At 39.2% G+C, this 69,463-nt stretch overlaps 8 protein-coding genes and 2 long non-coding RNA genes across 12 annotated transcripts; 3 read left to right on the forward strand and 7 right to left on the reverse strand.

Moving 5' to 3' along the window:
- The first annotated feature begins 5,748 nt into the window (after positions 1–5,748).
- On the forward strand, positions 5,749–12,541 carry LOC6582986 (protein commissureless 1). Its single transcript, XM_002008631.4, has 2 exons — positions 5,749–6,536; positions 10,912–12,541. The coding sequence occupies exons 1-2, from the start codon at positions 6,023–6,025 to the stop codon at positions 11,571–11,573; spliced, it is 1,176 nt and encodes a 391-aa protein (XP_002008667.2). The 5' UTR covers positions 5,749–6,022; the 3' UTR covers positions 11,574–12,541.
- Positions 12,542–15,658: 3,117 nt separating this feature from the next.
- Positions 15,659–17,492, reverse strand: LOC122757532. The gene is made up of 5 exons (XM_044009875.1): positions 17,202–17,492; positions 16,986–17,130; positions 16,800–16,931; positions 16,590–16,745; positions 15,659–16,534 (listed from the first exon to the last, which is right to left on the reverse strand). The coding sequence occupies exons 1-5, from the start codon at positions 17,327–17,329 to the stop codon at positions 16,055–16,057; spliced, it is 1,041 nt and encodes a 346-aa protein (XP_043865810.1). The 5' UTR covers positions 17,330–17,492; the 3' UTR covers positions 15,659–16,054.
- Positions 17,493–19,372: 1,880 nt separating this feature from the next.
- On the reverse strand, positions 19,373–23,306 carry LOC6587066. Of its 3 annotated transcripts, XR_006357590.1 has the most exons (9): positions 23,011–23,306; positions 22,791–22,946; positions 22,492–22,732; positions 21,660–22,433; positions 21,444–21,588; positions 21,258–21,389; positions 21,041–21,196; positions 19,676–20,901; positions 19,373–19,601 (listed from the first exon to the last, which is right to left on the reverse strand). XR_006357590.1 is itself a non-coding variant. In XM_044009874.1 (8 exons), exons 4-8 carry the CDS (start codon positions 21,785–21,787, stop codon positions 20,338–20,340), a joined length of 1,125 nt encoding a protein of 374 aa, XP_043865809.1. In that variant the 5' UTR covers positions 21,788–22,433; positions 22,492–22,732; positions 22,791–22,946; positions 23,011–23,306; the 3' UTR covers positions 19,633–20,337. The 3 variants fall into 3 exon arrangements, 1 of the variants encoding a protein (XP_043865809.1); XM_044009874.1 differs by lacking the exon at positions 19,373–19,601 and having other exon boundaries at positions 19,633–20,901; XR_006357591.1 differs by lacking the exons at positions 19,373–19,601; positions 21,041–21,196; positions 21,258–21,389; positions 21,444–21,588 and having other exon boundaries at positions 19,633–20,762; positions 23,011–23,296.
- A 1,810-nt stretch (positions 23,307–25,116) lies between these two features.
- Positions 25,117–25,840, reverse strand: LOC122757533. The gene is made up of 2 exons (XR_006357592.1): positions 25,520–25,840; positions 25,117–25,445 (listed from the first exon to the last, which is right to left on the reverse strand). It is a non-coding gene; the product is annotated as an uncharacterized LOC122757533 (long non-coding RNA).
- Positions 25,841–25,863: 23 nt separating this feature from the next.
- Positions 25,864–27,806, reverse strand: LOC26528467. The gene is made up of 5 exons (XM_015162681.3): positions 27,506–27,806; positions 27,290–27,434; positions 27,104–27,235; positions 26,887–27,042; positions 25,864–26,745 (listed from the first exon to the last, which is right to left on the reverse strand). The coding sequence occupies exons 1-5, from the start codon at positions 27,631–27,633 to the stop codon at positions 26,182–26,184; spliced, it is 1,125 nt and encodes a 374-aa protein (XP_015018167.2). The 5' UTR covers positions 27,634–27,806; the 3' UTR covers positions 25,864–26,181.
- A 94-nt stretch (positions 27,807–27,900) lies between these two features.
- On the reverse strand, positions 27,901–29,536 carry LOC6582987. Its single transcript, XM_002008632.4, has 6 exons — positions 29,260–29,536; positions 29,047–29,191; positions 28,857–28,988; positions 28,637–28,792; positions 28,338–28,578; positions 27,901–28,279 (listed from the first exon to the last, which is right to left on the reverse strand). Exons 1-6 carry the CDS (start codon positions 29,385–29,387, stop codon positions 27,951–27,953), a joined length of 1,131 nt encoding a protein of 376 aa, XP_002008668.2. The 5' UTR covers positions 29,388–29,536; the 3' UTR covers positions 27,901–27,950.
- Positions 29,537–46,186: 16,650 nt separating this feature from the next.
- On the forward strand, positions 46,187–49,605 carry LOC6582988 (protein commissureless 2). Its single transcript, XM_032731379.2, has 2 exons — positions 46,187–46,906; positions 48,701–49,605. Exons 1-2 carry the CDS (start codon positions 46,447–46,449, stop codon positions 49,240–49,242), a joined length of 1,002 nt encoding a protein of 333 aa, XP_032587270.1. The 5' UTR covers positions 46,187–46,446; the 3' UTR covers positions 49,243–49,605.
- Positions 49,606–61,463: 11,858 nt separating this feature from the next.
- Positions 61,464–62,888, reverse strand: LOC122757564. The gene is made up of 2 exons (XR_006357640.1): positions 62,747–62,888; positions 61,464–62,686 (listed from the first exon to the last, which is right to left on the reverse strand). It is a non-coding gene; the product is annotated as an uncharacterized LOC122757564 (long non-coding RNA).
- A 1-nt stretch (position 62,889) lies between these two features.
- On the forward strand, positions 62,890–64,806 carry LOC6582989 (glycoprotein-N-acetylgalactosamine 3-beta-galactosyltransferase 1). Its single transcript, XM_032731611.2, has 6 exons — positions 62,890–63,031; positions 63,213–63,382; positions 63,494–64,045; positions 64,098–64,194; positions 64,258–64,554; positions 64,621–64,806. Exons 1-6 carry the CDS (start codon positions 63,029–63,031, stop codon positions 64,765–64,767), a joined length of 1,266 nt encoding a protein of 421 aa, XP_032587502.1. The 5' UTR covers positions 62,890–63,028; the 3' UTR covers positions 64,768–64,806.
- A 92-nt stretch (positions 64,807–64,898) lies between these two features.
- On the reverse strand, positions 64,899–68,423 carry LOC6582990 (polypeptide N-acetylgalactosaminyltransferase 8). The gene is made up of 4 exons (XM_032731609.2): positions 68,357–68,423; positions 66,580–66,793; positions 65,755–66,505; positions 64,899–65,694 (listed from the first exon to the last, which is right to left on the reverse strand). The coding sequence occupies exons 1-4, from the start codon at positions 68,421–68,423 to the stop codon at positions 65,050–65,052; spliced, it is 1,677 nt and encodes a 558-aa protein (XP_032587500.2). The 3' UTR covers positions 64,899–65,049.
- Positions 68,424–69,463: the final 1,040 nt, after the last annotated feature.

Consider the following 69,463-nt stretch of genomic DNA (forward strand, 5'->3'; position numbering starts at 1 on the left):
TGAAACTGAAATAGATTAATTACAAGTAGTTCCACTTTGGGCTCTGAGAAATTGTGGAGCAACCCGCAATGCCAGTCCTCACAATCGCCCCCGTCCCCTTTTGGCAAGCCCCATGAGGCAGCTGAGAGCTATTTATTTAGCATATGAAATTTTCGGTTTTGATATATTATCAAAGAGGGCAGCCTAGGCTGCTGTTTGCAATTGAGTTCATAAGAATAAAAGAGAAAACAGCAAAATAAGTTTGTGGACTGTTCGGGGTGAAAGTAGCTGACTAGTGGATACCCTTGGAGAACTTTAAAATCGACTTCTTTTTGTGGGAGGTGAAGTAAAATCTTCACACACATTAAAAAATGTGTAAAATCATTTATTCATAGGTCTATGAATTGGTCAAAAAATTAAGAATGCTTTTTGATTTTAATCAATATCCAGAAGGTATAAATATTTGATTTGCTATTGTTATATTTACATATAAAGTCGGGACTCGATAATTCGTACCCTACTAAATCGAAAAAATTCTATCCCATTGAATGAAATTCGTTTTCAATAATTCTCGATCATTTAAAATCCTGTGTAAATTGGAAAAAAAAAACTGATCCCCTTGCCATTTGGAATTATCGGGATTCTACTGTAAACACATATACATATATAGGAGGACAGAATCGACTTGACTGGGGAATAAAGTAAAGTTTTATTAAGCTGGGCAATGAAATTATCTCTTCGAGCGAGAAGCACAAAAAACTTTCAAAATTATCCTATTTCTACTCAACATTTTTATTTTATTTATTATAGAGTCTACTTTAACTAAACATATGCATTACAGTAATTTAATGTAAATTAAATTTACTAGAATATTCCTAATATAAATATTCCTAAGAATAAATAAAATATACATATATTGGTCTATAAGGTGTATAGACCAACACAGTTAACTTTTCTTGTTTATATATAATTTATTTCCTTTTCATTTTCATTCTAGTCGTTTCACTCATTTTTATAAAACCACTTTACCCTTTTATTAATAAATAAGTTGGCAAGCTAGATTATAAAAAGTTGGCTTTAATTATGTGAATCAGGAAAAGAACGTCTAAGGCTAGATAATGCTATCTTAATACGTGACATAGAGTCAAGGCAAAGAGCAAGCGCTGTAACTGAGCTTCATGAAGCTGGAAAGCAGAGCTGGAGTGAAGGCAAAGCTGAAAAGAAGAGACGTCTAGCAGGCAGCTAATACTATTATGCAGTTAATGTTTGTATTTGAGGCCGCAACAATGCCAAATCAAGTCAATAATCAGTCTCTTTGCTTAATTTCGGGTCACAATTGTTTATTTGTCAGATGTTCTTTTGCATTTAAATTGCTCTTTTGGCCATTGTCCTGCGTCCGTTGTCCGTTGTCCGTTGTCCCTGTTTGCTATTTGCTATTTGCATAATCTGTGTAAGTAAATGTTTATGAAGCAATGCAAGATGCACATATTTCTGGCAACAAATCCTTTGAAAACTGCTTTAATGCAGTTGGCCTTTTGTTTTGCCCCGATGCAACATGCCACAAGCAGAAGCAGCATAGCTGCAAACAGGACCTCAGCTCAGCTCAGCTTGTATTCGTATTTGTTGTGCCAGTGTACCCAAAGAAAATATGCAGCGTGGCATCAAAAGAAACAGCAAGAAGAAAAGCAAGGAGAAACAAAACAAAATAAAAATATATATATATATAGAAATAAAAATGAGCACTTGTTTGTTTGTCAACAGTTTGTGCTGTGTAGTCCTTTGTGGCCAGGCTAGTTTCCTGCCTAGTTGCCTGCCTGCCTGACTGCCTGCCTGCATATGTTGTCAGCGCTAATCAAGCGCACATATGATAAACACACAGCTCTATACTTGTGCAAACACATCTACATATACACATATACATATATAGATGTATGTGCGTCGCAGACAAAGGCAGGACTTGTGCAATTGTATTTGCTTAGCCAGGCTGGCGGGCTGCATTGCCTTGAGCTGTGATTCATCTCCTTCTGCGCGCATTCAGTGCATTTCTTTCAGCCATCGTTGCCTTTCTGCACAATTTCACAGGCATTTCGCCTGTCGGCTCCTCGCGCTGCTCTCCTTATGATTGATTTATGCTAATCCAGGATCCTTGGGCAATTATGCAAATGCACACAATAAAGTTTAAAGGCATGCCAATTGCATATTGCATTAATAGGATTATGCCGTTGTTTTCTCTCTCTGGCATTTCGGTTATGAACTGAACTGAACTGCACTATCTGGCTCGACTGCTGTCTAAACTTGAAACTAACGAATAAAGTAACATTTTATTATGTCACTATGTCACACAGATGCACACACACACATAGAGAGACACCAAGACAGAGTTGACATGTTGACATGTTAAAGAGCGTGTAAGTGAAGTGTGATGGAAGCTCGCAGTTACAAAAAGCCCAGAGTAGTTGCATAGAAAGCGTGAGATACACATAGTTAGGAGGGTGTATAGTGTAAGGAGAGTCTTGCTGCAGCCTCCGTATCCGCCTCTCTCTCTCTCTCTCTATCTCACTCTATCTCGCTCGTCTTTGACTTGTCAGCTTTTATGGTTTACTTTTTAGTTAGTTAGCAAAAAAATATCTACACAACTTTTTCTTAGCATCGCCGTCTCGCTCTCTGTATCGCTCCCGCTCCCGCTCTCACTCTTGCTGCGGCTGCGGCAGCCACTGTCTAGGTATTCTTTATGATGGAATTTTTAATGAATTTACTTTTAGTTTGGTGTCACACAGCATCTGCATACATGGAATATAGCATGAATGCCTCGGCATCATAAGCACTGACAGCTTACATATTTCCTTAGAAAATATATATGTGTGTGTATATGTATATGTATACGTATATTAAAAACGTGCGCAAAATGAAAGGTGTAAATTTGTTTATAAAAGTTAACTTCTGCCTCACTAGCCACGTCTCGGCAGTCAGTCAGCCAGCCAGTCAGCCAGCTCGCCTTTAGTATTCCTCTCCAGACTTGCCGTAGATTCACAAGATAGGACATGACGTAGCATCTATTGTCATGTGTGTGTGTGTGTGTGTGTGCATGTGTCTGTGCCGTGTCTTCGCAAAGTGCAAACTCACGGACGTAGGAGGCGTGGCACAGAGCATATTTGCAAATTGAATGCGACAAGTCAAGTGCTGTGAATTTAATTTCCATTCACATAAAATTTGATTAAAATGAAACAATGAAATAAATATTACATCTGAGTGTTGAAAGCCAGCCTTGGTAAAAGCAATTTTTTCTTATTTTATTTTTAAGATCTATAGAGATATATTTAAATTGTGTTAAGCTGGTCAATGCAAAAGGTCTAATTGAATGAGACATCTAGCTGAGTGCACAAAAAGCAAAAAAAAAAAAAAAATTAGTTGTGGAGCAATTTCTAGCTTTTTCAATTTTCACAGAACTTTTGCTGTGAGTTGAGGTTTTAAGCATGTTTAGTATATATGAAAGTAGAGTGGTTTCTAGAGATTTTTTAAAAAGCATTTTTGTCAAACAAAAATATTATTCTTTTAAGCGAGACATAGGACTTTTTTCTTTTCAATAAATATTTTTAAAAATAAACTTTTGTAGTATAATAAAATTACAAAGTTGTAAAGAATAAGAATATAAATATAATTAAAAAATTTATAAATTAAAAAAAAAAAAAAATAATATAAAAAAATACTAATGTAAACGAATTTAAAACTTCACGAATTTTTTTTATTTTAGATATATAGTAATATAAATTTTAGCCTCTATTATATAGAAGCTAAACAGTCAATCTAATCGAATAATTAAGCTTTAAGTCGAAAGAGAAAAAATTGTGTATTTATTAGCTTTAATTTTTTCTTCAAATTTTAATTGACTTTAGTTTTTCCATTGGCTCCCACAATTGCAATTTGCCATCTAAAGGCACCGTTTCCCTACCAACTCCACCTTTGCTCTTATCGCGTGGACATAAATCTGAGCGGCGCAATCTACGCTAAGCCGGTTGCTGTTCAACTTATGTTTAAGTTGAAAATTAGTCGAAAGCTAATTAACGATAAGCGTTTGGCTGTTGCCCGAAGCTTGAGCCAAGGCAGCCCAAGTTAGCAGCAGTCGAAAAGTTTTAATGCATTTATCGAATGACTCGGGTAGCAGCAGCTAAGTGCATATTATCGGGCATCTATTTCAATTTCCTGCAGCAATTACAAGCCTCTGTACAGCCCCTTGCCCCGCTTTGCCCTGCCTTGCGTTGCCGAATGTAGGTATTCCCCTCGGACCAGGTCGAAACCAGTTGCTGGTTTTACGTAGATACTTTTACATGGTCTGTGGCCCGCCCGTAGCGCCCACGCGGTGCGACCTTTAGCCTGGCGCAGTTCAAAGGCGAATGCTGTAAAATTGACTTTCTGTGCGCTCACTTCGTGCGCGAGAGTACAGGGAAATTTTACTCAATTTTACTCTCATCGCGTGCGCACACGCGCTCAGTCAAACCGGTTTTCGAGTGAGACTCAAGCAATTGAGTTCGACTCGCGTATGAGCATGGGAAGAGAAGGAGAGAGAGTGTGTGTGGGAGAGAGGGGACTGCCAGCTGAGCAATGCATTTGTTCCACTTTCTGAGCACGTTTTTTCGGCCAACATATCACGACGACGAGGAACCTTTGTGCATTGAGTTTTGCTGTCCGGCTTTTGGTCAGCATTTGGGTTGCAGCCGAAATGAGGCGTGCCCAGGACATTCACGTTCCTGTCCCATCCTGGTTACCAACGACATTGGGGCAGGAAGTACTGTGCCATCCCAAGGGACACATAATGGCCGAGATTTGAGCACTAGCTCCTTTTTCTATTTCATATATATATACACTATTTTCTGGGGTATTTAAAGTACATGTGTCTTGTTTTTGAATAGGAAAATTTTGCGAAGCTCATTAGTAATTTATATATAATTCTTTTGTATGCTATATGTAGTATAAACCACTTTGTAAGCAAGCTACAAATTTATTTAAGTTAACATTTGATATTACAATTTCTGTTGAGTATATATAAAAGTTCTTTTGTAGCTATTTTAAAGCTTAGGAATCCTCAGATTTATTTAAGCTGCTCAGATGTGTTTCCACTCTAAGCTGAACTATAAAAGCAAACGAACAGCTGCCAGGTTTATAAACTAGAATCGTGTTTTCCTGCTGCTCGGCTTGGCTTGGCTTTTGGCCATAAATCCAGGACGAAGCGTTGGCTTATCGAATACGCTGTCCGCCCCGTTGCTCATTATAAGCAAACACAGAAGTTTTCGCTGCTGCAATTTGGTTTTTGCCTGAAAACCGTTGAAAACTTGAAAACTTGGTAACTTTAAACGCCTCGAAATGCGTCACGAACGTGACCGGAGCGAAGTTTTCTTTAAGCAAAAAACCCAAAGAGAACTATGGCGAACGTCTTTTGTCTTTGCTGGCCAAAAAGGCAAACGATTCAAACTGGGTCAGCAATGAGGACGTTAAACATTTAAAAAAAAAAAAAAAAAAAACATGCGGCAAAAATTGCAAAACGCTTCTTTAAGGCAAAGCAAGGCAAGGACTTGAGGAGTTGAAGCATCTCAACTCAGCTGTGAGCCCAACTCCGAGTGAGCTATAAAATTGAGCGTGAAAATATCCCCGCGCCAGTGAGAGCGAGCGAGTGAGAGGGTGTGTGGCCACTCACTACAGCCGGCTGTCGCTCTCTGCGTGTGCATTCCACTCGTTGCGTGTTGGGCACAAACTTTACCTTCCGCTCGCAGCACGAGAGGCAATTCAGTCAACCACGAGCCGCTCCAGCGAACGGACGCAGTGCGCGGGCCAAATTGCAGACGAAAATAAATACAATATTCGTATTCGGGAGTTCGACCAATGACTATTTATAGACTCCGTTTTGTTTACGTGTCGTGACGCGTGTGCCAACAACATTAACAACATCGACAGCAGCAGCAACAATAGCGAATCAGTGCTAACAGTGGCAAACAGTTAAATAAAAAGTAAATACAAGAAAAGAAAATACAAAATCAGGAAAGCCTCAGTCATGACAGCAGACATGTCACTAGCCAGCACCACGGATTATCCGCTGCCAGAGACAACAACGATGCCCAGCAGCGGGGAGCTCTATGCGGAGTTCATCTCGGCACCGGCCAGCAGCATGAGTCCCGCTGCCATCGCCGAGCACATGCAGCAGAATCAAATCACATTCGAGATACCCACAGCGCACGATCTGCGCCACATCGATGCGCTGCACTCGTTCAACACACTGCTGCAGCGGATTGGGAATGCGGCCGGCAGCTACGACTCCGCGCCCCCGGCCAGCATCAGCACCGAGCAGCTGTCCAATTCGGTGGTGCTCGATCTGGCCGATCTGCGGGAGCACAATGCCGATGCCGATGCCAATTCCACCTGGGAGCAGATCTTTGGCGATGCCGACATGCACGCCATTGTCAACTATCTGTGGATTGGCGTTGTCACCTCGCTGGTGGTGCTCTCCCTGGTGTTCATCATGTTTAGCTGTTACTTCTATCGCAAGTTCAGGACCTGGAAGAAATGCAGTAAGTACTCATTGAGCAGCCCTCGATCTGTCCCCCCAACCCTCCCTACCGCTCCACCCACCGTGTTCATGTGCTGACTTTGTGACTCTAATCAAAATGTGGGGCTACGACCTTATCAACGGCCATTTATCCAGCTGTTTTGGCTGCCAGGCTAAACAATATAAAATGCAGAAAAGCAACACTCACACGCACACACACCCACGCACCTACGCGCCCCATACGCCCCTCGGTTATGGCCGTAAGTCTCATAAATTTTGGCGCGCTTCGAAATTGTCAGCCGCCTCGAATTCCCATGGCTTTGGCCGTTGTAATTTTAGATACACAAGTTTATGATGCCACAAAATATATGCGCTGCATATTTATAATATTCAACTGACCCAGCTGCCCCGCCCAGCCGTGCGCCCCCTTTACGAGCGTGATAATGTGGAAGCTGTGCGAAATTTGTTTCTCTTTCAGAGAGAGACAGAGACAGAGAGAGAGAGAGAGAGAGTGTGTGAGAATGGCGTTAAATTGTCTGTGGCAGCAGGAAAGTGGACAAAAAATTCAACTGAGCTGAGTGATATATGAGCATTATTATAATGGGGTAATTCAGTCTTATCGCAGTTACAGCAGCAACAGAGGCCAATGAAATAAAAACATAGATATATATTAGCTGATAAGCTGGCGAGTCATATGGCCAAAAGTTCATAAATGCTGGCTTAAACAACGGCTTGAACTAAATCCAGTTATTGGCCAGAAACCTGTTGCTCGTTCGGCTGGTTTGGGCCAAGAGCTTGCAAACAAATAGCGCAAAGTAAATCATATGCTTAGGCACTTTACACATAATTAGAAGCAAACGAGCTGTGCACACACACACACACACACACACACAGACAAGCACACACACACGCTAAACCTGGAGAGTACGAAAACTAAACAAGTCTCAACTCGAGTGTCAAACTTTTTGCAGACCAATTTAGCCAAATGATTTATTTAGGCCAACAAAGAGAGAGAGCGAGTGAGAGAGAGAGAGTGAGGGAGAGAGACAGAGATCGAGCGTGTGTTGTACAAGTTGTGGGCCGGGCCAAAGGCCGTGGCATTAAAGTATGGCCAACTCAACTGTCAAACTGTCAATTTCGTGCTAACGAGCCTTAAAAACTTTCCGCCCCAAAACAATGTTAACCCGAGAGCAAAGCAGCGGCTAGCGGGACTTTAGTTAGTGGTAAGGGCCGGGCCACTACGTAAAATATCAATTTGAGCTTTGAGCGATATGTGTGCTAGCTGCTTTTTTTTTTTTTTTTTTTTTTTTTTTTTTGGGGCGCCTGTGCGTCTAATTAGTTTCGTTAGTGTCGTGTTTGGTTTTACTTTTTGGCTCTGTATTACGTGCTACGTGTTAGACTGGCCTACATAGATAGCACACACACACACACACACATACACAGATACACATACGTGTATATCTATATATTTATGTAGAGTGTGTCTAGCTGTGGTTGCTGCAGCTCAGTGCGCTGCCTCTGCCACACGTGTGTCATTTATAATTAAGCAACTTTGGCTTAAGTTTGCTCGATTTTCGTAGCACGCTTTTCTGCGTTTAATGCTGGCTACGTGTGCCCCGCCCCCTCGCTCGTGCCGACCTACCTGTCTGCCCAGCTGGCTGGCTACAAGCACACAGAGTGTGCTTACCTTATAAATACTTAACGAGCCGTAGATGCCAGGCAGCCTCTGCTTTGGTCTTACAGTTTATTTATTAAGCAAGGCTATACTCACACACACACACGCACACTCACACACACACGCACACTGTTTCGACGTGTAGCAAGTTTTTGGCTTGTTATCAATTAGAGCCGCACACAACTGAATTTATTAACAGGACAACAGCCAGCGGCGCCAGGCACTTGTGAATTAAAGCGAAACAGGACGAAACAGGAGCTGCTGCCACTGTTTATTATGTTGTATAGGTTGTGCATAATTTACATCCGTTAAAAATGTAATTAAGCGTAGCACAAAAATTTGCCCTCAGAAAACCAAAGAGAGAGAAAGAGAGATAGAGAGAGAGATATAGAGAGAGAGGCAGAAAAAAAGGGAAAAACTAACGGTCACAACTTTCCCTCAGTTTTGCGAGTCTTTTCAATTTTTAATGGCTTCTGTGGCAGGACGCGGAACTAGCTCCAGCTCCACCTAGCTGGCTCCACCTGCAACCAGCTCATGTTTTGTATATTTTAGTTACCGTGTTTGGCTGGCTTTTTGGCTTTCAGTTAGCTGAACGCAAATGGCGAATTGTAATTAACCAAATTGCTTTGTTGCTCGAGAGCATTTAGTGTGCGCAGCTTATTGAATTGAACCAGATTCAATTTGTGCAGAGCTCTCCAAAAAATGGCAGCGGTACGAGCAGTGCGAAATTTAATTTGAGCTGCTCCACTCAACAATCAGTTTTCATTGACATCAGCTGCGAAAGCGATTAAATGTAATAAAAGCTGCCCTCGAACCGTTGAGCGTGTTAAAAAATTAACAAACATTTATGAAATGCAATATATAAATACTCATACGTACACACACACACACACACACACCCATTCACATGTCTAGTAAATAAAAGAAACACAATGCGAATCGAGCTCAATTGTTGGGCTCTTCAGCATTCGTCAGCTCATTGCAATGAATTTAAATTGTTGCATACATTGGGGCGCATCAGCCGAAATGAAAAAACATGCCACAAATGTAACAAAAGCCAAAAACAAATGGCGTGCTAATTTTTTTCCCAACTACTGCTGCAGCTGCCAGTTCTGCTGCTTCCTTCCATTTTTTTTTTGGTTTCTGTTTTTTAGCTCCTTTGCATGCTGTGGACTGCCCCAACACTTGCATAAAATATGAATCCCATGGCATGTGTGTGTGTGTGTGCGTGTGTGTGCCACGCCCACTGCGGACTACTATGTGCTTGGCCGTCGTGTTTGCCGTCTGTCTATCAAAAAATAAAACAAAAGTCAAATGGCTCTTTGCGAGAGTCCTCGGCACCCAAAAAATATACGAGCTTGCACTACAGATATAACAATAAATCAACAGCCGCCGCCAGCAGCACAGTGACTGCTGCCAGTATGAGTGCGAGTGGGGCTCCGACTGTGTGACTGCTGTCGGGCTGGGGATTTTAATATTGTAATGCGCCAATTTTTGCTGTGCCACGCCTCCTCGTCTGCTACGTACCTCCGCCCTACACCATCCCCCCCACCCATCAAAAATAGGTGGCACAGTTGCTTTAATGGAATCCATGTGGCCAAAATATTTCTGAGCACACAACAAACAGAAAAGCGAATTGAACGCAGCACAAAAAAAATTTAAATTAATTTCAATTGAAATTTATAAAAAAAAAAAATCGTAAAAATAAGCTTAAAATATAAATAATAATTGCTTGCACTGACAATGCGAAAAAATGCCGTATTCAGCTGCTGCCTGCAGGAGGAGGCTTTCATTTAATAAATGCAGCTTAAATTGCATTTAATAACCGCAACAATTTGTGGCAAGGGTAAACAATAAAAGCCACCTTCAAATTGACAAAAGCTTACAATTATATAGTGGATATATCTGGATAAGCTCCTCTGTTGGGCGATGTTTCCACGAGCTGTTCATTTCGGGCACTACACAAATAATCTCTCCATCCATTCAGGTTTGGCTTAAAGCGACTTTTCTTTTCAAGAGTGAAAACTGATGAATGCAACAAAATTTCCCATTTCGCGTTGCATACTTTACGGGCGGAGCTTTTCTCTACATTGCTGCATCTTCTTTAATATTTATTTCGCTCTTTTTCCGTAATTCGTATTTTCGTTTCATTTGTGCCACGCGCGCACTTCCGGCCAGCTTATTGCCAGCTTGCTGTTGTTGTCAGTCAGTCGGATGGACGGACGGACGGACAGTCGGCCGGACAGTTGGTTGTTGTGCATGAGAAACTTTTGCCTGTCCGGCCAAACTCGCAGGCACTTCCGGTCGGCACAAAAGTTTTTTCTCCCTCTCTCTCTCTCTCTCTCTGTCGCACTTTTCTGTCCGGGCTTATGCTGTTTTCTGTTTTCCTCTTTTTTTGTTTTCGCATTTTTTGTATTTTTTTTAATAAAAGCTGGAGAGGATCCTGTTCATGTCCTGCCATTCACAAAGTTCAAGCGTTTGCGCCTTTACGCTAAATTGAATTTAATGGCAAACTCCTCTCCCTATGCCCCCTCTAAGCCAATCCAACAAGTGTCCCTTCAGTGTGAGCGAGTGTGTGTGTGTGTGTGTGTAGTCCCAACAAACAAACTAATGAGACGTTTGTCAAAGTCAAAGTCAAAGCTGGACAGCAGATACGGAGCAGATACGGCAAAGAAATGGAAGCAACAACTAACCAACTTTCAACCTCTTTTCGTATTTGCAGACAAGGACATACGCGCACAGCTGCATGCGGCCAGCGACTCGTACTCCTCGCATGGAGCCAGCCATCACCTGATCAGCTGCGACGCCAGCCGATTGCTGCAGCAGGTGCCCGGCAATGGCAGCGGCAGCGGCAATGGCAGCTCACCTGGCGGGGCCAATGAGGCGGGCTTCTATCAAATTGAATCGCCACCCTGTTATACAATTGCCACCGGGCTGCCCAGCTACGACGAGGCGCTGCATCATCAGCCGCGCCATTTCGCCTACGGCATGAAGTTTGTGTACCCCAGTCTGGCGGCTGTGCATCATCATCATCATCATCACAGTCACAGTCACAATAATCAACGTGCGTGCATTAGCGGCTGGGCAAAGGACGCAGTGCAGCAGAGCCCGAAGAAGAAGCTGCAAAAGTGCAAACTGTCAGCAACAGTCGATCAGGCACAGACACAGACACAGATGCAGGCGCAGGCACAGGCACAGGCACAGACAGAGGACAAAGCCTCGCCAACCATTTGCATTAACATGCCGGATGAGCAGGAGCTGCGGAATGAGCTGGAGCTGGACGTGGAGCATCGAAATGCGACATCCACAGCAACGTCGACTTTGCTGCCGGCAGCAGCTGCTGACGACGATTGCGCCTCATTGGTGGTTGTTGTTGCCGCGTGATTGCCCAGCAACTAAAGAGCCAACCGAGACAGAGAGCGAGAGGGAAAGGAAAGGGAGAGGGAGAGGGAGAGGGACAGAGAGAATTGGGAATTTGGGGAAAATTGGGCATAGTTCGGGGCTCGGAGATCATGCTTACATGCTTAGTCACTTGTAAATAGCTGAATCGTCTGTCCCCACCTGCGAGTCGGGTGAGTCCTAGTAGAGTCCTATATAGAGCAGCACACTCGACAGCAAAAAAAAAAAAAAAAGCATAAATCCTATAGCCTATATGTGTAAATGATTTGAGTTCGTTTTAGTTATTTGTTATATATATATATATATATCATGTATTATGCAAGACTGAGTATTATTTATTGTATCTGTAAAACGTAATTTTAACAAATTGCCTATCGATTATGCCTAAATGTTACTAAATAATATCGCAAAAAATATTTAAAAAGAAATATAATGCTAGAACCAACCATTCAAGCAAATCAAAAATTTAATTATTACCATTTTTTGTTTTATTTCACTTTCACTTTTACTCTAACTTTTCATTTTACTTCCTTGACTTGGTATTTAAGTTCAAACTGTTTGTTGTCCTTGAATGGGACGATCGTGATGTTGACCCAAAGAACGTGAGGCTGTCTGTGGCCAGCCTAGCAAACAGTTAATTCGACAACAATATCTGGCCAAGATATGAGTAGCACTGGATCAACATGTTTGTCCAGCTTATTGCCTCGCCGATAAGCCTCAGAAAAGAGTCTACAGATGAATTATTTCACTTATTTGCATTTGATTTCATATTGATTAAAGTTTATTGAGATTAACATAATGTTAAAGAATTGGTTTCAATTGCAGTGGCACCTCTTGATCAAGCACAGTTAGCTCATAAAATGTTGCAGTTACTACAGCTACATATAAGTAGTGAATAAAAAGATTATATTAAATTGAAATTCCAAAGCAAATGAAATGAAAAGAAAAGAAAAACATAGAATGAAACTAATTACATACATATAGGGCAGCTAGCATCTAAAACTAAATGAACTTCACGAATTAATTAAATAATGAAATTAATAAATAAATATTGTCAAGTATGGTAAACAAATATAACAAATCGGAATCGAAAACTGTAATGTCTCTTAACTGCACAGGGAATTGGAATGCTCAAGCAGGTAATGTTCGCTCACGTATTGGCATAAATAATTTCATGTCAAATTTAACACTTTTGTTGAGGCTTGTGCGCTGCTCAGATGGTAATGCTGCAATTTGTATTCAAATGTACGATTTGTTGGTGAGTCGACTCTCCGACTGAGAGTCGAACGGCCAGACGGACGGACAGACGGACGGACGTTGTAACACGCCGCATCAAACATAGCAAAATGCAGCGGAGCAACAAACACCAAAACAGGGCCATAAATTATATTATCGTGCATCGTGTATCTGGTTCAGGTCACAGTCATGAGTGACTGCCAGCTAAACTGTCAGCAAGGGAGGAGGGGAGGGGGAGCAGGCGGCGTCTCTGAAAGCTGGTAATGACATTAACACCAGCAGCAGTTGCAGTCAACGTTGGGCTTGGTGTCGCGGTCGTGTTTTACGTTCTTGCCATGATTTGCTGCACAGCACAAAATCAAATAAGACGCAAGGGAAATATTATTTGCATTTATCAGTCGACTATTGCATACTCTGCAAACGAAGCTCTATTGATTATAGTGAAGCCAATGCCTATACTCAATTCTACACATTTTTATAAATTAATTAAATATAGCATTTTGAAAAGCAAATAATAGTTAATTATATATTTTTAAAGAAAATCCAATTTTCATGAAATCGGAAAATGACTTATCTAAACTATCAATTCTATTTTAATTTCACTGTCAAATAATACAAAAATATGAACAAATTGAACGTATTAATCAATAGATAAAGCATTTCCGAGTTGAAAATACTATATTAAAATTCCATATTATTTTTCAATACCATATTCAATTTTTAAAATCGAAAACAAAAGAACACCAATTGTATATTTTTATAGAAAGTCCATTCTTAATCAAATTAAAAAAATATTTAATAGACCGTTTCAGCAAATTGTAACAGAATAACGAGATTGTATTTTTATTTTCAATAATCTTACTAAGTATTTTCAATAGATTCTATGAAAATATGTATTTACAATATTTATATAGAATTGATATGCAATTGCAGATTCTCTAATATGGTCAATTCAAAACTTCATTTATATAGACTTGCAGACCTCCCAAATTATTAGACTTTTGATATGGTATTCCTTTTATTAAGTTTATTCAAACTGTAAATGCGCCTGGATTGGCCAAGATAGCCGATGTGGGCCTGGCTACGTGTGCACACGTGTAAATATGTGTCATGGGTAAGGGTATGGGCATATGCATATGCAAATGTATTTCTGTATGTATGTTATGTGAAGTACAAGTACGTTTTTATGGGGTCTGCACGTGGGCTGACCGTAATTGGTCGAACGGTTTATTTTTACAGTGGAGTTCGTTGAACAGGTAGCTGGGGCTTGACTTTCAGAGTGATAAATCTTTTGGTCACCTGTTATGAAATAATACTAATGGTATGCGTGTATGTATGTTTGTATCATTTGGAAGAAATCACTGCTATCTGCGTGTATATAAATTCAATGAATCATTCGTGTCAATAGGGACCTTGGACTTGGTCATATGGACCTAAGACATTCTCAGCACTAGGATCCCTAGTCTCCATTCTTATAGAGCGTTCAGTGCTTCTTTCTACAAAGGGTATTGCATTTGCTCCGGAGTATCCATGTGTAATGACTCCCCTACCTTTCATATCAATATAACTAACTGTGCCGTCGGCTGCATCTAAGTCAGTGTCCGCTGTGTCGACACCACCCGCAAACATCGGAACACCAGATTCATCAATGTTGTCATCTATAGTAACTTTAGTGCTATCTGTGTCGTTTGGTATTCTGTCAGTATAATTAAGGCTGCCAACTATTTTAGCTGTATTCTCTGCATGATGTGCCCCAGCGTCTTCGGACTTTTCTTCTAGAATTCCGTTCCAGCCGTAATGAATATCTATGGGTGAGTCTTGGACAAGTTCATCAGTGACTTTTCCCACATCTTCGGCTCAATCAGCAAACGCATTTTCCGAAATGCGATATGCGTGTCGACTACCCAAGATCTCGAGCTATGGCGGATATATCTACGCCCATTGAGGGCGTGGCGAATCGGATAAAACTGTATCTCCACGAGTTTTAAAAATACTGAAATTTCGCACATATGCTAATGTTGTGATTCTATAAATGACAAAAAAATTATGTCACTACGTTCATTAAGGGCGTGGCAAGTCGGACCTGAAGATATAGTGATTTTTTATACCCTGAACCCATTAGAAATAGGAAATCAGTGTATAATGGTTTTATTGAAATGTATGTAACAGGCAGAAGGAGGCGTGACAGACTCCACAAAGTATATATAGTTTTGATCAGGGTGACGAGCTCAGTCCATTTGGCCCTGTTATTAAAAACCCTTGACGAAAATCAGTTATAAAATTATACCTCCTACATCTTTAGATTTTATGTATTTTAAATAGTTTCGGTTTATGTTCTAATTCACCCCCAACCCTTATATCTTCCCTCTTACTACTACATTTGTAAACAGCGTATTTCAAGCACTATAGACTTGTGCTTTGGCAAATATACTCATTTCACTATTATAATCATGATTTAAAAGTTTCATGAAGATAGTATATCCGCAAGAAAAGTTAATAAACAATTAATTTCTCCTAGTAAGCGCACACTGCAGCCCATACGTGTTTATGCGTGGGTGCCTGTGTGTGTGCGTGTATGTGTGTGTGTGTGCGAATAATTATTGAAATATCAGTTGCTCGAAGGGTTGAGGGGATCTCGTAGTTGTGCAGTCTCGACTAAAGCTTTCTTACTTGTTTGTTATAATCCACCCATCATCCCCAAATTCACCATTCCCTAAAAATTTGCAAAATGAATATTTCAAGTACTAGAGACTTCTGCTTTGGTAAATATACACATTTGTTTGCTATTGTCACGATCTATAACTTGTGTACAGATAGTCAATATACAAGTAAACTTATTAAACAATTATATTATATATTATATATTATTATATAATTATATTTCAGATTAATTTCAATAATTTGTGACATTTCATTCTCTAGGATCTGGGCATTATTACTGCATCAGTGACCTTCCCATATCTTCGTTTCTATCAGCAACTTTAACTTTATCTTCCCCAAACTATTGGATACTATCTTCTCTATATCGCACTCTGAGCTCAGGAACTGGAAAGACTCTTTCATCGCTAGTGCAATGTCCATCTGTATACTACAATTACAATCAGCAGAATTTTCTTCCTTTCTTTTTTCATGTTTGCAGCACGGTTTTTATTTTCAACCGTTACTTCTTTTCGTATCCTCTAGCGAAAACTGAGGTTAGTCCGCATTTGTTATTAGCATCCGTTTGTTTGTCAGCTAAGAGTCTCCGTTGTTGCTGATCTCCGTAGCCATGGCCATGATAAACGTGTATATGAATATATAATCAAATAAGTTTTCGGTTCGGTTGTTGGCGGTCGAGTTGGCCGTTTGGTTGGCGGTTTGGTTGGCGGTTTGGTTGGCGGTTTGGTTGGCGGTTTGGTTGGCGGTTGAGTTGGTGGTTGAGTTGGCGGTTGAGTTGGCCGTTGAGTTGGCGGTTGAGTAGTTGCTTGAGGTAACGAAAATACATCGAATCTTTGATAAGCACAAGGTGCAACATTAGTAACATCTTCTATGTTCGCCAAGAGAATCCAATTATTGGGCGTGAATGGTCTCACTAAGATTTGCCAATAGAAAGTTAACCAATAAATAATGAGAAAGTCGTGGAAGAGAATTAATGATCCCAAAAGTGCATCATTTAGCCGCATCTCCGCGAATCGACCGCCGTTGATGGTTTGTGCGTGGTACATTACGAACTAAGAAGTGTGTATCAGATACAGGCTATATATATAATATGAATCAGCGACTTACAGCTAGTATCATAATAGTAATTGCGATTTCGAAGACTAGATAAGAGTAATACCCAGTCCGAGGTACAGCGAAATGCACCATCAAAAAGTATATTCCAATTGCCAGAAAAATGAAGGCATTAATGAAAACTACGGCTAAATCTAGAGTCAGGTCAACCTGAGTGATATATAATATGAGTCTAAGGACAGTAAAATAAAATATATTACCTACATCTCTGGGTAGAACCGAAGCAATTAAAATAAATATCCAGAGCAGCACAAGGCAAATTAAGAAGAATGCAAGAAAATCTATCCAGAAAACACGTGCGACTAACGCGAAGAGCGCAATAATTTGAGACTCAACCTTAAAGACGATTTTTACCATATTGAGAAATTAGGGATTGTTATCATTACTCACAATTATGATGGCCAGAACGACGTTAAGCACGCTAGTGAAACGCAACGTCTCAAACAATATAAATAAACCAAATATTAAAATTCCCACACCAAAGAAAATAATGCTGATGTAGTAGTGCCTATCAAATAAATACCTTGCGTCCATTCTGCATGAGACGGATCAAATTGAAACATAATGAGGCATTTCTTGAGACTCTTTACAATTGGTTTTACTCACACGAGGGGTATCGCTGCAATCTGTATAAGTGTCAAGGCAAGCCACACGAACAATATGCTATAGACTGTACAAGCAAAGCGTTGGCGGGCTTTCTTGTAGAACTTATAATTTTGGAACGTGGCTCTCATGACGCTATTTACTGCAGAATTTTTAGTATCTTACTACGTCTGCTTGGACTAACATATACCAAAAAGATTGAGCGACAATTAACAAATGAAACAAATTTTTAAAGCAAAAAATAAATAAATAAATAAATAAATAAAAATAAAAAACAAAAACTGTAATTTTATTTACATCTGACATAAATCTGAAATCAAGCTATTCAATTCCAAACATAGGTTTCTATATATATATAAATAAATAAATAAATATATATATATATATATATATATATATATATATATATATATATATATGTCGGGGCGTTGGGTTTCTCATTCTTGTTTTCCATCTTCGCAGCGCGTACCGAGTTCCAGGTGTCTTTTGACAAAGCTCTTTCTTGTTCAATAGGCATTTACCGAGTCTGATTTCTCTTCTACTGGCAAAACCTCTAGTTCTGGTCGCAAATCTCGTACATTAAAATCATAGCGATTCTGTGTGAAGGACATAACTAGCCGTGTCTCTCTCACCCAGCGACACCCGGGACCACGTTCAGCAACAGCTATTGTTGTCTCTCTCTTAGTAACAATGCATCCTTTAATTTTGGTGGAGAGTAAAGTTGGTTCATTGCTACCAATGTCAAACGAATCTTATGAATTTCGGCATTCATCCATGGCCACTGTGCTGAAACAGTGTAAGATTATAATCTGGGATGAATGCACCATGGCGCATAAGCATTCGCAGGAGGCAAAGCAACGTTTGCCAGGTCAGCTAGTGTATTTTATATTACTTCGATTTTTGTTGTAATTTATCCCCACCTCTATATCCACCCCCTCACACACATATTTGTAAAAGGCGTATTTCAAATACTAGAGACTTTTGCTTTGGCACATACACGCACTTTAATGTTATATTCACGATCATGTGAAGATAGTCCATCAACAAGAAAAGTTATTGAGCAATTAAGTTTCCATAGTAAGCCCACACTGCAGCTAATGCGTGTTTATGCTTGCATCCCTATGTTCTTTTGTGTGTGTCGATATTTTATAAACATATTTGCCAAAAACTAGCCAGAATCTTTCAAAATTCAAAACAATTGATTCACGGGTCGAAAATGAGAAACTTAAAAAAAAAATCCGAGCTCCTCATGAAATAACCTTGAAATCTCTATAAAGAAGCTGGTAATAAAGAAGCTTGCACTCAGTTGAGTGACAAATTTAAAGCGTTCTGCGCTTATATATTGAAATATACATGCCTGGTATTCCATATCCCAACTGTGCATATAGTTTTGATCCATGGACACCAGTTAATGGTTAATAGTATTCTTGAAGAAAACGCACCAGAAGCTCGCTTATAAAAGCTCTCATATCCGAAAGAGCAGCAGATTAAATAATATCACGGATGTTTTTCAGAGGGAATTAGACTTATCTGATCCACTTTTGTTGTCATTGTCTTTGTCTTTAAAAAAGACAAAACTCTTCAAAATAATTAAATTTTCAAGAGAAGTGAGCGGTCTATTTGCCCTGATTGAGAGTCTGTTAATCGCGCCTCAGTAACGATAGGATGATATAAGCGGAATCAAAAATTTAAAAGGAAGACGAAGATAAACATTATCCAGACAAATAGAATATCGAAATATTTTAAAAATATTAATATTATTGACGTTAATTTTCCAAATATGTTAAATAAAAAAAAATTTAGCTGGTAATTTATTTATTTATTTATTTATTTTTTTTAATAGGGTAATAACTGGATTGTCATAAACTTTTACATTTTTGTATTATATGATGTAAGTCATCATTAATAATTTTTATCTAAAAATATTTATGTTATATATTAGTAAAAATTATGTCAAAAGCACTCATGATTGAATTATTAATTAACAAGGGGAGTTGAAGGCGAGGTCGAATCGTTTAAAAAAATTTCCGAAATTCTAATTTAGTCTACTTACGCAAAATGTCAAATTCATAGCTTTACTTTTAGAGTTTATGCCAAAATTTCGGTCTTTATTTCCTATAGTGCACTCCCTAAAAATTTGCAAAACGAGTATTTCCAATACTATAGACTTCTGCTTTGGTAGATATACACAATTTTTTGTTATTGTCACGATAGAGATAGTCCATATACAAGTAAACTTATTAAACAATTATATTCGAAAGTTTTGTCAGAAAAGAAGGAAAGAATATTTGAAATATCAGTTCCTCAAATGGTCCCACGGATCTCGTAGTCCTGCAGTATCGACTAAATATTTCTTACTTGTTTCGCAATGTAACATTGTAAAAATATCATAGAATAGCATTACTGGTAAAAAATAAATAATAATAAAATAACATATGAGTAACTCGAGTCAATATATTTAGAGTCGAAAATTTTACTTTCAAGATTCCGAATGCAGACTTCTTCACTTGCAGATATTTCAGATTAATTTCGATAATTTCTGACATTTCATTCTCTAGGATCTGGGCATTATTACTGCATCAGTGACCTTCCCATATCTACGTCAGAAACTTAATCTTCCCCAAACTATTGCTGATTGTAATTGTAGTATACAGATGAACATTGCACTAGCGTGTTCCAGTTCCTGATCTCAGAGTGCAATATAGAAAAGATAATACTATATCGCACTCTGAGCTCAGGAACTGGAAAGTCTCTTTCATCGCTAGTGCAATGTTCATCTGTATACTACAATTTCAATCAGCAGAATTTTCTGCCTTTCTTTTTTCATGTTTGCAACACGGTTTATATTTTCAACCGTTACTTCTTTTCGTATCCTCTAGCGAAAACTGCGGTAAGTCCGCATTTGTTATTAGCATCCGTTTGTTTGTCAGCTAAAAGTCTCCGTTGTTTCTGATCTCGGTGCCTACGTACCCCATTCCTACGTCCCGTTTCTCCATTGATTTTGACCTGAAATAGCATCATCGATTTAAATGTCTTCACCAGATATGCCTGGTTTAGCTTGATGCATGGTGCTTAAGTGGACGATGATCTGGTTGCCTTAATGTTCTGCTTGGTTTTTTGTCTCACGGTTTACTGCTTTCTAACCCCATGTCCATGGTTTAACTGGAGGTTTAGGCGGTCGAACTGGCGGTCGAACTGGCGGTCGAACTGGCGGTCGAACTGGCGGTTTGATTGGCGGTTTGGTTGGCGGTTGAGTTGGTGGTTGAGTTGGCGGTGGAATTGGTGGTTGAGTTGGCGGTGGAATTGGTGGTTGAGTTGGCGGTGGAATTGGTGGTTGAGTTGGCGGTGGAATTGGTGGTTGAGTTGGCGGTGGAATTGGTGGTTGAGTTGGCGGTGGAATTGGCGTTGGGGCTGGCGGCTGAACTGGAGGTTTATCGGGAGCGTTAGTTTCTTGAGGTAACGGACCTACCGTTACCTCGGGACTTTGATGAGCACAAGGTGCAACAGTAGTAACATCTTCTATGTACGTCAAGAGAATCCAATTATTGGGCGTGAATGGTCTCACTAAGATTTGCCAATAGAAAGTTAACCAATAAATAATGAGAAAGTCGTGGAAGAGAATTAATGATCCCAAAAGTGCATCATTTAGCCGCATCTCCGCGAATCGACCGCCGTTGATGGTTTGTGCGTGGTACATTACGAACTAAGAAGTGTGTATCAGATACAGGCTATATAAATATATATATAAATATATTTATATATATATATATATATAAATATATATATATAAATATATATATATATATATATATATATATATATAATATGAATCAGCGACTTACAGCTAGTATCATAATAGTAATTGCGATTTCGAAGACTAGGTAAGAGTAATACCCAGTCCGAGGTATAGCGAAATGCACCATCAAAAAGAATATTCCAATTGCCAGAAAAACGAAGGCAATAATGAAAACTACGGCTACATCTAAAGTAAGGTCAGCCTGAGGGATACATATAATATGAGTCAATGAAAAAATTCAATATAAACAATATAATACCCACATCTCTGGGAAGAATCGAACCAAATAAAATAAATATCCAGAGCAGCACAAAGCAAATTGAAAAGAATGCAAGAACATCAATCCAAAAAACACGTGCGACTAACGCGAAGAGCGCAATAATTTGAGACTCAACCTTAAAGACGATTTTTACCATATTGAGAAATTAGGGATTGTTATCATTACTCACAATTATGATGGCCAGAACAAAGTTAAGCACGATAATGAAACGCAACGTCTCAAACAATATAAATAAACCAAATAGTAAAATTCCCACACCAAAGAATATAAAGCTGATGTAGTAGTTCATATAAAAAAAATACCTTGCGTCGATTCTGCATGAGACGGATCAATTTAAAACATAATGAGGCATTTCTTGAGACTCTTTGCAATTGGTTTTACTCACACGAGGGCTATCACCGCAATCTGCATAAGTGTCAAGGCAAGCCACACGAACAATATGCTATAGACTGTGCAAGCAAAGCGTTGGCGGGCTTTCTTGTAGTACATATAATTTTGGTACGTGGCTCTCATGACGCCATTTACTGGAGAAGAATTTAATAACTTACTAACATATGCCACAAATTTGGGGCGACAATTTACAAATCTGGTAACTAGTGTTTTTTTAAAGCAAAGCAATAACTAAAATAACAAAGCTAATTTTATTTACATCTGACATAAATATAAAATAGAACTTTGTATCCAATTCTAAACGTTGGTTACTTATATATATTGGACATTAGAAAATGATAAATATGAAAGGGCCACGGTAGAAGATTGATTAAAATCGTAGTCCGGTCGTTATTTTACTTATTTTTTTATTATTTACTTTCTCACATCAATAGTATTCGTCATTCTTGAAAAGTATCATTGGATCTGGTTGTGTTACCTGGTTTCCTCGAGTAAGCCTTGGCGTCTTTGTCCTCTGGATTTACTGTGCTTTCATCGGGCTCAAGAACATATTGTTGATCTGATTGATCTTTATCTTTTCCTCGAAAATCATATGCACGATTTTCAATGGGATCGGGATCAAACAAATTAGGCAACTTGTCTTTAACTGGGTTTGAAAACATACTCATATCATCCGCCATAAAGTCGAGGGTTATCGATATCTCAGTTGTTCCGCTCCTTACTCTCACTTTATTCTGATGGCTACTAGGGGTTATATAAACCAAATCATCTATACAAGGCGAATAGAACATTAAGGACAAGCATATTGGATAAATGAATTAACTTACCACTATAATCTTCGTTTCTTAGATCAATGAATTTGGGATTATGGTTGCTTTTCAAAGCCGCAGTACTCAGCATACCCCATAAGGGATCTGCCGCCAACCTAGCATAGACTTGCCAATACAATGTTAGCCAGTATATGATCAGAAAATCATGGAATAGGATCAGAGAACCAAGACAATAATCATGCAGTCGCATCTCCGCGAATCGGCTGCCGTTAATTGTTTGTGCATGATACATAACAAACTGAAGGATACAAATGTAAGTAGAACAGTTTGACATTCCGTTAATTCGAGCTACTTACAAACATCAAGGTTATTGTAATGGATATCTGCCAGACGAGATAGGCATATGGCTGTATGAAAGGCTCTATTAAATGCATCAACAAGAAGTAGACTCCGATCAACAAAAATAGGAACGCCACAATAAATAGCAAAGCGACATGAAGTGTGAGATCCATCTGAAGGCATTTGGTGACTATTCGCCTTACCCCTTTCGAGTGTTGATCTATGCTAAGCACTTACCTTCTGCGGCAAGAAGACGCCGATTATTGCAAAGAGAACTATGATTAATTTCAATAATTTGTGACATTTCATTCTCTAGGATCTGGGCATTATTACTGCATCAGTGATCAGTGATCGTTGGCGGGCTTTCTTGTAGAACTTATAATTTTGGAACGTGGCTCTCATGACGCTATTTACTGCAGAATTTTTAGTATCTTACTACGTCTGCTTGGACTAACATATACCAAAAAGATTGAGCGACAATTAACAAATGAAACAAATTTTTAAAGCAAAAAATAAATAAATAAATAAATAAATAAAAATAAAAAACAAAAACTGTAATTTTATTTACATCTGACATAAATCTGAAATCAAGCTATTCAATTCCAAACATAGGTTTCTATATATATATAAATAAATAAATAAATATATATATATATATATATATATATATATATATATATATATATATGTCGGGGCGTTGGGTTTCTCATTCTTGTTTTCCATCTTCGCAGCGCGTACCGAGTTCCAGGTGTCTTTTGACAAAGCTCTTTCTTGTTCAATAGGCATTTACCGAGTCTGATTTCTCTTCTACTGGCAAAACCTCTAGTTCTGGTCGCAAATCTCGTACATTAAAATCATAGCGATTCTGTGTGAAGGACATAACTAGCCGTGTCTCTCTCACCCAGCGACACCCGGGACCACGTTCAGCAACAGCTATTGTTGTCTCTCTCTTAGTAACAATGCATCCTTTAATTTTGGTGGAGAGTAAAGTTGGTTCATTGCTACCAATGTCAAACGAATCTTATGAATTTCGGCATTCATCCATGGCCACTGTGCTGAAACAGTGTAAGATTATAATCTGGGATGAATGCACCATGGCGCATAAGCATTCGCAGGAGGCAAAGCAACGTTTGCCAGGTCAGCTAGTGTATTTTATATTACTTCGATTTTTGTTGTAATTTATCCCCACCTCTATATCCACCCCCTCACACACATATTTGTAAAAGGCGTATTTCAAATACTAGAGACTTTTGCTTTGGCACATACACGCACTTTAATGTTATATTCACGATCATGTGAAGATAGTCCATCAACAAGAAAAGTTATTGAGCAATTAAGTTTCCATAGTAAGCCCACACTGCAGCTAATGCGTGTTTATGCTTGCATCCCTATGTTCTTTTGTGTGTGTCGATATTTTATAAACATATTTGCCAAAAACTAGCCAGAATCTTTCAAAATTCAAAACAATTGATTCACGGGTCGAAAATGAGAAACTTAAAAAAAAAATCCGAGCTCCTCATGAAATAACCTTGAAATCTCTATAAAGAAGCTGGTAATAAAGAAGCTTGCACTCAGTTGAGTGACAAATTTAAAGCGTTCTGCGCTTATATATTGAAATATACATGCCTGGTATTCCATATCCCAACTGTGCATATAGTTTTGATCCATGGACACCAGTTAATGGTTAATAGTATTCTTGAAGAAAACGCACCAGAAGCTCGCTTATAAAAGCTCTCATATCCGAAAGAGCAGCAGATTAAATAATATCACGGATGTTTTTCAGAGGGAATTAGACTTATCTGATCCACTTTTGTTGTCATTGTCTTTGTCTTTAAAAAAGACAAAACTCTTCAAAATAATTAAATTTTCAAGAGAAGTGAGCGGTCTATTTGCCCTGATTGAGAGTCTGTTAATCGCGCCTCAGTAACGATAGGATGATATAAGCGGAATCAAAAATTTAAAAGGAAGACGAAGATAAACATTATCCAGACAAATAGAATATCGAAATATTTTAAAAATATTAATATTATTGACGTTAATTTTCCAAATATGTTAAATAAAAAAAAATTTAGCTGGTAATTTATTTATTTATTTATTTTATTTTTTTAATAGGGTAATAACTGGATTGTCATAAACTTTTACATTTTTGTATTATATGATGTAAGTCATCATTAATAATTTTTATCTAAAAATATTTATGTTATATATTAGTAAAAATTATGTCAAAAGCACTCATGATTGAATTATTAATTAACAAGGGGAGTTGAAGGCGAGGTCGAATCGTTTAAAAAAATTTCCGAAATTCTAATTTAGTCTACTTACGCAAAATGTCAAATTCATAGCTTTACTTTTAGAGTTTATGCCAAAATTTCGGTCTTTATTTCCTATAGTGCACTCCCTAAAAATTTGCAAAACGAGTATTTCCAATACTATAGACTTCTGCTTTGGTAGATATACACAATTTTTTGTTATTGTCACGATAGAGATAGTCCATATACAAGTAAACTTATTAAACAATTATATTCGAAAGTTTTGTCAGAAAAGAAGGAAAGAATATTTGAAATATCAGTTCCTCAAATGGTCCCACGGATCTCGTAGTCCTGCAGTATCGACTAAATATTTCTTACTTGTTTCGCAATGTAACATTGTAAAAATATCATAGAATAGCATTACTGGTAAAAAATAAATAATAATAAAATAACATATGAGTAACTCGAGTCAATATATTTAGAGTCGAAAATTTTACTTTCAAGATTCCGAATGCAGACTTCTTCACTTGCAGATATTTCAGATTAATTTCGATAATTTCTGACATTTCATTCTCTAGGATCTGGGCATTATTACTGCATCAGTGACCTTCCCATATCTACGTCAGAAACTTAATCTTCCCCAAACTATTGCTGATTGTAATTGTAGTATACAGATGAACATTGCACTAGCGTGTTCCAGTTCCTGATCTCAGAGTGCAATATAGAAAAGATAATACTATATCGCACTCTGAGCTCAGGAACTGGAAAGTCTCTTTCATCGCTAGTGCAATGTTCATCTGTATACTACAATTTCAATCAGCAGAAATTTTCTGCCTTCTTTTTTCATGTTTGCAACACGGTTTATATTTTCAACCGTTACTTCTTTTCGTATCCTCTAGCGAAAACTGCGGTAAGTCCGCATTTGTTATTAGCATCCGTTTGTTTGTCAGCTAAAAGTCTCCGTTGTTTCTGATCTCGGTGCCTACGTACCCCATTCCTACGTCCCGTTTCTCCATTGATTTTGACCTGAAATAGCATCATCGATTTAAATGTCTTCACCAGATATGCCTGGTTTAGCTTGATGCATGGTGCTTAAGTGGACGATGATCTGGTTGCCTTAATGTTCTGCTTGGTTTTTTGTCTCACGGTTTACTGCTTTCTAACCCCATGTCCATGGTTTAACTGGAGGTTTAGGCGGTCGAACTGGCGGTCGAACTGGCGGTCGAACTGGCGGTCGAACTGGCGGTTTGATTGGCGGTTTGGTTGGCGGTTGAGTTGGTGGTTGAGTTGGCGGTGGAATTGGTGGTTGAGTTGGCGGTGGAATTGGTGGTTGAGTTGGCGGTGGAATTGGGGGTTGAGTTGGCGGTGGAATTGGTGGTTGAGTTGGCGGTGGAATTGGTGGTTGAGTTGGCGGTGGAATTGGCGTTGGGGCTGGCGGCTGAACTGGAGGTTTATCGGGAGCGTTAGTTTCTTGAGGTAACGGACCTACCGTTACCTCGGGACTTTGATGAGCACAAGGTGCAACAGTAGTAACATCTTCTATGTACGTCAAGAGAATCCAATTATTGGGCGTGAATGGTCTCACTAAGATTTGCCAATAGAAAGTTAACCAATAAATAATGAGAAAGTCGTGGAAGAGAATTAATGATCCCAAAAGTGCATCATTTAGCCGCATCTCCGCGAATCGACCGCCGTTGATGGTTTGTGCGTGGTACATTACGAACTAAGAAGTGTGTATCAGATACAGGCTATATAAATATATATATAAATATATTTATATATATATATATATATAAATATATATATATAAATATATATATATATATATATATATATATATATATAATATGAATCAGCGACTTACAGCTAGTATCATAATAGTAATTGCGATTTCGAAGACTAGGTAAGAGTAATACCCAGTCCGAGGTATAGCGAAATGCACCATCAAAAAGAATATTCCAATTGCCAGAAAAACGAAGGCAATAATGAAAACTACGGCTACATCTAAAGTAAGGTCAGCCTGAGGGATACATATAATATGAGTCAATGAAAAAATTCAATATAAACAATATAATACCCACATCTCTGGGAAGAATCGAACCAAATAAAATAAATATCCAGAGCAGCACAAAGCAAATTGAAAAGAATGCAAGAACATCAATCCAAAAAACACGTGCGACTAACGCGAAGAGCGCAATAATTTGAGACTCAACCTTAAAGACGATTTTTACCATATTGAGAAATTAGGGATTGTTATCATTACTCACAATTATGATGGCCAGAACAAAGTTAAGCACGATAATGAAACGCAACGTCTCAAACAATATAAATAAACCAAATAGTAAAATTCCCACACCAAAGAATATAAAGCTGATGTAGTAGTTCATATAAAAAAAATACCTTGCGTCGATTCTGCATGAGACGGATCAATTTAAAACATAATGAGGCATTTCTTGAGACTCTTTGCAATTGGTTTTACTCACACGAGGGCTATCACCGCAATCTGCATAAGTGTCAAGGCAAGCCACACGAACAATATGCTATAGACTGTGCAAGCAAAGCGTTGGCGGGCTTTCTTGTAGTACATATAATTTTGGTACGTGGCTCTCATGACGCCATTTACTGGAGAAGAATTTAATAACTTACTAACATATGCCACAAATTTGGGGCGACAATTTACAAATCTGGTAACTAGTGTTTTTTTAAAGCAAAGCAATAACTAAAATAACAAAGCTAATTTTATTTACATCTGACATAAATATAAAATAGAACTTTGTATCCAATTCTAAACGTTGGTTACTTATATATATTGGACATTAGAAAATGATAAATATGAAAGGGCCACGGTAGAAGATTGATTAAAATCGTAGTCCGGTCGTTATTTTACTTATTTTTTTATTATTTACTTTCTCACATCAATAGTATTCGTCATTCTTGAAAAGTATCATTGGATCTGGTTGTGTTACCTGGTTTCCTCGAGTAAGCCTTGGCGTCTTTGTCCTCTGGATTTACTGTGCTTTCATCGGGCTCAAGAACATATTGTTGATCTGATTGATCTTTATCTTTTCCTCGAAAATCATATGCACGATTTTCAATGGGATCGGGATCAAACAAATTAGGCAACTTGTCTTTAACTGGGTTTGAAAACATACTCATATCATCCGCCATAAAGTCGAGGGTTATCGATATCTCAGTTGTTCCGCTCCTTACTCTCACTTTATTCTGATGGCTACTAGGGGTTATATAAACCAAATCATCTATACAAGGCGAATAGAACATTAAGGACAAGCATATTGGATAAATGAATTAACTTACCACTATAATCTTCGTTTCTTAGATCAATGAATTTGGGATTATGGTTGCTTTTCAAAGCCGCAGTACTCAGCATACCCCATAAGGGATCTGCCGCCAACCTAGCATAGACTTGCCAATACAATGTTAGCCAGTATATGATCAGAAAATCATGGAATAGGATCAGAGAACCAAGACAATAATCATGCAGTCGCATCTCCGCGAATCGGCTGCCGTTAATTGTTTGTGCATGATACATAACAAACTGAAGGATACAAATGTAAGTAGAACAGTTTGACATTCCGTTAATTCGAGCTACTTACAAACATCAAGGTTATTGTAATGGATATCTGCCAGACGAGATAGGCATATGGCTGTATGAAAGGCTCTATTAAATGCATCAACAAGAAGTAGACTCCGATCAACAAAAATAGGAACGCCACAATAAATAGCAAAGCGACATGAAGTGTGAGATCCATCTGAAGGCATTTGGTGACTATTCGCCTTACCCCTTTCGAGTGTTGATCTATGCTAAGCACTTACCTTCTGCGGCAAGAAGACGCCGATTATTGCAAAGAGAACTATGAGCACGAGGCAGATGCTGAAGTAGATGAGCATGTCCATCCAATGAGCCTGGGCGACGAGCGTGAATGAGCCAATGATTTGCAGTTCCACCTGTATCAGCAGCAGAGAAATGACCAATATATAAGGGGAATCAAATTAAGCCACATACAATCAGAATGCTTATTATGACGGCGGGTGCTGTCTTCCAACGGGCCTTCTCAAGGAACAGGAATATAGCAAAGAGTACAATGGCCAGCAGGAAGGCGACAATGCTAATATAATAGTAAAACCGGAAGGTCAGATTCATATCTAGACTGAAGTCGAGTAACAGTAAAATAAATGTAAAAATCATCTATAAAAGTCCAGCTCCAATTCGACTTACAGCATTGTGAGCAACAGCCATTGCCCCAGAGCCAGTATCAGCCATAGCCCCAGCAACAGATATGTTATTAGGGAAAACTTGCGCCGACTCCTCCTGTATGCATTGTAAGAGGAGTCCGCGTGATACATACTGAATTCGTCATCCACCCGGATCCGGACCGATCAATCCAACATCAATGCCATTCGCTATCAGTGTGAACGGAAAAATGAAAATGAAACTAAACAATGATGATGTGTAATGTGTCTAATGTGATGAAAAATGTGTGTGTAATCATATATATATATATATATATTTTTTTTCCATCTATTTTAAAGCGCCTTTAGAGTCACGGCAAACTCGATCTCGCAGCACGTTGATCTAGTTCAGCTGTGCTCACGTCGAGTACCTTCTCTTGTTGATCTCAGAGCTGCAACAGCTGCGACATTTGCCTAGGCAATCTGTTGTATGTGTTGCATTCGCATGGAGAGGACACAGACAAGCAGCTAACATGTAAAGTCAACAAAAATTAACAGCATAAGCAAAAAGTAACAAAAAAGAACAACAACAACAGCAATAGCAATGCAGCAAACTGATTTACGCTTGTTTGGCAAATTTGAGTACGTAATGTGACTAGCGTAAAAGGCACAAAACACGGCAAACTGTCAACGCCAAGTGTTAAAAATGTCAAATAAATAATGCTAGAGCAGCAGCGACAACAACAACAACAGCAACAACGGTAAAGGCAAACAAGCACACTAATGAGCTGCCTGATAAATGCAATGCAAACTTAAAACTTGAACCTCGCACGCAGCTCTCGATCTGTTGGAGCCAAAGTTTTCCATGGGGCGTATGCAAACAGCCAGAGCAGTCAACACCAGCACCACACACCACACTACACCAACCACCCACACCCCGGCCCACCGTTGCCCATTGACAGGCAATTTGCATACAAAACCGAACCAAGCCGAACCGAAGCCAAGTCGCTAAGCTAATACCAGCCAGCATGGGACACACGGGACGTATGCGCAACGCACGCACAGGTGATGAGCCGCTAAGGGTGTAGGTGCCGCTGGGAGGTGGGCGGTGGGCGGTCGGCAGTCGGCGGTGGTGCCTGACGGGCCATAGTCAACAAAAAGAAGAATCATTTAGCGACACATTTGGCATATCAAAATTGGCTGCCCGAACTGTTCAGCCGGCATTCAAAATCAGCTGCCGTGTGCGTCGTTTATTAACTCCCAAAACTGACAGCAAACGTCAGACGGCCGACAACTGACGATACAACAACTACGCACTATATACATGCATACATAAATACCTTGTATATAGTAGCTGCTATATAGTCTGTCTCGCAGGTTCAGTTTCCATCTTGCTGTCTTTAGCTGACTTGCATGCAAAATTAATTACGGGCAAAATTTGTTTACGATGCTGACGTTGACGTAGACGCTGTCGTTGGCGTTGTCGTTGTTGCTGTCGTCGTCGACGTTGCTGTTGCCGTCGCTGCCTTTGCTGAGCTTCTACCACGCGCGCTGCTCCAGCCATAAAAGTTTTACGTTTTAGCCCTAACCGAATTTAGAGCCAGGCCCAACTCAACCCAGCCCAGCCGCAGAGCCCCTGGCCAGTCCGTTTAGATATATTCTCATGGCCGTTTGCGGCGAATGCCATAAAACTTGAAGTACCGCTGACATTTTTGGTGCTGCATTGCAGTGCAGACGACGCGTTGCGGTTTCCGAACTGCACTCTTTACGATCCCCACATTTTGCGGGCCTCGCGCACTGGCTCTAGCACTGGCACTGCCACTGGCACTGCCACTGGCACTGGCACTGGCACTGGCACTGGCACTGGCACTGGCAATAGAACAATCACAGCCACCCAGTCGAAAGTGCGAAATGAAATTTTAATCAGGCGCCGTTCGTGTTTATGATTTGGCCATAAAAATTTGAAACTGTTGCGTTGCCGATATTTCATAGCTAGAGTCTCTAATGCAATTTATAGCACATTAGATGAAGGAATGAAAGTTAGCATGGTATAGAAAATCAAAGCTTTATTCTGTATTGCAATTTATACTCTCAGCAGGGTTATGAAGAATTCGATGGGGCAAAGAGACAAAGATGTATACTTGTTCTTTCTTCTATATCATGTTACTGTTTTAGTAAATCTCTCCATACATATGTATTTATAAACACAAATAATTTAATATTCCTAAACAATTCGCTTTCGATATTTCATAGCTTCTAATGCAATTTATACTACAATATATTTGCAGAGTTATAACAAATATATATATGTATACATATCTAGTATATACTCTTTTCTTTATTACTTACTATGCTAGTTTTTTTTTGTATTTTTTGTTTTTTTTTTTTTTTTTTTAATCTATCTAAAATATATCAAATCCGATGGAGAAAAATAATCCAAACATGGTATAGAAAAGAAAGCTATAAGTTAAGTAAGCTAACTAAACTACTTAATAGATCTAAGCAACACTTTGCTAATATACATTATTACATTAGCTTAATTACATTACATTATTATATCGAAATGAGTATTCCAAAGTTTAGGTCTTGCTCTGACTAGTTTTCCACAATTTGTATATGATATTTAAATTATGTACTAAATTAAATATGATTAAATAATGATAGATGAGATAAGATAAGATATTTGTGTATTTTGCGCTCTCAGTTTCATGCTATTCATATTCCATACTCTACGGCCATAAACTACAGCTTCATATTTTAATATCAATGAGCAAAATTTACTCAACTTATTTCCTTAAAATCTTGACCAAGAAATATTAGAGACTGCGACGTGATATTGCTTAGCTAACACATGCAGATAACGCCCAGAGACTACAAAGACTTGGCGCAGGTCAGGGTCGCGCTCTGGCTAAATAAACAAAAATCCGCCTCGCTTCAGAGTTCAAGACAAAAGAACAACGCATGCCAACAACTAGTTGTTTGGGCCAGACGCATGCAAATATTTATAGAGAGAGGCCACACCGATGCTGTGTGGCGACGGAGGTGGACGGCAGCAAGTGCGGCGATAAGGACCACACCGAGCAGTTGATAAGGCAGAGACACTAGTGTGTCATAGTCGAGGAGGTGAGCAGATAAACCGAATATGAGCAAGTTCAAAGAGCCGACAGCGTCACAGCATCAAACAAAGTGAGCAACAAATTAGAGGCAGCAACTAGAAGAAATTCCCCTGGATTAGGCAAGTTGTGTCGTCGATGCCGTCAACGCTTGCGTCATCAAATTTGTAGCTGGTTATCAACAGCAGACGACGACGGCGGCTGATAACACGCAGAATGAAATACAAAGAGCTGAAGCTGTAGCTGTAGCTGTAGCTGAAGCTGTAGCTGTAGCTGTAGCTGTAGCTGTAGTTATAGCTGTGGCCAGCACATTCCACAGAGCACTGTGTGAGTCATCTGACACGATTGGAACGTGACCTGGCCACTTTGGTCACTTTCCCTAATCGCTTAGTTTTTCCTGCAGCGCATTTTCATTTTGTGTCCTTATCAATTTTACGACTTCCTTTGGCTTGCACTCTCTCTCTCTCTCTCTCTCTCTCTCTCTCAGAGCTCTGCCGGACCACCGGCTAGCTGCAATTAGCCTGATTTTCGAATGTTCTGAGCGTAGCCCGTGACTCGCTTTGGTATCTAAATCGCAGTTAATTGATATTTATTGCTGCAACACGTTTTAAGAACTCTTCTTTGGAATTCTCTCGAAACTACATTTCGTTTTGCCCAATCTCAGTTTAGTTGGCCATGGGAATTATGGAAAATTCTTTGACCTGAAATTTTATGGTTAAATAGAATCCAAATGAGTCAGGCTAAGATTTTATATAGAGTTATAAACCACTTACAAATCGCTTGGTTAAGACTTTCTCCCCCTCCATGAACCAATTTGCTTATTAATAAAAATTTTTACTCCCACTTCAAATATTTCTAAAGATAACAAGGTCATAAAAAATGCAACTGCAAGAAGCACAAGGAGTACCCACAGCCCACTCCATTTCAGTATTCGTCAGCTGTCCAGAGCTCGCAGTCAGGGACTATCATATTTCCGAATACATTCATGCTGAAATAACCATGAGGAAGCAGTTTTTTAGTAACTTAGAAGCACTCAAGAGGTTTCCCTCGAAGGGCACAAAAAGTATAAAAATAAATAAGAACATGCTCAGGATGTATCGAAAATTAACAATCGATGTTGCCTTGATTTATGAATGAGTTCGGCTGTCAGGACATTTTCCACGGCATGATGCGCCAGTTTTCCGGGGAGCCGAGCAGGAGAATTATGATTGTGTGTATATCTGTGTGTCGTAGGACTACTTAAAAGTAAATAAATAATACAGGAAATTACATTCTTGTTTGCCAAGGAAATGTGTTGGCATGAGTCGTCTAAAAAAAAAAAAACCGAGACATGATATGTCACGGACAGGCTACTGTTGGGTAAATAGAGGCCAAAAGGTAAGCAAACCTTAGCATGATAATGAATTGTGGAACTGAAAGGCTATTCATATCAGTGAAAGTGAACAGAAATAGCATAAGATGTTGAATGAGAGGCAGATAAACTAAATATATCAAGAGAGCCAGTCATTGATACTTGAATCAACCTGCCTGGCACGCTGAGGACTCCCCTTCTGCGCCACAGGAACAGCAGCTCTATCAACTTGAGCGAGGCTGCGTCTCTAATTTATGGCCATCTAGCAATATGAGTCCTGCCAAGCAGCAGGCATAATTCCACGTATCAACGAATAGAGTTTTATTGGACGGCACAGTGTGCGCCTGTTGCGTTGGAGTTGAAGTTGCTTGAAAATTCTGAGAACAGATTGAGGACCATAATTATGTTCACGCTTGCCATTTGCTGGCCTAGCTGAGCTGCCTGTCACTTGCAAAAAAGCAAAAGCAAACACACACCAGGCCGGCCAGACAGACGTTCGCAAAATGCGCATTGAGCCGAACAATAGCCTAGAGCTGGAAGCTGAGCTGAGAGAGATGAGACAATGCGAATAAGTGGGATGCCTAGTTGCCGCTACCTGCGTCATAGCACGCCGTTGTCCTTGCTCGTTGTCATCCATTTGCCAGTTACCAAAAATCCAGTCTCTGTCAGTGTCAATCCTGCCCAATTCTCTAATGCTGACAAATCAGCAGGCTGGGCCGAAATTTATGAATAGGCGTAGGCAGAGCCTCAGTTTCTTTGGCCCGGAATGTGGCCTGCGTCTGCCACTGATCGCTTCATTATGGAGCAGAACATGTCAATTTACTTAGGCCCGGCCAAAGTGTTGCAACTGCTCACTTCCTGTGCACAAGGACAATCACAAGAACAATGGACAGATCCATCAATGGAACGCAACTCGGATAAATCAATTTGTCTGCTGAATGTCGAGGCATATAAGAAAATATTTGTATTATTGCTCCAAAGTCACAAAGTCGAAGACGGCTTAAAATTTTAAATTGAATGGCCCGAGCATGTAATTTAGATTGATGTCCTTTTCAGGATACGGCCCCAAGGGCAAGCGAAAGTGTCTGGAAAATGAAGCGACAAATTTGCGTCCTTCGAGTCCTTCGTGGAACTTTACCTTCGCCTCCTCTCCTTTTTTTTGTTTCTTAATTTTATGACTAGTTCGTGACCTAAACTATGAGGACCTCGAAGTAGTCGTCATGGCAATGGCCGTAGGTTCAGCATCCGCAGTCCGCTCGTCCTTAAGACTGCTCAAGCAAACCTAACCTGTTACGCCCGCCGCATGTGGGCATTAACTTGGCTAATGCGCGACTGCCACGCTCGCTGGCCCCACGAATTTTGGCTGCAGGTAAATAAAATTTTTACGTGCCCACGCGTTCCGTCAACTGCTTTTTTCCCAAATTTTGAGTGCCTTCGCACGTTGTTTTTTCCACAAAATTAGTTTAAAAGCATCATAAAATAATTTTCTGTGCGCGCGCTGAACATTTTTCGCGCTCGCATTTGCCGTTTTATTGCCGGCCAAGTTGAATGGCTTTTAACTTTTCGAAAAATACCCTGTGACCTGTCGATAACTGAATGAGTAATTTGGGCAAATGGAAGAAAATAAAATCTACAAAAATTATTCCTTAAGTCTTGCTGAAAAAAGCAGAAAAGAAATCCGAAAAAGAAATTCAAAGAAATTGATATAGAATATATACGATTTGAATTATTTAAAAATTGATTTAATAGGGTATTTAAATGTCGGGCATTGTTGTGTGTGTCCTTTCAGGCTTGTTATTTTACGCTCAGGTGTGTAAATGGATTTGCAGTACTTTTCGTTTTGGGCACTTAGATAGCCCCCGCCCAGCGGCATCATCATCATGAATAGCATTTGGCAATTCTGTTTTTCAAATGATCCGCTGCATGGCCGTCATAAAAGAGCCAAAGCCAAATTAGATTTATGCGCTGTTGGACATTTTTCACAGTTTTATGACGGCCAAAGGTAGAAATCAAATTGTGCTCGCTCTCTCGACTGGGCGCACTAAATGGTAATTAGAGACACAATTTATGCTGTCCATCAGAGTCGGATTCAACGCTGATTAAATGAACCACCTGAGAGACTTTCATTATGCTGTAGATACACATAAATCGATTGATATTCCAATACAGCTAACAGTTAGGCAATATTTTGTAATACTTTTGATTGCCTCATTACTCACCTGAGGATGATGTGCGGTTTCTGATCTTTATCTATTTGGTCTTTGCACATGAATCAGATGTGTCCACAAATGAAATTCACATTAAGTATGACGTGTGAATCATAATGAGATAAACTATGCTAGCTAGAGATACTGACTTGTCTGCTCTTAAACTACCTTTGATTAAGATATTTTTAGATTTTCATTCTGTTTTTTTTTTTTTTTTTTCTTGTTACAAATAAATTTGTAATCCCCTAGCATTAAAACATTGAACAGCGCATGTGTTTGTCCTTTGGCTCTGGCGTAATCCATACCATAATGCACTTAAGCAGCTCGCTTCCACCCACATGTATGTATGTATGTCCTTGAGATACAAGATACAAATAGCTCCATGGGTTTGTGAGTAAACACAAGCAGAAGAGCTGGCGAGACAAAGAGGCGAAACTCTTGTAATTTGAGCAACTTGTTTTCACAACCTTCTTCTGTCTTATACAATATGAGGCCAGAGCTCAGCAGCCAGTGGCTAGCGGCCAGCGGGCACTGAAAAGTATCTTGTATCTTGTATCTGGTATCTCAATGCAGTGTGTGTTTTCATTGGAATTACGCTAAAAAATTTGTTAAGCATCTCTCAGGCTAAGCATGTGTAGATGTGGATTTATGTGGCTGCACGTTTCCTGCTTTTAACAGCACATCCTCTGAAAACAATCATAGATCCTTAACAAACCACTTGCTTGAGAAAATACTTCGCAACTTGGCAATGTGGTTGAGGCGTCAACGTTTTAAGTGCCCTGCCTTTCGCCTGCCTGGCTTTCTGCTAGTTTTCTTTGTAATGGCTTTTAATAACAGTTTGCCGCAAATGTGACCAGGTTTTTCCTACACTTCATTCTGTTTGTGTAAATATAATTTCTTTAATTGGATTTTGTCGTCGTGGCGGCAAACATGAGCATTAAAAGCGCCGCAAAAATCCATTCGCCAGTTGGCTGCGGCGTCGGTGTGAAATTAAGAAGCAGTCAGGGCAGGCGGCCAAGCGGCCAGGCAGTTGGCCAATCCGGCAGACAGTGAACCTTGCAGCTGGTAAAACCCGTTAAAATAGCTCCAAAAAATTTAATAACTGCAATTTGTTACTAGCTTGGACTTACAAAACACTGCATACGCTTTATCTAATTTTTAATAATTTTTTTTTTTTTTTAAAGTTAGTTAAAATTTTTTTCCTCTTTAAAATTAACATTTTTTTTTTTCTATAACTATAAATTTTTATTATTACAAATAAGCCAATTTAAATATTTCTTTCTATATTTTAAATATAATTTATATATATATATATATTTTTTTTTTTTTCTATTTATGTTATTTCTTTTTGCTAGAACTATAACATTTTTCCTATTAAAACTTAGCAGTTTATTTATTTTTATTTTGATTTTTTTTTTAACTTAGCTATAAATAAAAACTTTTTTTTTTTCAATAAAATGCAACAGTCTTAATCTATTTTTATTTATTTTTATTTTTATTTTTTTTTTAATTATAATCTTTTTGTAAATTATTATAATTATTATTTGTTCTTTATTGATATCAAATTTTGACTAAAAATTTACTTTATTACTATTCAATATTTTAATTTTATTTATATATTTTTTGCTATAATTACAAACTTGTTTCTATTATAATTTTAGCAGTTTCTAATCAATTTTTCTATTTTAAATACCAGTTTAAACCAATTTCTATGGCTAAGAGCAGGGTATACGTATACGTTATATGCTGAGCAACTGCCAGCGACAGGCGACAGGCGACAGCGCGACATGCTGTCTAACAATTTTAATTTTCAATTTTAACAGCGACGTCACACGGCTTCTAGTCGCCGGTGAAGCCAGTCAAGGAGACAGAGACAGGGACAGGAACAGAGACAGATATAGAACTGTAGTCAGCGCTAGAGCCAGAGCCAGGCCAGAGCTGGACGAGAGCTGTGGCCACGTCCAGTTTTATCCGGCCCGTTTAACTGGGTCACTGGTGTCAATCGTTCGCTGCTGTTGTGCTGGTTCTGGTTAATGTTGTTATTCTTATTGTTGTTGTTGTTGTTGTTGCTGCTGCTGCTGCTGTTGTTGCTGCTGTTGTTGTCAACTTAATTATGTCGCAATTGCTTTGAAGTCGACTTTTGCAAATGTAAACCAACAGCAGCAGGTGGCATTGCTCCACGGTCGATGGTCGCTCCACTCGGTGGTTCACAGCGCCATTTGAAATTGCGCTTTATTCAATTTTTATGCCCGCTGCCACGCCCTCTCGCCCGCCAGCGCCCTTTTTTAGTGGCTGCAACATCGTTGTCACCACTTTAATTGGATTTGCCTCACTGACGCGTGGCTTTGCCTTTGTCTTTCGCATTAGCTTTCCCTCCCCAATGCTCTCCAGGTCTCCAAGACTTTGAAGCCATCGTCATCATCGCCATCGCCGCTGTCCCCATCGCCATTTGCCATTCTCTCTGGCAGTAGCTAAAAAGCTGCAGCGCATTACAAATTGGTTTTGTTATTGGCTTAATTGAATTGTTGCAGATTGGACTTTAAATACGCGACTGCCACCATCTCCTACGAGTTGCTGTCGCTGTTGCTGTTGTTGTTGCGTTGCTGTTGCTGTTGTTGTTGTTGTTGTTTTGCCCGAAGGCAATCTTTCTTTGGACGTGTTTTCATAAGGTAGAGTCAACAATTTGGCGTGCAATTAATTGTTGCTTGACATGCTGCCAGCTGGCCGAATGGAAGGTTGAATGGTTGAATGGATGGATGGCTGGGTGGATGGTTGAATTACGTGTAAGTCATGTAATTAGAACTGTGCACTGGGCGTTAGCCAAGAGCTAGTGGTAGCTGTAGGCTGTTGACCTAATTAGAAATGCAAATTCTGTGAGCTCTTCAAAAGATGCTCAGCGAAAAAATAAGCCAATTAAAGTAGAATCAACTATAGAAACTTTTTATTTTTAGTTTAAGTTCCTCAACCCATTAAAAAATGGCCTCAATTCATAACTTAATTATAATAATCAGAGAGGAAGCTTGTCTCGGCTTTAAATGAAATTCATAAATTACCAAACAGATGAAATATGTATTTATAAATATTTAAACTAACAAAATGAATGTAAAAGTAATAAAATATATCATTGATTTATCATTTTAATATCCATATCTTCTTCAATCGTATAATAATATTTTACATAATGATAATAATAATATTTTACATAATTATCTTTTTTTTTCAATCATTTATATTATATAATATTTTTTTACAATTGCTAAAATTAATCTTTTTTAATAGAAATATTTATTATTATTGATTAATTTATTTTTTTATATATTTGTAATGGTAAAAATTTTATTATATTTTATTATATTTCCATTATATATTTTTATTTATTATTTTTTTGATTAATTTATTTTTAATATATTTTTAATGGTAAAAATTTTATTATATTTTATTATATTGCCAACACATTATATTTTTAATTTTTAATCACTTATTTTTTTATTATTAAGTGGCATGTTGTGTTATGGTTTGATTGTATTAAAATAATTTTTATTTAATTTAATAATTAATTATTGGAACATATTTATATTTTTATTTGATCAGTTATATAAATACTAATTATATTAATAGCACTGCAAATCTAAAAGTATTGCACTTTGATTGCAGTTTGAAAGTCAGCTCTAAATTCGACTCGATCTACATAAAGGCCATTAAAATATTTTCATTTAAGATTTTCATCTATTCATGCTTTTCATAATTCATAGTTGTCAATGCATTTTCGGGCTGTCACAGAAACTTGAAGACTGAATGAAGTCTGTCCCACTTACCCCATTCCAGTGCCGTGCGGCCATATCACTTACAGCGCAAAACAAAGCGCCGCTGAGACACTTTCCCAGAATTGCTAACTGGCTGGCAAAGTCGAAAGCAAACGCCTTGTAATGCTACTGTCGCCAGTTGGACGATGTTGACCCTGTTTCCCTTGGCCAGGCGGCTCCGCAACCCTTGGGGAGCCACAGAGCCGTGTATAAAAAACCGATTTCATTGTTTGCATGCAACGTTGACGAGGCAGAAAGAAATGTCAACAAAACAACAAACACACACAAACAAAAGTAAAAGAGAGAGAGAGAAAAAAAAATTAAATTGGGACTCGAATTGGAACTGATTGACACCAAGATGTACGGTAAATGAGGCGGCGCAACGACCGGGGAAATGATTGTACAAGGTAACACTCGAAAACTAATGCGCTTATCAGTGAAAACTGATCGGGCCTACAAGACCGAATACGTCCATATCGACTGCCACAATGAATGCAGGTGATTGTTGCTTGTATGTGGAAATAATTAACATGTACTTTCAATTTCGTGACTTGAGGTCCGCAGGCACTGGCACTACAAGAAAAGAAATAGAAAGAAAGAAAAGCAGCCCGTGGAAAAGTGAAACGAAATGGAGCTAAATGAACGCCCCATCGACCCCCTCTCTCTCTATCACTTATGTAGCTAGAGTACAATCAATAACATTTGTAATGTCAATAATGACAAGCCCGACAAGGCGTCGGACGGTTCTCGAAATTGAAAGTTTATGGCTGATGGATTTGATGAATTACCCAACCGTAGAGCCAGCCGCTCGAGCACCTTGCATATCATTTTACGGTACGCCCGAGCAGCCCTCCCCCACCCAGCTGACGATAAGAACGCAGCGATAAGCCGCTCCGCTGATTCCACAGATTTTCCAATGGCAAGTCAAGCATACCCTCCGCCCGCAAGTATGAAAATCAATCATCAAATGCATTTATTGATTGGCCAGTCACAACTTTTCACTTCTCACAGCGCTTCCATATGTCAATTAGGGTCGTCAGAGCCCGGCGCCAAGTGCGAAATTCGGGTTAATTGTTAATTGAGGCGCTTTTTACGATATTAACCATGACTTTTCGTACATTTTTTGTTGTAACTTCACTTTGATTGCTAATGGTGTACACGAGTTCAGCCTTTTTTCGTTGTTTTGCTTTGTTTTTTTTTTTTTTTTTTTTTTTTTTTTTTTTTGAAAAGAGGGGTTACGAAACTCGTTTCATTAGCTAAAGTTCAATGACTACTCCACACGTGGACTATACTAATTAGGCACGTAACGAGTTTGAAATTTAGATGGCACATCGAAAAAAAAAAAGGAATAATAAATAAAAACATCCCACGTAAACAAGTTGCATTTCTTGGCTATAAATAGAGATTGTATTAGATGCACAGCGAATGAGATAAAATCGCACAATCTCTAAATAATCGGCTTATTGTTGATTTATAGCACGACTACTGTTAACATTTCTAATTAATCGTGTAGTCATTTGCATAGCCATAAAACCAGGCTTCTATTGTAGACGGCTGGCCAATCCAGCACACTATTGACGCGATAGCATAGCGTGATTCTACAGATATTAATGATTGCAAATAAAAGTGTCAACGGAGCCTTTAACTAATATTAAGCGTAGCTTTTATAGCTAGTTTTCAATAATTTTTAATACAATATAAACAAAAGAATTTGTCAGTATCGATCAGCTATTCGTTTCGAGCTTATGAGAATCGCATAGATTTGGTGAGATTTGAGCTCATGAGAAAGAATGCGATTCTCATGAATTCAAGTCGAAATAGAATATTAATGTATAATTGAATTTATCGAATAATAAACGAATTGTAGAATATACGTTTGTATGTCTTAGCAGCTTGAAGTGGGGAAGTGTTCAGGTTATCTTGTTGTTGTGTACACCGTTTATATGATATGAGAACGAGCAAGCGAATGAGTGCCTATTGCCTATTGAGCACTAACAGCTTTAGGCTGATAAGAGCTTTATTTTCATAGCTAGGGCACTTTGATAACTTTGATTCGGTACTAGATATGATTACTTTATTACTATGTATAACTCTGCGATTAGCAGCTGTCGTTCGCCCATGCAGAATCACTCTACGCATTGGTTAATTTTGCGTTACAGTATTTTCACCTAAGCCACAAATCGATTAAATTGCCCAAACAATAAAAGTTATACCCCAATATGGCAAAGTTTAGCTGCACCTATACGAAAAAAAAAAAAAAAAAAAAAAAAAAAAAAAATCAAGAAAAATATATTAACAACAAAACAACCTTATAAAGCCACTTAGCTGACTAGAATGTCGAACAAATTTATGCTTGAGTGCTAATAATGTTCAATGAATTGTTGAGGAACCTCTGAAGCGATAAACCAACAAAATCGTAGAGAACTATGACTGAGACAGACCAGAACGACGACAGAGAAGGCGAAGACTACAATAAAATTGAAATAACATCATAAGTACTACAATATATACAGATATAGATACACATATATTTACGTATGGGCATGGGCCCTAGGTTCGGGGCACGGGAGAACTGGCCAAGCGCAACGAACCTAAAGCTAACGCGCCCCAAGATTATCTGAGACAGGCAAAACCATAAACAAATAAGGAAAAAAAACATTCAATCCGAACGTCAACATACTTGGTAGGTGTACTACATATGTGTGTGTGTGTGTGTGTGTATTTGTGTGTGTTTGTATGTGACATTACAGCTGCGGTTCATTGACATTGAATGGGTTGAGAGCCGGGACTGACGTTGGGTCTCGGTCGGTTCAGGGGGAAGTTTTCGTTTAGAACTCCAGTTGGAGCCTTGTTTTGTTTTGTGCAACTGCGTTTTTAATTGTGCATGCAATGAAAGCGGCACTCAAACTGCACTTGTTAGATAGCCGAGACAGAGGAGACACACACTGGGAATTATCATGAAGAAACATAATAAGGACGACAACGACGACAACGACTAGGACTGGGACTAGGACTATGGACTAGGCTATTTTGTATAGCCTCGAGTGTTGCATGCTCACGCGTAATTTCTACGAATTCAGAGAGCATTGCACAAAAGGCAAAAGACAATGCAAAGGCATGCCGCATGCCTCATGCCGCATGCCGCATACCTCATGCGGCAACGGGGGCTTGAGGCATGGTCCTACGCGGAACCTTGAGGGTTGCATGACCTATATCACAGATTAGAGACAAGGCACAACGCTTCCCAGTGCCAGCAGCACCGAGACGTCGAAGACGATGACGACAACTTTCCCAGGGCATCTCACGGCACGTCTCGGTCCATATGACAAATGTTTCACATCACTGCGCTCCGACTGCAGCGCAATTACCTGCCTATGCAATTGTTGTTGTTGCTGCTGCTGCTGCTGTTGTTGTTGTTATTATTATTGTTATTCCTCATATATCCCTCCCGGCGTCACAGCTCAGTTGGTCGTCCGCTGCTGCTGCGCCTTGCTGAGCTTCAAAAACAGAAAAATGCTCTACTCAGATCTCTGCTGCGTCGACTCGAACAAGTGCTTCCAGTTGCCACGGCCTGGCAGGACGTCGTTAGGGTAATCGTCCGCTCTGACTTTATGGCGCACAGCTCGCCACAGGAGTTAAAGCAATGCTAGATCTATATAGTTCTTCTCAGGTCAAAATTGATTATTTAGGGCTGCAGCTGATCACTCAATTAGAGTGTGAGAAATGCATTTGCTGGCATGTAATTATGCGGAAATCGAGCACAGATTTCGACATGTGCGAAAATAAGTCAACGCTCCAAATCACAGACAGGAAATGCCTATAAGAACATCAGGAAGCAGCCGTCATAGAATAATTTCAAATGTTAAGTGCCAAGAAATTCACATGGGTTCGTAAGTGGAAAAAGCTGTGCAGCTGTGACAAGGCAAAGGGCGTGCGAAGGGCGTGAATAGGTTAGCGAGAGACATAGAGAAATATAATAGAAAATTTAAAGAAAAAATTCTCTAAGCAATCTAAGCATATGATTCTCATTCTGTATATCTCAGATTGAAACGTAGACTCTCTGACAATATCAAAGAAATTTCTTCTAGTCCATTTGATTAATGTTAATCGTATAATTACAGCTGCATTCCTCTGCTTATTAAAAACGAAGCTTCTTATGGCCGGGGCTACCTTTAATTTCTGTAGGGAATCACACTTTTAAGGTCATTCAATACAGCTAGAAGCGCAACAGGCAGGGCTTGGGAATGAGATACGTTGTTCAAGATCAAATTTAAGCCGATTTATGAATGTCAGCAGCGTTTGACAAGACTGCAGCCAATAGCTGAGTGACCCAATACAAACGAATTGAAATAGACAGAAGAATGAAATAAATATCTGAAAAATTAATAAACTATGTTAAATTTGTTGGTCCGGTTGGTGCATTATGCAAAGCAGCGCATCGGCTTTGAATCGGACTTGGACTTGGACCCCATAGTCAGTGAAAAATTAAGCGGCTTTATCAGTGCCATCACCCGCATGCACCCAGTCTCCGTCCACGTCTCCGTCTGACCGTGGACTCATTAATTTTTGTGGGGCTCAGCACAGTAGTCGGCATTGAATACAAAGCCAGAATGCAGAATGCCTAAACGGCTCATTAGGGTCTTAAATTAAAGCCAGTTGGGCCATGCCAACACAACTCGGTCAACTGGGCCCCCAAGGGTCAAGCGAGAAGCCAAAAGAAAGCGGCAGAAGACACCGCAACAAAGACACGTCTTGCCACCAGCTACTGGACTCTACAGCTGTGGGGCTTTATGGCTGACACGATGGGGTAAGCGGGCTTAGCTCACCTAATTAGTTGCCCATTGTCTTACCGTGTGACAGTTGGGCAAAAAATAAGTAAAGAAAAAAAGAATTACTGCAATAGGTTTAGGGACAGACAAGAGGGCGAGTACCTGGCCAAAGTCTGAGCCCATATGGTTGCCCGCAAGAACCGCAAGTTTCAGCATTAAATGAGCTGAAAAGCAGGAGGAAAGAAAAAACGTCATCAATTGTGACAGAAGATGCTACCCAACAAGATTTGCTAATCTGACCCTCGTAATAGAGAATCGTCTGGGTCTGGAGGGGCGGAAGGGCCGCATCATCATCAACATCTTCGTTTGTTGTGCTGATTCATTTCGTTGGCCGTAAAGATTAGCTGATCATGATAAGACTGTTCTTTTGTGCACTCGATGAGCTCATCATTATCATCATTATCAGCAGCAGCCGCAGCAAGCAACCCTTTATAAATTGCAATGGAATTTATCATAGAAGAGCCTCGTTGAAAAGCAATTCCGCTGCACGGCAAACTGATCTTATCCGGCTCTGTTGTGAGTGCATGTGTTTTCCTATCGAGGCGACGTCTTCATGAAAAATGGCAACAGATAGTCAGCTAATAGCCAATGATGATCAGTGTTGATTTATGTACATATTTAATATAAATTAACAGATGTATGAAAATGTTACAAATCGTTTTACTTAGCAGATAGTCGAAGTGCATATTACACGTTAGCGTCGTCAGTTACAACTGTCTGACATTATCTTGTCCCCTTTTTTCGGCCTATAATTACACATCCATCAATTCCGAATCCAAACTGAGCATCTTCTGTATACCAATGGCTGTGCCTCTTACCTGACAGCAGCCTAACAAAACTTGATCTTCCACCAGGTGAATGCATAAAGAATCGACTGTTGCTTAGGCTTGTGCGCCCACAAATTGCTCTCCTCCGTCGAGTCCCGAAATAAGATATCTGCACGTAGCTGTAATTTAAAACCCCACCAAAAAAAGAACGAAAAAATTAAAAAGAAGCAACAGCAACAGCAACAAAACGAGAAATGGTCTCAGGCCCCGACATAAATACACACACACACACACATACATAAACACACGCGTGTGTTATCCTACGGCAATAATTTCTTTTCTCAGCCAACAATACAAATGGAGAGATATGTCATTTGCCAGGCAAAACGAAATCGAAGAACACAGCCCAACTGAACTGAACTCAAATAAAGATCGATGCTCCATAACAGTACGACTGGGACTAGACCTGGAACTGCGACGGCGACTGCGACGGCGACTGCGACTGCGACTGCGACTGCAGCTGGAACTGAGCAGGCAACATGTGCGCCGCTTTGTAACGCCAATTATGGGCCCATAATTCGAAGGCATTGTCTGGGCTACAAAAGACGAACTGAGCGAGCATTACACGAGGAAGAAGAAGCTGAAGAATAAGAAGTATATTTCCCAAACACACACACACACACACACTCAGGCACACAGCCAGCGATGCGTAGCGAAGCGGCAAATGAGCAAGATATGTTTGCTGAGCGCATTGAGCACATTTGAGCGCATCTTTTGCCAGGTAGCTGGCAACTCTCGTGCTCTCACGCTCTCCCGCTCTCCCTCTCTCTCGCTCTTGAGTGAAGTTTAACGGAGCGCGCTTGACGATCGAGCCGAGGTGCTGTCGGCTGCTCTACGTGCTGAGCGCTAATCAGTTTGTTTGCAGACGTAGCCACCGCCGGACGTGTGTGCAGCGCTGAGAGAGCTGAAACGAAACGAAAACCAACAAAAAAAAAAAGAAAGAAATATAAAACGAAGCCAAGTTATAAATACAGATAGAGATACCGATACGCATTCAGTGAAAGTGTGCCGCAGAGAAAGATACGCTCGTAATTACGGAACGTGATCTGTGAGCATTTAAAGATAGAACTAGCACAAAAGGCGACTTAAATATAAAGGTTACAATGGAGGGCCTGCCACGCGCATTAAACTACGAACTGTCGCACGATCTGCATTTCGATCATTTCGGCGGCGCCGCACAGCATATATTGGAGAACGGCAGGAACGCGGCAGCGGACGCCGAGGCATCGACGCCCACGATCAGCACCCTGGATGCGCTGGCCAATAGCGATTTTCTGCAAAAGATCGGAGCCACCATCTTCAACTCGATACAGTTGAAACATCACAAACTGAACGAAGCCACTCTCCAGAATTCCAGTGAAGTGAGCATGGACTTCGACTTCGCGGCCAATCATGTGGTGTTGGACAGCAGCAGCGTGGATCAGCTGCAGCAGCAGCTCGAGTACGACAAGTTCATGAACGAGGTGTGGATCGGCATTGTGTTCACGCTAATCTTGATCTCGATGGTCTTCTGCATCTGCTCCTGCTTCCTCTACCATCAGTTTCGCACCTGGAAGCGCAATTGTAAGTATGCCCACGACGACAACAAAGAGCAAACAACAAGTAAGAAAGCTATAGTCGAGACTGCTCGACTACGAGATCCCCTGAACCCTTGGAGCAATAGATATTTCAATACTTTTTCGCGACTTTCAGCTTACACAAGAAACACGCACACACACACACACACACACGCACGTACGCACACACAGGTATACATACACACACACGCATACAGACACACATACTCACACACACGCATACAGACACAAACGCATACACACACACACATACACATACAAGCAACCACGCATAAACACGCATGGGCTGCAGTGTGCGCTTACTATGAGAACTTAATTGTTTAATAACTTTTTTTATGGACGTACGATCTTCATGAAACTTTTAGATTATGATTATAACATGAATATGCATGTAATTTTCAAAGCACAAGTCTCTAGTATTTGAAATACGCTTTTTACAAAAGTGAGGGTGAGGGGGTGAATTTAGAGGTGGGGGGTAAATTTTAACAAAAACCGAAATTGTATAAATTGCATATAAGCATACATTAAAAATTTGGAGACTCTAGCAATAAAGGTGTAGAAGATATAATTTTATAACTGGGTTTCGATAAGGTTTTTTATCGATAAAAAAAGATCGAGATGAGTTATCGATTTTTAATGATAAACTTGATATGCGCGCTGTAATTACGGACATTTTAAAAAAAATTTGAAGTCTCTAGCTCTTATATCTTCTGAAATCGACGCGTTCATACATACGGACAGACGGACAGACGGACAGACAGACGGACAGGGCCAAATCAACTCAGCTCGTCACCCTGATCAAGAATATATATACTTTGTGGGGTCTGCCACGCCTCCTTCTCCCTGTTACATACATTTCAACAAAACCATTATACCCTGATTTCCCATTGAAAATGGGTTCAGGGTATAAAAAGAGTTCCAGTGTAGAGCAATCGCATGTTGATATGACGCTATTTACGATTGGGCCTTATCACCCGTTGACTATTTTAGTTAGTGACGCTCTACCGTCTTTTGCTGGCATTTACGATTAGCACGAAAAGTTACACAGTCTACGTGCCAAAATGTGGAGCAGCTCATGAATGAATCAGAAATGACTTTCAATTACAAAACAGCCATGAATGGAGGCGAGGCTTAAGCGAGTGATTAAGAAATCGTATTTTAATAACTAATAACTGGGTAGACAACGCTGCTAAACAGCTAGCGAGGCCATCAAAGTTGAACTTTGTTGACCTGAAATACCTTTGCTAACTATGTATTATTAGCTCTGGAAAATATCGGTATGCAAATTTCTCAGCTTCAAAAGATTTCGGCACACCTGACCGAGATGTCTACAAGTTTATTCTCGTTCTTATTTACTGCTATTTACTGTGTCGACCTTCAAGAGAATTGGCACAGAATAATTCATTACCTTGCGTTTTTATTTGTTTAGACTCATTTCTTGGTCTTTGATTGTCAAGATTGCTGTGGCAGCAAGAAATGGCACAAAAGCATACGAGGAATACAAAAACAGTTTGAGTTTCAATTCGGAAAAAAATAAACAATAATAAATTCAATTTAAATAAAATGATATAGTTGATACAGGAAGAAATAAACAAACATAAATACCACAAATTAGATTAGATTAATAGTTGACTCGGAATACAATAGTTTTATAAGAAATACAGTTGGTTGATATCTGATATGCAATTGGGTCGATTGGCTCAAACACAAACTGTAAATTAAATCAGTTAATTAATCAGCAACTCTCTCTCTCTGTCTCTTTCGCTCACTCTCTGTTTAGATCACAACAATGCCAACAGCTCATCGCAGTGCACAATTATTGATATTGAGGCGCTAAAATTGCAGCCCGATTCGGAGGATCCAGTGCCGGAGTATACCCTGGTCTCTGGCTTGCCCAGCTATGAGGCCGCCTTGGAGCTGCTGCAGAAAACACCTCAGTCGTCGTGTTTGATTGTCTATCCAAGTGTGTTTAATGTATTCAATAAGCATGAAAGAGCCAGCACAGCAGCAGCCGACGTTGAGGCTGCCACAACAGCAACAACAACAACAACAACAACGGCGGCAGCAACAACAATATCGCGACCACAGACATTGCCATTGTGTGAGGCAACAACGCCGCTGCTGCCAGCAACAGCAACGACAACAACAACAACAGCTGCAGCAACAACACCAACAACAGCAACAACGACACCCACATGCGAAAGCATTAAGCCAAGTTTTGTGCCTAGTTACGCGGAGGTATTTGGCTTTAGGACCATCGACGAAAAAAAGAAATCGAAATCGAAAGACGACTCTACGAAAAGCCTGGGCGACAAATGCTAAACGAAATTGCCCTCAATGGGATGTCGAACGCCGAGCCGATCTAGCCAGATCAGCTAGATCCGATCTCAGCGATACCAACCAAAATCTGCTCTGTGATAATTGTTGCTGTTGTCCGCGATATTTATTCGTTTTATTTTTAAATATTAAACGTACTTAGATTCAACCTAAGCGCTGTGATTGTAAACAACTCGCAAGAAATGATATACTATATATGTATGTACTTATCATAATCTATATAATACTACTACGTCGATGTGCTCGACGAAGATCTGTTCACTTTGTATATGCTTTATTGTTATTAGTTTATAAGTAGACAACGATGTGACGTAAAATAAATTATAACAAAATACTAGACAACATTAATCTGATCTTAAATCTCTTTATTTCTTATTTCAATTGATGCTAATAGCTAGGAGCATATTTTTGGTTTCATTTTTTAGCAACCATCTGATGCATATTTGGAAATGAAAGCAAATTCAGTTTCTTTACTTTAAGTAAATACAAATTTATATAAATCCATTACATACTGAGGGTAGCGAATTGATTTTCAACTGGGAAATTATTTATTTATTTATTTTTTTTTTGCTGATTGTTTACAAAATTAGTATAACAGGCAATAGTTTGACATGGAACACATTGATTTGCTTACTAATTTACTTACTAATTTCATAGGAATTTCAGCAATGATATAATAATATATTGATATAATAATATATATATTGAATGTTTAGCCGTTTGAGGATATCCAAGAATCAATGCAGTCCTTACGTTTTCAGAATAATAATTCGAAATGAACAATGTCTTTAGCATATGGTGGAAATGCTCCTTGAGTTTTCTAAACAACCCTTGCAACATGTGTCCGACTTTAAATTTGATTGAATACCATATTTGGCTGCCGTTGATTATAATATCAGTAGATCCTAAAAAAAAGTCTGCAGTGACAGTTATTATTAGGCTGAATTACTTCAAACCTAGCCTCCCATAAACCATAATTCTAACAATGTCCTTTTATGGAACTTCCTTGGTATCTTCTAGTGAATTACTCATAAGACCTGAGTCTATTCTGTCCAGTTTACTATTTCGTCAACTATCGGCAAATGTCAAAGCACGCTGATAGCTTTGCATACGCATTTATTATTGCGCTCTCAGTCAGTATGGAGGTAAACGTGATTCTGCGACACTGCAGCTGAGTTGATTGGCACGAACAGCAGCAGCAGGAGCAGCAGCAGGAGCAGCAGCAGCAACGTCAGCAGGAGGCGTCTCAATTGAAACGCATTCAGAGTCTTTATCAGTGGCATTGCATTCCGTCAAGGGCTTTCCCGAGCAATTCTTCGCTGAGCTTTATGAAGACAGTCAGATGCCAGACTGGATTGAGCCAGTTACCATCTAAACGTCAGACAAACAGACGAATGGAGACAATTTGACTTTGACATTGAGCAAAGGACGTGCCAAGTGATAAGCTGCAATGGAGCAGGGAACTAAATTTCAAATAAACTCTTGTCTAAGTTGTATATTATGCGACTGCTGGCAGTGCTGCACTTGTTGCAGTCATTTGTATTGATAAGCTAGCCAGGGCCAGAGTCAGTCCGGCTGAGCTATGCAAATGCGTTTACTTGTGCTCGGTTGAACCCGGCGTGGACATAAATAATGATGTTCAAATGATTTTTTGAAACAGCAAATATGTATACAACGAATCGCCCAACAAATTGCAGTCACAGGGCACGAAACGTGCGGCAACGTGAAACACAGTGTAAATAGATCGTTTTAATTTATTGTTTTCAAGTGGTTCGCGCTTCAGCATACGAGCGACATAAAGTTTGAGTTGCAAACCGGTTTGCTATCAACTGACAGGCCTTTCGTTTTGTTGTTTTGTTGCTGTGCTCACAGATTGTAAATGAAATCTTTAAATATCGCCGTTTATTTGTAATTTAAATAAAATCTAATGAACAGAGCATCTTTATCAAATTGCCGAGATAGCACATAGCATCAAAGGCAGGCCGAGTTCTAGGCACTCATGAAATAAAATGTGGAGACTAGGTTGGAAACTAGTTAACTGATGGATTAAAATTTGTTTTGGCAAATAGAATATTTTCCAATATATGTCTACCCATATAGTATATAATATCTACTCTAAACTATTTTAAATTGAAAAAACTAAAATAAAACTAGACTTGTTCCTTTTAATGGAGTGACAAGCGACAGCCGCCAAGCGTCTGGCTCTCAAAGGTTTCGAGATCTCCATATTCAAATATACGTGTAGACAGACAGTTTGACAACTGGCCAGTCCAGATCAGCTAGGCTATGGCTGATATTAAATAAGGCTTTTCCTTATAATATCTGACTGCCTATTGAATATACATTAAGAATGACATTAATTCCTCAGCTGCAATGCATATCATAGTATGTGGATATCGCAAAATTCTCACGTGAGCATTAGTAAACAAAATACGTGCGATTGCAGTTTTGAATTATCTATTTGTTTTTACTCTCTAACCAGAAGCAATATCCACGCTTACCCTTGCAATCCGTATGCCAATTATTATTTGTTTGCTGCTATCAAAATCCGCGCCAATGCTGTGGTAGGGGTGGGGCAGGGATTGGCAGACAGGCGTGTCAGGTAGGTCAGGTGAGAGCGTAGGTAAATAAAATTCCATAACTATAGAGTGGTTGGTAAAAATTATTCATTTTATAACTTAACATTCATCATATTGCCCGACGCGGCTGAAACAAGTGCAGCAGCAGCCGTTGCTCTCCCAGCAGAAGGGCGGAAGAGTGGGAGGGGGGAACCACTTGATATGCATGTGCGAAAAGGTGCCAACAGCGATTTGCATACTGCCGCTGTGAGTAGTGCGACGGTCGTGCAAATAATATATTTTAATTGTAATTACGATTTATGACAGCAGTAAGTTTATTTGACACTTTATGATATTTTCTATGCATTCTAAGTGGCCCCCTGGGTTGGTCAATACCACGAACAAATGACTCATCCACGATGTGAGTTAAGCTTTCTGTTTTTCTCTTTCCATGAAATATTTTTAAGAATATTAATTTGAGAAGAAACGAAGCTCCAGTCGTGAGATCCTACTAAGCCCGACTGATTAGGATTTATGAATATTATTCAAAGTTTTTATCTGACAAAAAATAATACAACACTAAATTAAATCATTTAAAATTTAAATAAATAAACATATATAAACTCTCTTTATGTAGTCTGCTTGTTGCATACACTGAACAAGACTATGACGCCCTGATTTCCCATTTTCAACGAGTGCAGGGTATAAATAGTCTCTGTTCTTTAAAATGAAACAAAGAGCACTTGTCAAAGTTTGTAGACTTGCCGCAATGTGTGCAAATCATTTCATTACCCGACATCGCAAAAGCAAACAACGCAAAATATTCCAAATATGTTGCGCATGCGCGTGCCTATCGGAGCGTGCTCAGACTAAGTTCCCCATCCTACCTCCATACATAATTAACCGCCGCACGTAGGCTCAATGTGCCTATCAGAGAAGCATGATGTTTCCCGTTCTCTGCCCAGCATACATATCAACATACAAAAACATTCTCTCTTAATTATTATGATAATCGTTGTGGACTGGAATATGCTCCCACTTTAGCTCTCAAAGTACGCCGTTGAGTGCTTAGACTTTGGCAGCTGAGATATTACTACATAGAATATTCTAGCAGTAGAACTATCGAGTCTCCAGAGCTCGTAGAGCATCAGTGAATATCCCTTATTCGAATACCCTAACTTTGCAAACATCTGATTTGCTACCAGCCGTAACTCAACTGTTTCTAACTTCCCAGTCTAATGGTTAATTGCTTACAAAACGAGCAAATATTTGAAGTGCGTACTTGAAATTGTTGCTAATGAGTTTTTGTTTATGCAAACTAATTGATCCGCTAATGGCTGGCAGCGTAATAGTTTATATAAAACAAAGTCTGGTACTGCGACATTAACACCTGAGTCACGCCTCGCGGCTGGGCAGTTTGATATCAGTTGGTATCATAATGTCATCTTAAGAGCTTCTCATTTGCATGGGCTATGGCACACCTTGAAGTTTATTGCAAATGTAACAAAACATATGTTCGATCGGGCCGAATATCAAAATATTATACAACATAAACAACATAATTAGCTTACGCTTCAAATAAAATATCTGAATGCGTATCAGAAAATGCAGATGCATGTGGAAGAGACTGCAGAGGCTGCATATGATGAAGATGATGGGCTAGAGATAGAAAGCGCAACCAAAGGGCAAACTATTTATTAAAAAACCATCCACGAGATGCAGATGGGGAGAAAGTTGCCCTGTGGAGTCTGTCGGATGGCCAGACAATCGGCCAGCCTAATGAAACGAACAATTTATTAATAAAATGCACATTAGCCCACGGTTTAGGCCAAACTAAAAGTTGGCCTAAGCCGCACAACGGCAGCGGAATTTAGTTGAATGAATTTTCAATTAAGCGCCAAATTCGTTGAGGGAATTGCTGCAGACGCCCCGCCGCCGATGTTCGATGTTTGAAAGTGAAAACCGGTCGAGCAACGAATCCGAAACCAAATCCGACGACGTCATACGCAATATTTGACCCACTTTTTAGTAGTTGGCGCAAAAATACACTAAAAACAACAACAAATTCGCAAGCCAGTTTTTGTCAAATAATTTACAGAAAAAAACAAATAAATATATATATTTATATAAATTATTGGGTCAATAAATATGAGAATAAATGCAGCTGCAAATATTTAAAAAATATTTATATATATTTAAAAAAATTAAAGTTAAAACAAATAAACATGTACACATATAAAAGTTACGTAAAAAATTACATTAATATTATTTTTAGCCAAGGCCCAAGCCTGCATGCAATAAACTGTAATAATTGAAATAATTAAACTGAAATATATATATATTTATATAAAATATAAAAATATATAAATTATTGGGTCAGTAAATATGAGAATAAACGCAAATATTGAAAAAAAAAAAAAAAAACGGTTACATATTCTTTAAAAAAATGTAAGTAAAGTAAATATATATATAAAATATATATATATGTATATGTATATATAAAAGTTACGTAAACAATTACATAAATTATATTATATTATTTGTATTAAATGCAATAATTATGCAATGCAATTAAACTGAATATTTAAAGCCAATTGAGTTGTATTGAAGCCAAAATAATAAATATTTATAGCATACGGGATTATCGTATATTCTAAATCTTTTCCTGAATCAAGGCATATCAAATATTTAAGCATCCCGGAAGAGCTTCATACTCGAAATTTACACATTTTATTTGCCTGCGAAATCTCTTTAAACAATTTTATTTGCATGCGCATTAAGCGTCACAGTGCCTGCAAAATGCTTACGTCTCGTGTCGCCTTTTGTTTTTATTATTTTTTTTTTTTTGTTTGACTCTCATTTATCTCTTTTCTCTCGACTTGAGAAATCAATTTCTGTCCCTCTCATATCGCATTTCTATAAATTATTCGCCTCAAAAATGAATGAAGTGTTTTGGCTAAAAACAAAAGTGGCTAAATAAACATTAACAAAATGCGCAAGCGCTATCTAGATTTTGCCTCTTGATTTGTTTACATTTGTAATATGCCAAGGCGAATGCGACGCCCGAATAAATATTTGATTGAATATTTATTTTATTAAAAGCCAAATAGACAGTTTTTCTTCACATTTTGTACTAGAACGAATCATTTTAATGGAAATCAAGCTAAAAGCCACTAATGCATATTTATTCGAATTAAATACAAAGTTATTTAATATAAAATCAAGCCAAAAGAGTATCATAAAACTAAATACAATTTAGTATAAATTAACATTATAATTAGTATAAGATATAGGTTTCAGTAACTAGTATTCAAGATATGCATGTGCATATATATCTATTCTATATAGCTTATGCAGTTGACAGGCTGTTCCAAGTTGCAAGTCCGCACGCTCGCTCGAAAAATGCAAATTTTCGTCTCGGATTGGGTCAAGTTTGACCTGTAAATAAACGCTGAAAATATGAACTTTATGGTAAATAAGTTAAAATATATATATATATAAATAAATATTTATATGTAAATGTTTATATATAAATGCTAGTTAGGCATTTTTGAAGCTGTTTTGTTTTAGTCAACAAATCAAATTAGATGCAGCCGGCAGCTAAATAAAAGTTCTGAGAAACGAGCAAACAAATAAAAATGCAAATAAAAGTTAGATGAGAGTCAAAGTTATGGGCATGCAGCAAGATACCAGAACTAAACGTGAACCCAACTCGTAAAAAATTCTACTACTATAGAGCTCTAGTAAGAGATGGTGAAGGAGAGGGAGAGGGAGAGGGAGATGGAGAGGATTTAACGGCGTTGCTAACTGCTAACTGCTGCTATCTGGGCGCTAGCATCAGAGCACATCAAAGCGCAGCATTCGGATAAGGAGGGGCAAAAGGGTTCGTTTCAGATACAGCAGCCGCAGATACAGATACATTTACAGATACAAATGTAGACATGCACACAGATGCAGTCACATACATATGTATAAACTAGGTTGCTTGCAGGTTTGTTTTGCTGATAAGCTTCGCGTTGCAAGATTAACGTGTTGCGCACTCTCTCTCTCTCTCTCTCTTCCTCATATCTGTACCTCTCTCTCTATTTTCCACTCTCCCTCTCTCTCTCTTTCTCTGTCTCCATCTCTTTTGCTGAGTTTTAATTTTATGGCCCAGAGATTTTATTTTGTAACTTAATGTTTGTTTAGCTTGGCTCGAATTGGATTGGCTCGAATTGAATTGGATGGAGCAGCAGGTTGTTGTTGTTGTTGTTGTTGCTTTTGTAGCCAGATTTCAAGAGAATTACTCAAGAGTCAAGAGTAGCTGGAAACTGAGCAGGGATTTGCGTTTTTATGGTCCCTTTCCAGCAAGTCTTAAATCGTGGCTGTTTATCGTGCCTAAGTTGTCTGTTTATTGTCACAATATTGAACTAAACTAATATGAGCTGACTATAATATGATGCCGGTTAGAGTGGAGGGATTATCCAATGCTTATAAGATAGACATTAAGAAAGCTGGGAATATTTTGATAATGCAGTAATGTATATGCAGACTTTTTCTCTACAATATTCTAGAACAGTTCATGCTGACCTTGTTGATCAACTCATGTTTGTTTACAGAGATCCAAGGCTGAATGTCTGTAACGGCATCTCGGCTTTGTTTACATATCAAGCAACCTTGACTTCGGCTAAATTTTCATAAAAAAAAACAGCGAGCAGATATCGTATATAGCAATTTATAAATATAATAATTTAAAGATGCCAAAATTGTGCAGCATATTTTTAGGAGTAGATACTGAGAGCAATTTATATGCATAACAAAAATGATATTTATGTAAATGATACTTGTTTATTTCTTTGAAAATAATGCTTTAACAACTGGCCCCAAGTCACCCAAATGTTGTGTATAAGCTTGAACAGCTTTATTTGTAAAGATGCTCAACCCTTTTAAGTCTCATTCAGTGTTTAGTCAAACTCAATTAGAGAGAATCAAAAACATTTAATTGCCCGGCAAATCGGATTATCAGCTAATAGTGAGTAAATCTTTTGATTTCCTTTCGCACTTGAAACAAAGCCGAATATTTGCCAATTAAAAGCAATTAAGGAAATAAATTTACTTTAATATTACCGAAAATGTGAGGAACTATTATTATTATTAGCAGTTATTAGAGGCCATCATTAAAAGACGCTCACTTGACAAAGTTCAATGTTCTCGAGAAGCAACACAATTGCCTTAACGCAAATACTCTAGAATTAAGAAAAGAGCTCAGCCATAAAGAATAGCTCGTTTGCCATTCACAGTTGCGGGCTTCCGTAAGAATCTACGAGGCAGCTGCACGCAACACCGAGCACATTGCCCAACCCAAATAACTTGGCTAAGAGAGCAGCGATATTTGGGAACTCAACTCGAAATGGAAGTTCTGTATCTGTGTGTCTCAAATTTGTGTGTAAAGTCTAATTAATTTCTTATCGCACCTGAAGCTACTGTGCTACCTTCTGATGGGAGAGCTAATGGTATTGAGTGCGCCAAAAGTGACTCAATCAATGAGCTAAGTATCCTTTGCCTGTTGACCTATAAATAGTGAAGGAAACTACGTCTAAGGCTGTGTGTGTGTGTGTGTGTGTGGGGCCAGCTATGTGAGCTACTCGTGTGTCAGGCCCTACACCTGAGCAGCTGCCTGTTACCGAGCTGTTGGATCTGGAACTGAAGCCCTTGTGTGCAGCTCAAGAATGTGACAGACAATTGGACAGAGCTGCATCAGATGCTCGTCTATGCATATAAATACTAAAGAACCAATGTCGACTGCTTTCTCAAGATCAAGAACTGGACGTCGGGTGTAGCATTCCATAACTTTATTTAAGTTGTGGCACTCATAAATTGCCGACTCACTCTTTGTCATTATTTTTATCGCTTGCATATTGTTATGACATTCAAAACATTCGTTTAACTTCTTTATGTGTTGCAGCTCTTCTGTTTTCCTCTCTCTCTCTCTCTCTTTCTCTTATTCAGCTTCTCATCGTTTCACTCTTGTTCGCCTCCCGCATGGCTTGCATCTGACTTTTCATTGATAAAGTTATCAGCCGCTGGCTATGGGTTTACGGTTCCGTTCCGTTCAGTTTCATTCTCTTTGCATTTGTGTTTTCCTCTTTTGCTTGCTTTGCCGCTTTGTGGTCGGGCTCACACAGCGTTTCCTTTATCAACTGAGCCACGGCAACCAGAAGTATCTTTTGAGAGCAGTTTTTATCTGTATCTGCCTTTTGTCGTCATCGTCGGCCAGCAACAACAACAACACACGAGTCTAGCTGATTGCACTCCGGAGACGTTTTCCTTCATAATTGGTACAAATTTTGTTAGCTCTTTGAAATCGAACCAGAGAAATTTCTCAGGCTCAAGTCAAAGATTGTCAAATCAAATTTTGCCATTTGCATAGTCTACCAAGATGGGTCAACTAATGTAATCGATTTACGACTGCCTACAAATACAAACACACATACATATACGTATATGTATATATGTATGTCTGAACCTGTACTGTGTGAACGGAAAGCTTATATTATTGTTGTGCAATGTTCGTCAATTCTTGAAGTTTTATACACTTCGATATCCTCGTCTGTTTATCGTGAATATATATATTTCTTATAACACAAAGCTACATAAATGCATTTTGAAATATGAAATATAAATATAAAATTAATAAAAGTTAAATTTAAATATAAATATAATTATTAATTATATAAATTATAATTAAAAATTATATTATTAATTATATTAATTGTAATTATGATATACATAATTATATGACTTCAATCAGCAAAAATACATAAAGCTAAATAAATTATAAATTTATAAAAAATTTATTTAAATTATAAATATATTTATTTTAAATTTTTATGTAAACATTTAATTTTTTAGATTTAAATTTAATTTCAATGAATATATTCATATTTCCAAAAACATGTAAAGCTACATAAATGGGCTAAATAAAAATGATAAATTTAATAAAAATTGGATTTAAATATAAATATAAGTTTATATAAATTAACAATAATTTAAGTAATAATAAAAATAAATCTACTAAAATTATGTTAACATTTAGATTTATATATTATTTTAGGTTTATATACATATGTATATAAATACACTTAAAAGAGGATTTATAAATTATTTAAAAATAAAATTTAAATTACTGTGTATATTTATATAATTTAAATTGGCAATAACACGTAACCACTAAATGTTCTTGCAGATACTAAATGTTAAATATTAATTTAATAAAAATTATTTTGATATATAAACATAAATATGAATTAAAATAGAATTGAAATTATTATATATTTATAAAATTTTAATAGGCAAACACGCTAAAGCTCTATCACAGTTTTCAATATGGTATCACAATGTTTTTCAGGCAAATCAAGGTTGAACTGCTTTAAAAATAACTTTATCAATAATATGGCCCGTTCATTAGAACGTGACATCAAAAGACATACATACGACATATATACACACATACAAATGCATTTGGCCATGAAATGCAGTCGATTGCGCTCAACTGCAAGTGCAGCATTCTTATTAGAAGCTCTATAAATGCATAAAATGCATTCAATTTAAATTAAATCTTACATAAATTAAATCATTTACGCTCAGCCATGCAACATATTATAATTATATTCTTATGATATTATAATTTAATCCATGAATTTATTATTTTTCACAGTAAATGGAATTTAATTTTCACCTACTTTTTATACCCTGAACCCATTGAAAATGGGAAATCAGGGTATAATGGTTTTGTGAAAAAGTATGTAACGGGCAGAAGGAGGCGTGGCAGACCCCACAAAGTATATATATTCTTGATCAGCGCGATGAGCTGAGTCGATATAGCCCTGTCCGTCTGTCCGTCCGTCCGTCCGTCCGTCCGTCCGTCCGTCCGTCCGTCCGTCCGTCCGTCCGTCCGTCCGTCCGTCCGTCCGTATGAGTGCGTCGATCTCAGAAGTTATAAGAGCTAGAGAGCTGAAATTTGGCATGCATACTCGTGTGTACCATACGCAGTACGAGTTTGCTTTATTTTTTCGATAAATCATCCGATAACTTTTTTATCGAGAATAATCGAAAAATTGATTTTGTTTTTTTAGCCTAATTTGAACACTTTTAGACCTGGAGTCTTCAAATTTGCGTTGTATATAAAGTTAATGGACACAAAGATTTTGTAATTTACAGATTTTGGATACCACGCCCCCTTCGCCCCCAATTTGTAAAAAACGCATTTCAAGTACTAGAGACTTGTGCTTTAAAATGTACACACATATTCACCATATGAATACGCTCTGAAAGTTTTATTAAGATCCTATGTCTACAAAAGAAATTATTCAACAAATAAATTCTCATAATATTGCCCACACTGCAGCGCAGCCCAAGCGCAGTCGCTGCTTACTGCGCAGTTAGCAGAGCGCAGGCTTATGCGTGCGTGTGAATGCATGTGTATGTATGTGTGCATAAAAGAAGTGCAGAATGATTAGAATATCAGCTTAGAGGGTTCAGGGTATCTCCTAGTCGAGCAGTCTCGACTGGAGCCTTCTTACTTGTTTTTTTTTTTTTTTTTGGACTGACCCAATTAAATACGATTTTAATAAATTCACAAATGAGCTTAACAAATTGCGCATGTTGAGACTAAGCCTCAATATTTGCTGCAATAAATGTCAATAGGAAGGAAAACAACGTATTTAATCAGTTGCAAAGTATTTAAATTGTATGAAATGAATCAATGGCTCGAGATTAAAATACTACGTCACACTTGTCGCTTATCGCTGACATTTTTATTTGATTATTTTCATTTCATAAATATATTTTTTGTTGTCGACGAGAAACTTTGTGTTAAAGGGTCAATTAAGTCTTAGTGCGCTGTCAATGGAAGTTTCGTTTAATTTATGCCGACACACATAATTGGAAATTTATTACAAAGTGATGTCAACACCAACTCGACAATGTAAATGAAAGAGAGAGAGAGAGAGAGAGAGCACGTCAGAGAAAGAGAGAGAGATTAAGGGAATTAGAAATATCGCAGCATTTAAGTCCAATTTAATGGGCCCTGAAATGAGGCAACTTGTCTGTCGCTACGCGGCTTATCGACTTCTAATTAAAACATTTTCATATTTTATGGCCAAAGTTAGTGCTGAGCGCGTTTTTCTAAACTCGGAACCTGTTTCGGCTTCTGCAAAGGTTCTGAAGATCTTTGTGCAAATTTAATTAGCTAGATTTCCATCCGATCCGAGTTGAGCAAATACTTCAAACACCTTCGACAAGTGGGAGCCGGGCGAACCGGTTCTAGTTTGTTTAAATGATGGGAAAACATCTAGCTAGCATCGAGGCGTATAGCACCTCACCTTATCGGCATTATCTACAATTATTTTGACTGTTTGTTTGGCAAATAAATCAACAAACACACACACGCGCACCTGAGTTTATGTGTGCGCATGTTATGTGTGTTTTTTTTTTTTCCTAATATTTTTTTTTTTCACATTTTATTATTATTTTTGTAGTGTGTTTTGTGACTTGTTTACTGCGCACATTTGCGGCTTGAACTTGGCATTGTTTGCACTGGGTCGCCATTCATTCAGAAACGGATCTTCGGATGTTCACTGTGCCGAAACTTGTTGACACGGTTTCCCAATACTAATTGTTTGCATTCGGCTTTACGTGTATTCGATTTTTTCTTATTTTTGTTATCTCTGATGCTTTGCATATGATTTTTTCTCTCTCTCTCTCTTGTTTGCCCTAGAGATCAGCGTTTGCATTAATGCCGCGCACGATTTTGTGGCTTGAATGGAGAGTTTGTTCTTCCGATTTGCCGAATTGAGTTTTATTTTTATAAACTTCAACTAAACTGAAATGTAAACAAATCACCAATATGAACAGCAAACACTGAATATTATTCAATCTAGGCCTTGAACTCGTATCTTACTACAAAAATCTATTGGAAATATGAGTAGTAGGCCTTCAGGTGTTAAACAGCAGAGAATAAAAGTTTTTGCCTCTCTTTATTTCACTTCAGTTAGCAACAGAGAGCTGGCTTGCTGCTTGATTAATATGGGCGTAGCTATGGCTGATAATCAGGTTGAGTTTGGATAACAGCAAGACGATTTTGGCCTGGCTAAGGCTGAATGCGCATTAATCAAAATTGCTTACAAGAAATGCCTTTAACCAATTTTAGCAACAAATATTTGCTCAGCCAAAATTATGTGATATATATGCCAAACGTCTAAATCTCTTTACCCGTGTTCAATAGAACTGTTGGCTTAATAAAGAGACACACAGAAAAACTGTCACAGCTGCCGGCTGCCTGAGAATCTGCCAAAACACTTCCGTGTCTCAGAATGTTTCAATTACGTCTTGGATTTGGGTTTGGGTTCGGGTTTGGTTTACATACACGTTTAGGTTTACTTCCGTGTAACCCACATATCATCTATCAACTATCTACTTAGCCCAACAGTTTCTCACATAATTCATGCCGCATACGGGCTGGCAATCTCGGCCCAAAGGCACACACACACACACAGACACACACAGCAATCGAGAGACGTGTTCATCAATGAGAAGTATGTCTGTCTGTCGGGCCAGGTCTCCGTTTTCCCAAGCCTTTTGTCTCCCATTGGCTGCCTGCGCAAAATTACTTCCGTTTTGTTGCAACTGCAAAGTGTCATTGTTGCAGCATGTGTGGCAGCCTTCGGGCCGGCATTCGCATTGGCATCTCTTGCCAAAAGGGCGAAAGGCAAATTGTATGCAATATTGCGCTTTTTTCTCTGCTCAGGCTGCCGTTTCCTGGGCCTTCACTTTGCTTGCCTTTTGTTTACCATTTTGCGCTGCCAACCTGTTAGCCAACAATGCCAGCTCATCTGGTAATTTGAGCACGTAAACTGAGACATTAATGCAGCATATGAACGAATATCGCTTACTTTACTCCCATTCATGCATCCCTCTTGATATTTCTTCTTTTTTTTTGACAGTTTCATGTGAACAGACTCACATGTTGTTATGTAAGTACATAGATTTTGTTTTTCGTTAGATTGTTATTGCAAAACACCTACGATTCGCACAATAGCTGACGTATGCCATCTCATCTGACAGCTATTTGTATTTTCCTATGAAATATCTACGGATTTATATACACATGTGGCATGCATGCAAATCTCATTTGGATCTCTCAGAATTGACGGATGGCGAAACTGTAGACACATATGGTATAATAAATGCAGATAAGTTGTTGGCTCCAACAGCTTAGATGCTTACATATATTATCCATTAGCCGGATATATCTTAACCCTTTGCAGCTTTCGTGTGCCGTCAACACCTCAGCCAGCTGCGCTGCTCAGCCCATTAGGCACATTACGAATTCAGCATTTGAGATATTCCTTTCAATAGATAGCACTCGCAGCAACAACTTGTGGGCACGCCCCTTTTTCGCCCAGACAACTGCAATTGTCGATACTCGACTTCGAGCTGCAAACGAAGCGTGGCCCGAGTTTTGCATCAGTTTCAAGTCTTGCGGCACGCAAAGGCTCCGACAGCCCGAGACGGCGACCTGCGGCCAGGTGAGTTAATATTTCTAATTGAAAAAGGCAATTTGTATGCGGCGAGCCAATCGCTGAGAGACGGGCGAGAAACTTTGACAGACAAAAGCACTCAATATAATTAAATTGTAGACGGCACAGACCGCAACCCACTGCCAACATCATCATTGTCATCATCATCATCATCATGGCCATCATCATCATCTGCGTAACTGATTTCAGTGTCAGTTTTAAAATGCGTCCGTTCTTTAGCAGACGGCGCTTCTTCCTCAGCGGCAAGAATAAAATTAGCATTTTCAATCCGTGCAGCAGTTGCTCGCAAATATGCTGCTCCCTGCTCTACAAGCTATCCGTTCTCCTGCTGCTCTGCGTGCTGGCGCTGCTGCTGCTGCCAAACAATATTCAGCTCAAGACGGCGGAGCCTCTGCCAGCAGCAGCGCGCATCTTTTGCATCATCTCCACCCAGGACACTCGGCACAATTCCGTGGCCGTGCACGTGAAGCGCAGTTGGGCCAGCCGCTGTGATCAGCACATCTTTGTCAGCAACGATGCCCACGAGGAGCTGGAGCCGGCCATTTTCGCTCCGTTGCATGACAAGTGGCTGAAGATGCGAGCGCACCTGGAGTACGTCTACAAATATCACTTCGATGAGGGCGACTGGTTTCTCTATATCAACGACGATAAGTATGAAATGATTCGGAACTCGAAGTGCTTAGCTAACATTTACCTATGGCAGCTATGTGATTGTGGAGAACCTGCGCTACATGCTGCGCTCCCACAGCCCCGATGAGCTCATCTACTTCGGCTGCAAGCTGCGAAGTGCGAACAATCAGGTAGAGCTGACAGGAGTACGAGTTTAATATATAATAAAAAATGATCTCTATATGCATATCTAGCCCTACATGTATGATCGCTCAGGCATTGTCTTGAGCAGCGCCACCCTCGCTCAGTTCGTACTCCGCGCTTTGCCGAATGAGACGATCTGCAGTTCCGGGAAGCAGGGCGATGCTGCATTTGAGGAGTTCGCTCGATGTCTCGGCAATGTCAATGTGCTGCCCGGCGACAGCCGAGATCATTTGGGCTATCATCGTTTTCTGCCATTTCACATGAAAGATTATTTCATTGGTGCGTTGAATTATTCGCTGCCGCACCACAAATACTTCCTGGATCGATCATATTATGGGCTAAGCAATGTGAGTTTAGTAATCTATAATATTTATTATTCATTTCATTCAATTTTATTTTATTTTTTTTTTCAGTTCAAAGTGCCCATTTCAAAACAATTGATTTGTGCCAAGCTGGAATATATGCCAATCATATACAGTCATTATTATTTAACGTATCAGGTGAAAATATTCGGCACGCCCCAAAGGGCGATAGTAATTGAAAACTCCAATACGAATTAAACAATTTTATTTGATGAATAAATATTAAATTTATTCTTAGATATACGTAAAAAAAAAAAACACAAGTGATTTTACATTTTGATAAAATCTAGACTTTAGGGTCTCTGAGATCATGATGCGGAATACAGACAAATAAAGAGAATATTTACACATTAAAAAAAAACAGTATAAACATTTTCAAAGGTAACATAAACTTTTCTTAATGAAATGTATTAAATAATTTCAACACTATTAGCTTAGCTGGCTCTTCCATTAACCCTTTTCTGACTTTTGCTGACTTTACTAAGCCACCTTCAGCCAAAAGTCTCCCAGCAATCGCTCATTAGCATAGCCAAACTTCCAGCGCTGCCTTTGGCTCTGAGTATCACAGACATCGGCGATCACAGTTTTTGTTTCCAGTTGAGCCTCGAGGCAAAGTCTGTGCGCTCTGCTCTGGCCATGGACAATCTGATTGGTATTCAAGTCATAGGACCAAAATTGATTGCCCGCATGATGATGGCATTGCCACAGCCAAATCTCTGCTTTCGGCTTTTCCTGCTGCAGCTCCAGGCAATGGGAGTTCGAGTGGAGATCGCGAAAGTGACTCAAGACCCACTTCTGCTGCAACTTGGGATACATGAGATCCTCATCACAGGGCAGCAGTTGCGGGTGCTTTGCAGACTCGGCTCTCTCCAGGCAGAGCGAGGGTGCCGCTAGGCTCTGGAGAGCGCCAAAGGCATAGTCCAGGGGCTCGTCTATGGGATACTGCTCCAAGAAATCCCCAGCCAAATGATCCAGAAACCATTTGAAGGGCTTGCAGCGCAGACGTTGACGCAGCTCCTTTTGTTTCTTCAGTGAACCCACCTTGACGTGGGTCAAGTGGGGCATGTTTGCATAGAGCTTGTCCTTGTACTCGTCCAGCCACACCTCAGCCACGCGCCTGTAGTTCTGTCAGCAGGAACAGCTCGGATAGACACATGCTTTATCAATTAGGTCTAAGCTACTCACCCTAGCTATGGCCTTGCTCTCCGCCTTCTTATACTGCGGATGGAAGTTGCTGTTTCTGAACAGATGCCCCACTCTGGAGCAGGGCACCTCCAGCAGTCGGCCGCCGCACAGCCATATCTTGATGCTCAGCTCGAACTGCTCGCCGCCCCAAATGCGCAGCCCCTCATCGTAGCCGCCCAGCTCGAAGAACCAACTGCGGTATATGGCAAAGAGACCCCCATTCATGATGGGGTTCTCATGTGGCGCCGGCAGCGCCAGCTCCTCCTGCTTCAGTAAGGGCAACTGGATGTAGTTAAAATCCCAGTCGAAGAAGCCACGCGATGGCCTGCCACGCCTATAGGCGAACGTTTCATAGTCAATGGTATCCACCACGGGCGTGGTGCAGGTCCTGTTGCTCTCCAGCATGGGCGCCAGCAGTGGCTCCAGCCAGCCCCGCGTGACCTCGATGTGCGCATCAAGGAAGACAAGCACTTCGGCCTGAGCCTTTTGAGCACCCGCCAGTCGTGCCTGCATCAGGCCCAGCTGCTTGGGCAGGCGCTGCTGCTGCACCAGCCCCTCGAAACCTGCGTCCACAGCGAACTCCTGCTCGCTGCCATCGTCCACCAGAATGATCTCTCGCAGCAATCTCGGCGATGTTCTACTCCTCAGACTGCTCAGCGTTCGGAGCAGCACACTGGGCTGCTCATTGTGGTGGGTGATGATTACACTGATCGCTGGCAGATTTTCCACTGGGTACTTGAGCTTTTTGCAGCTGTTAACAGTTATCGCAGCTCGTGAGAGTCAACTCTTATACAGTAGCACGTCGCCCGCTCTCTCGCTACTCACCTACGATGGCGCATATCGAAAAGCTTACGCTCCGGCGATATGCGCTCCGAGAGCCAAGCATTATAACCCGTTTCACGCTGGCTGCTCTCCATGGCCAAGCGCTGCTCAGCGGTCCAGTTGCTCTCCGCTGGCCGACCCAGTGCGCCCAGACCGGCCAACACCAGCTCTGAAGACTTCGACTTGCCAGCCAGCTGATCAAGTTGTGTTGATGTCACTTTTGTTGTTGTTGTTGTTGTTGTCGTCTTCAGGTTTGTTGTCTTTGTTGTTTCCTCTGGCTTTGTCTCCATAATGTATAAATAGAAAATAATATTACACGTTACAGCAAACAGCAATAGGATTAATATTGTCTTCTTATGCCTTAATAAAATCTCGCAGCTAAACATCGTTTAAAAATAAAACAAACTGACACAAAAGACGAGCTTAAGCCGCACACGTTTTGACCAAGACTGAGTGGTTGAACCAAGTCTAAGAGCAGCGCAAAAGACTTATACGTGTCCAATATGATCTTATACGCCGAGAAAGTTTATATGCTGCAGCTAATATTGTCGTATAAGTGTTAGCCAGAGACAAGAAAGCGAAAGAGCTTGGAAATATTTTCAAACCTATTTCATTTTAAATTATAATATATTTTTATTATATTATAATAAATTTAGAAGTATTTATGTAGTTCATTATAAAAAAAAAATAAATAAATAAAAAACAAAAAACATTTATTTTATAACAATTTTTATTTTAATTTATTTTATTTTTGTAACTAGCTCATTCGGTTTGAGTTCATTAAAAATGTATAAATTTAATTATTAAAAAAAATCCATATAAAATAATTATTAAATAAAAATATAAAAGATAAGGAAATTTGTTTTCAAAATTAAGCTTGTTTTATATTAAATATAATTTTCAAAGCCAAAATAATTTTATTTTTTTATTACATATATATTTTTGCTTTACATATAACCTTTAATTTTTTTTATTGTATATACATATATATTTGTTATAATAATATGAAATTCTTTCTTTTTTAGCTATTTCTATTTTATAAACAAATTAATTTAAAATCTAAAAATTCTTTATTTTGTCTTCATTCGGCAGAATCATTAGTTAATTTTTGCTATATTTCACTGTAGTTCAGATTTATATTATCAAATCCAAAACATTGCATTTCCAGTAAACTATCCCAAATAAATAACGGCACACTTCCACTTCCCTTATTCAATATATATATAAAGAAATGTCTATGCCTGCTTTTACCCGCCCCGCCGCATGCCAAAACATGCAAAACTTAACCCAACAGCTGCAACAGAATCCGAAACCAAATTCGAATTTGAATTTGCATTTGGTGGAAAATACTTAAATAATCAGTTGCAACCCCTCAGGCCTGGGTGGTGGACTCATTAATTTACGTAAAATCCACTTAACTTTTTGTCGAGGCTTGGCTTTGGCAGTGAGGCTGGGGCAATAAATTCCACAACTTTGCGCCTCATCAAACGAAATGAATGTTAAAATCTACCACGAGTAAAAGTCAGACAATAGAATAGATAGCAATCTACATGAAGTACGAGATGGCGACGTGGCGACGCCAGCAGCAATTTTAGAACATGTGGTGTTATGATGAGACGAGAGACCAATCCACCCAACCACCCAGCCACCCACCACCGGGCGCATTGTAGCCACCCCAAAATTCTTAAGCTCGGACTTTAACTGACAAAGGGTAGCTGCAGCCAATAGCAAAGCAATTTTTTTCCGGGCAGCTTTACGGAAAATTCCCTTAAAGCCGAACCCGGTACGGCCCGGTAGAGCTCGGGTACGTGCCGGCAGAGGCCGAGTCTCATGCCAATGCACCGCATAATTTTAGGCAATTGTCAAACAAAACGAAGGGTGGCAGGCGGATAAATTAGATTTTTACTTGCGCACAATTGCATAAAGCCGAATAATCCTCAGAGGACCCAACAGCGCCCGCTCGTAAATATTCATTGCATACGCACGGCCGTTCGAGCTTTAAGTTCTATCACTCACCTCACGCTTCAGTCCCCAATCGACAAACGGCAAACGGGAGACGGGAAACGGGGCTTTCACTGGAGAAGTTTTTTCAAGGTCTATGCCAAATTTTGGGGCGGCAGCAATTACATTTGGCCACCCACCCGATGTCCTTGGCGGTGGCCGGGGCTGGCTGTGTGCGTGCGACCTCCCCAAATAGTCGCCTTGATGGCCCGGCTTTATACTCCAAGGGTGTCGAACTATAAATTATACCTTTTGTTGCAGTTTCTGCCCGAATAACCGAGGGGGCCGCAACCCCCGCTAAACAGGGGTCTGTCATGTCTTTAATAAATGTTTGAATGTTTCGTTGCGAGATTAAGTGGATTTCTTTTATAGCATGAGTAATGATCGATGCATAATGCGCTCGGATGTGTCAGGTGTACGGGGCGGGGCAGCGCTGCTATTGCAATTTGAGCCCAAGGAAATCATCTTAATGCGAATCTCTCCCATCTTGAGATACTGTGATGAATCAGTAGAAGTCTGCAAGAAATTGAACAGAACCAAAGCTTTACAGAGACCTGAACAGATCTGCTGTTCCTCTGGGTTGTCCACTATTAATGCTCTCGGTTTATCAGAGGCAGCCCAATTACCATAATAGAAAAGTACTTTATGGCAGCAATAAATGAAAAATCTGAAATATATGTATAGTATATGCGAAACTATGGAGAGCTGTTGAAAATTGCTCGTTAGGTGCCATAAAACAATGAGGAGACTGAGAGGCTGGGATGAATGGCAAACATCGCAGACATAAGTTGAGCATTTTGCTGTTCAGAGTGGACAGCTCAAAGCGCCCACAATAAATTTCACTTATCAAAGTTTTCGCTGGCGCAGACAAAAAAAAAAAAAAAAA

This window comes from Drosophila mojavensis, unplaced genomic scaffold (genome assembly GCF_018153725.1).
Source record: "Drosophila mojavensis isolate 15081-1352.22 unplaced genomic scaffold, ASM1815372v1 contig_74, whole genome shotgun sequence".
Lineage (NCBI taxonomy): Eukaryota > Metazoa > Arthropoda > Insecta > Diptera > Drosophilidae > Drosophila > Drosophila mojavensis.

What these genes read in the sequence shown, in the direction of transcription:
- LOC6582986 (XM_002008631.4), top strand. Translation starts at nt 6,023, where the DNA reads ATGACAGCAGACATGTCACTAGCCAGCACCACGGATTATCCGCTGCCA. An exon ending in CAGGACCTGGAAGAAATGCA is followed by an intron (nt 6,537 to 10,911) that starts GTAAGTACTCAT and finishes TCGTATTTGCAG; the next exon opens with ACAAGGACATACGCGCACAG.
- LOC122757532 (XM_044009875.1), bottom strand. Translation starts at nt 17,329, where the DNA reads ATGAGAGCCACGTTCCAAAATTATAAGTTCTACAAGAAAGCCCGCCAA. An exon ending in CTTCGGTTCTACCCAGAGAT is followed by an intron (nt 16,746 to 16,799) that starts GTAGGTAATATA and finishes TATATCACTCAG; the next exon opens with GTTGACCTGACTCTAGATTT. An exon ending in TTACTATTATGATACTAGCT is followed by an intron (nt 16,535 to 16,589) that starts GTAAGTCGCTGA and finishes CACACTTCTTAG; the next exon opens with TTCGTAATGTACCACGCACA.
- LOC6587066 (XM_044009874.1), bottom strand. Translation starts at nt 21,787, where the DNA reads ATGAGAGCCACGTACCAAAATTATATGTACTACAAGAAAGCCCGCCAA. An exon ending in TTGTTCTGGCCATCATAATT is followed by an intron (nt 21,390 to 21,443) that starts GTGAGTAATGAT and finishes ATCGTCTTTAAG; the next exon opens with GTTGAGTCTCAAATTATTGC. An exon ending in GTTCGATTCTTCCCAGAGAT is followed by an intron (nt 21,197 to 21,257) that starts GTGGGTATTATA and finishes TGTATCCCTCAG; the next exon opens with GCTGACCTTACTTTAGATGT.
- LOC26528467 (XM_015162681.3), bottom strand. Translation starts at nt 27,633, where the DNA reads ATGAGAGCCACGTACCAAAATTATATGTACTACAAGAAAGCCCGCCAA. An exon ending in ATTGCGGTGATAGCCCTCGT is followed by an intron (nt 27,435 to 27,505) that starts GTGAGTAAAACC and finishes CGTCTCATGCAG; the next exon opens with AATCGACGCAAGGTATTTTT. An exon ending in TTACTATTATGATACTAGCT is followed by an intron (nt 26,746 to 26,886) that starts GTAAGTCGCTGA and finishes CACACTTCTTAG; the next exon opens with TTCGTAATGTACCACGCACA.
- LOC6582987 (XM_002008632.4), bottom strand. Translation starts at nt 29,387, where the DNA reads ATGTATCACGCGGACTCCTCTTACAATGCATACAGGAGGAGTCGGCGC. An exon ending in GCGTCTTCTTGCCGCAGAAG is followed by an intron (nt 28,793 to 28,856) that starts GTAAGTGCTTAG and finishes AAATGCCTTCAG; the next exon opens with ATGGATCTCACACTTCATGT. An exon ending in TTACAATAACCTTGATGTTT is followed by an intron (nt 28,579 to 28,636) that starts GTAAGTAGCTCG and finishes TGTATCCTTCAG; the next exon opens with TTTGTTATGTATCATGCACA.
- LOC6582988 (XM_032731379.2), top strand. Translation starts at nt 46,447, where the DNA reads ATGGAGGGCCTGCCACGCGCATTAAACTACGAACTGTCGCACGATCTG. An exon ending in TCGCACCTGGAAGCGCAATT is followed by an intron (nt 46,907 to 48,700) that starts GTAAGTATGCCC and finishes CTCTCTGTTTAG; the next exon opens with ATCACAACAATGCCAACAGC.
- LOC6582989 (XM_032731611.2), top strand. An exon ending in AGACGGCGACCTGCGGCCAG is followed by an intron (nt 63,383 to 63,493) that starts GTGAGTTAATAT and finishes ATTAAATTGTAG; the next exon opens with ACGGCACAGACCGCAACCCA. An exon ending in TGCGAAGTGCGAACAATCAG is followed by an intron (nt 64,195 to 64,257) that starts GTAGAGCTGACA and finishes ATGCATATCTAG; the next exon opens with CCCTACATGTATGATCGCTC.
- LOC6582990 (XM_032731609.2), bottom strand. Translation starts at nt 68,423, where the DNA reads ATGCGGTGCATTGGCATGAGACTCGGCCTCTGCCGGCACGTACCCGAG. An exon ending in GCTCTACCGGGCCGTACCGG is followed by an intron (nt 66,794 to 68,356) that starts GTTCGGCTTTAA and finishes CAACAACAAAAG; the next exon opens with TGACATCAACACAACTTGAT. An exon ending in TTCGATATGCGCCATCGTAG is followed by an intron (nt 66,506 to 66,579) that starts GTGAGTAGCGAG and finishes AACTGTTAACAG; the next exon opens with CTGCAAAAAGCTCAAGTACC.